Source organism: Rhincodon typus, chromosome 19 (assembly GCF_021869965.1).
Source record: "Rhincodon typus isolate 14 chromosome 19, sRhiTyp1.1, whole genome shotgun sequence".
Lineage (NCBI taxonomy): Eukaryota > Metazoa > Chordata > Chondrichthyes > Orectolobiformes > Rhincodontidae > Rhincodon > Rhincodon typus.
The window spans coordinates 36,689,068-36,761,156 of record NC_063350.1 but is presented as its reverse complement, the minus strand read 5'-3'; positions in this window follow the sequence as shown (position 1 = coordinate 36,761,156).

The window sequence follows — 72,089 nt, the reverse complement described above, 5'->3', positions numbered from 1 at the left end:
AATAGACTTCTTGCCACCTAAGGAGGGAGAACCCAGATGCACCAGTATAACTTGATGGCAAGAATCTCATTTTTGGATCACCCAATTAAGCTACCATGCTTGCCATTATTCTTGCCACCTCAGGAAGTGGAAAATCATACCCATGAATTTCATATGTGCCAATGTAGTGATCATATTTTGCTGCTCAACTACAACGTCACAATGTGTTCACCTTGTGCACAATGTTGGTGATGTTCCTTTTGGAGAATCTTGTAAGGAAGCAGGTGCTTCAAATTCCACTGACAGATGTTACCTGTTTCCTGCCTGGGGATAAATTGTTCACTGCTGTTAACAGCAGCACACTGAACACTTGTCAAAAGTACCGCAGCTGTAGATCTAACAGCACAAAGTGAAGAAGAAAATAAGTGCAGACATACTCAAGATCCGCTTGAATTGACAATAGCCTCACAAGCAAGAACAATCCTGCAATAAATAGTTGTGAATTACTTGCCACGTTGATATTTAAGGCCACAGTTTTTATTTTGCAAAAAATATGCAAACCTGCACACATATTCACAGTGTCCTCTAAGGCTGCTAAGAATAAATCTTGTGTCTGTATGAGGAAGGAATTTTGGGATGTTAAGTAGTGGATATTTTTTTTTTATACATTGAATTGTAAATATTTCTGCTTCTGCAATGGGCTCAGTTAAGGCTCATGTTGAAAATTAAAACCTCCTGTCTGCTTTAGGATCTGGTAACCAGAGGGGATTGAACTCTTCCCCTTTCCTCAGAGATCTCTCTTCTCTGGCAGACAAGAGTCCAGCAATCAGGGAATGGAGATATTCTTGGCTCTCACTCACACAGATTTTAACTCAAATAAGTGGCATTAAAAGCAGAAGCTATGGATCCAGGCACTGAAATGGTAACCACAATTTAGACGATTGATGCACAAGGTATTATTAATATTCTAATAGTAATATTCAGTTGAAGATGTGCTTGCCATGGGAAAATGAAAATATATACAATGTTTCAATCTAATGTTGCTACAAAACTATCCTTGCAAATAACTTGAGAAATGTGGACTGCTAAAATTCTCCCTGATTGCAAAACAATATTTTCACACTGCTCTTTGAAGAGCCAATTGTCTCGGTTGGCAGGATGGCTGGTGTGGAATAGACTAGCACCAACAGCGTAGGATTGGATTCCTTGTTCTAGCTGGGGTGGATTCAGGTCATGCTTCCTTGCTGCAACAGTGGAGGACGTGGTAGAGCTGTAGCTTGGAGCAGCCTTCAGGTGCAGAACTGAAAAAGAAAGTTAAGATGGTCCAGTTGTGAAGGACCTTGTTATTACAGAAAACTTCACTATGCCTCAGGTCAATTTTACTTTGCTTTCAAATTTTATGGTTTGGGAATGAAAAGAAAGCTACTCCAATATGCAAGAAAAAGTTTTTTTTATTGTGTACTATTTAGTAATACAATAGCATCACAGAAGGTTATGAGCCCAAATAATAACAAACAGGTGGGGGAGTATAATAAATGATTGAAATGTTATCAGAAAGTTTGCTGAGGTCATGTGAACATTGTTACATGGATGATTATAAATCTAATTCTAAATCCTCTATTGTCTACAAGTTGTAATCTATTTATCCCACAAAGTCATCTGCATGTTATTTCCTCAGCATTATTAGACAAGGCAACATACAATAGGCTATTTATGTAACAATTATACAGATTGAAATACTAAACAATTTTCTATGAAACTGTTTAACAAGACTCTGACCTTATCCAGAAATCAGTGGAAAATTTGAATCTTTCTGTGAAAATTTTTTTTAAAATCCCCAGACTTTAGGAGTGTAATAATATCTAAAAGAGTAAGAGCTATAGAACGAAAAAGAACTTTGCCATAAAGGCACTATTGGATTGAATCTTCAGAAGACCTCCACTCACACCAGTCATGTGAGAATGCAATACCAACTACTTTTAACATACGTTTAGGTAAATTGCTGCCATCATTCCCTTTCTTGACCGGTCTATATGATCTTCTTAGCTAAAATGGTAAGGGAGAACTATCAGGTAGTCGAATGAGAATAAGTTTTGCATTAAATAAGATGTAGTTTATTGTTTGGTAGCAACTAGGTATACATTATATCAGTAAGATAGACATGGTTGCAAAAGCTATGAGGAGACTTAGAATAACAGGTTGTTCCTCTTTGAGATTCTAAAATCATCTGCCTTTCCCTAACCAAGTCCTTATTTGGTACAGTAAAATGCAGTCTTCATCATAAACCTTTTCGGAAGCATTACCTTATACAACATCTCCCCCTAAGCTTTGTACTTATGATTAAGTTTCATAAATTCATTACAGTTATCACTGCCCCATTTACCACCAAATCTCTGGCTTCACAAACTCAGGTGGTCTAGAGGTTTTGCAATTCTTCAAAAATGCATTCTCGTCAGGCTTGGAAGATTGGTAGGTTTTTGGCTTGTGAACTAATAACATTGATTCTGTTTTGAGCCCCATTAATTTGTAAAATCTCCCTTTTCTGGAGAATCTTTTATCTGTTGAATGTCCTTTGCAGAGGATGCCATTTCTGCTGAACCAAGCACGTTGGCAATTGCCTCATCTGGTAAGAGCCTTAATCATATTAACAACCTTCATGGGAGATTGCCGCCCTGATGAATAGATTTGTGAGGCAGGCAGTTACCACTGGACAATATCCTAAATTGCTGAATCAAGATGCCACCACCAGACACATATTCCCCTTCTCTCCTTTGTCAGCCTTTCGCAGGGATCATTCCCTTCGGGATACCCTGGTCCACACTTCCTTCACCCCCAATACCTGCCCCCCAGCCCCATGGCACCTTCCCCTGTAACTGGCAAAGGTGCAACACCTGCCCATTTACCTCCTCCCTCCCCAGTATCCAAGGGCCCAAACATACCTTCCAGGTGAAGCAACACTTCACCTGCACTTCCCAGAATCTAGTCTACTGCATTCTCTCTGCACAATGTGGCCTCCTCTACATTGGGGAAAAGAAGCGTAGATTTGGCAACCGCTTCGCAGAACATCTACGTTCTGCTTGCAAAAAAGACCCTGAACTACCTGTTGCCTGCCACTTCAATGCATCACCCTGCTCCCTGGCCAAAATCTCTGTCTCTGGCTTGCAGCAGTGTTCCAGTGAAGCCCAACACAAGCTGGAGGAACAACACCTCATATTCCGCTTGGGGATCCTACAGCCCTCCGGACTCAATATTGAGTTCAATAATTTTAGGGCCTAAACTCTCCCATGTCCCAGCCCCCTACCCCACACACCAGGCCTTGTTACCACATAGCCTGCCATTACACACCCCCTGTTGTTAGTCACTAACAGTCCCCATTAACAACTACTCACCCTCCCAGTCTGATCATTAGCATCTCCTTTGTCTGTCCAACTGTCTTTCTCTCTCTTTGGGCTCTATCCTATCGTTTACTCCCTACCCCACCCACCTCCTTATTTTCTGCATATAAACTGACGTTTTCCCAGCTATCATCAGTTCTGCGGAAGGATCACCGGACCCAAAACTTTAACTCTGTTTTCTCCTTCACAGGTGCTGCCAGACCTGCTGAGCTTCTCCAGCAACTTTGTTTTTGTTCCTAAATTGCTGTGCCAGGAGTTTCGTCTTGATCATGTCCTGAATCTGTGGACATCAGTCATCCATTTTAGTGGCAGCTTAGATGGAGACCTATGTAGTGCATCTTCAATCTGTGTGAATAAATCTTTATTCTCAGTCTACTGGTCAATCAATGCTTAAGTATGTAGTTTCTGTACTTAAACTTGTTGTTACATTCTAGGAAAATGAAGATTTGAACTGTTCTTCATGAATTTGTGCCTTCACATATCACATCAAATTTGCATCTGCCATAATCATTTGGTAACAAGCTTAGTTGCAGTCTGAACAACTTCTGAAAATTGAGCTCAAGTGGATGACACTGCTCATTCTGTTTCTCATTATTTTCACCTTCTTGCAAACTTTGGTGATTTTTTTTCACCTGGATTCTCTTAAGGTGTAATTAAGAGTGGTAAATATTTCTGTCCATCCTGTATCATCACTGACTTTACAATGAGTTAGGTGAACATCAATATCTGTGAAGATTCCACACCACATACTGCTGCCTGTAGTTTGGCTCTGGCCTTGGTGATCCCTACGTTTCCCTGGTATAGTCTTTCCAGGACATCTTCCTGAAGGGAATCTGGAGTAACCAGTCTAACATCATATACAAGTAAGTCATCTATCAGTGTGAAATGTTGTCGGTACTCAAAGTATATATTCCCAGCCAACTCATTGGATCGATGGTATAGCCATCCTTTTATAAAGTGCCAAAGAATGGTGGTACACTCTTGATTTCTATTCTGTTCTTGGCGTATTTACCTAGGTCCATGTTAGTTTGTTGGGCACTATCTCCTGCTGAACAAATGAATCAAATTTCTACCAGTTGTCCTTTGACCAGTTGTTCACCTACTGTTTGCTCAATAACTAACATTTTCCTTGACCTGTGGTTAAATTTGATTGATAAGTGAGACAACAGATTGTAAATTATTCTAAATTAATTACATTTTGTTCTCCCTCTACATGATCAGGACATTTGGAACACAAAGTCCATGGAGTTCCTATCTCAAGTCTATTGAACCTTGGCTGAATTTTGCTTTGATGGGTTGAGAGAGAATGATCTGGAAGTGTGTGTCCACCAATACCTGCCTTGCCATCTCTTCATGACAAATAAAGTGTGTCTCAGATGAGCTCTGCACCCATTCAGGCCTTCAGAGAGGCAATCCAGTGGCACAGGGTTGGGTCTATACTCAAAAGCTGGTGAAAGCCACTCATTTAATGATATGGATTAATGGCAGCTGCTCAGAAATCCTGATTCAGAGGAGAAAACAGAAAGAGAACTGGGAAATACATTGAACTATTGGAGCAGGAATAAACAAGAGCACATTGTTTTTCTATTTTGGTTACTAATGGGTCAGTAGTGTTTCATGCAGCACCCTTGCCAAAGAGGAAACACTGTCTGAGCACACCTGGAATAGAAAGAGGAGGCGAAAGGAGGTCACAGATAGAGATTACAGAGGAGGTCAGCAGTCATTGGGCCATTCAAATGACTTGGTTAGAATGCCTTATGACCTTTTACAATGGGAAAGGGTGAGTATACTATGAATTAGTGGAACCTGTGTGGGAAGGTGTGAGCGTGTAATGTTTGTCAAGTGTGGGTGTTAGAGATCGGGATCCTCATTTCCCTACATTCCTATTGCTAAGTTTGAAATTTTTGGAAGATTGGATGAGATATCCATGAACCCTCTCTCTATATGTCCAAATATAAACAAACTCTTAACAAACAAGAATACATGGCAGATTAAGAACAAAGATTACAAAGTTTACTAGGTTACTGATGCCTAGCGCCCTAAGTTGATTAGGAAAAACAGGCAGGTCTGTTCTTACAGAATGTTAGCTGACCTAGAGTTGGGGTTGATGAGGGGAAAATAATTGTTTTGACACCTGTCTTGTGTCTATTGACTGGAAGGATTCAAAAATGTGATTGACAACACGTGAACTACTAGCTCCTAGAAAGAGTCTACATTAACAAGTGCTCAGGGTTAAGGGTAGTCCTTGTCAGAGAACAGCCCTTGTCAGATGACGGCTCCTGCCAGACATCTACCTCACCTTCAGATCGAAGATGGACCAGGAGAGATGAAAGAAAACCCAAGGAGCCCATCAGCTGAAGACAAGGATACTGTCTGTACCACTTCAATCTGTTATGGGTCACATTCTTTAGTGTCTAATCAACTAATGTATATATTTAAACCACTGCTTCTTAACAAACATAAATAACTATCTGGAAAATCTGTCCGAATGGTCAATTGCCTATATTAGGTAAATGTGGTCCTGAACTGTCAAAATCTGTCACGAGATTGCTTACTGTCTGGGCAGTCGCAGAAGGTGAAATGAAATTGACATGCACCATTTCACGGTACCATTCAAATTCTGAGGGTGGGTTCAATGTGCAAGACTTGCATATTTGCAAGGGTCATTGAGAAGTGTTGGCTGCAGACACGTTGGCCGTATGAATGAAAGTCGAAGAATCATTACAATATCCCATTCCTTTGAAGAACAGAGCATGTAATGCCCATGAGACCATAAGACCATAAGATATAGGAGCAGAAATTAGGCCATTCGGCCCATCAAGTCTGCTCTGCCATTCAATCATGGCTGATAAGCTCCTCAACCCCATTTTCCTGCTTTCTCCCCGTAACCCTTGATCCCCTTGATAATCAAGAAGCTATCTGTCTCAGTCTTAAATGTACTCAATGACCTGGCCTCCACAGCCTTCTGTGGCAGTGAATTCCATAGATTCACCACTCTCTTGCTGAAGAAGTTTCTCCTTATCTCCGTTCTTAAAGGTCTTCCCTTTACTTTAAGGCTGTGTCCTTGGGTCCTAGTCTCTCCTACCAATGGAAGCATCTTCTCAACATCCACTCTGTCCAGGCCATTCAGTATTCTGTAAGTTTCAATTAGATCCCCCTCATCCTTCTAAACTCCAAAGAGAGGGCAATTACTGGAGGAGAAGCCCCATTTTAATCGCTGTGGAGGTTGAAGTATTGCTGCTGACCAGTAATAAATGATGTAGGACCATTATTGTGGACAGACTGGAGGATAGCCTCAGGGTGGAGGGATTCCAATGGTCTATAATTCTCCTGGAAAGGTTGTGCTGAAAGGAATGGGGGGATGAACTTCAATGCTTGCGACTTTGGCACCTTGCAGCATTTCTGCTACTTCAAACTATGAAGAAACAGACTGAGAAATGTCTTCAGGCAATCAAAATTAAGTGGTTAGCTTTATTGTAAATTCACTTATTAAACATTATTCGAAAAGTAAAACCTATCCCAAGCTACATGATGTATACATACGTGCAAGCAAACAGAACAAGATGGATGGTGAAATTGAGCAAATAGTTTCATTTCTCAGGAAAAGAAATGCTATCCCCTATTCCCAATTCCTTCGCCTCTGCCGCATCTGCTCCCAGGATGAGGCATTCCACTCCCGTACATCTCAGTTGTCCTCGTTTTTCAAGGACCGTAACTTCCCCTCCTCGGTGGTCGAGAACGCCCTCAACCGTGTCTCCCACATCTCCCGCACCTCATCCCTCACACCCCGTCCACGCAATAAAAACCAAAAAAGAATCCCCCTCGTCCTCACGTACCACCCCACCAACCTCCGGATCCAACGCATCATCCTCCGACACTTCCGCCATCTGCAATCCGACCCCACCACCAAAGACATCTTTCCCTCCCCACCCTTATCTGCTTTCCGGAGGGACAACTCTCTCCGTGACTCCCTTGTCCGCTCCACACTCCCCTCCAGCTCCACCACACCCGGCACTTTTCCCTGCAACCGCAGGAAGTGCTACACTTGCCCCCATACCTCCTCCCTCACCCCCATCCCAGGCCCCAAGAAGAATTTCCACATCAAGCAGATGTTCACCTGCACATCTGCCAATGTGGTATACTGCATCCGCTGTACCCGGTGTGGCTTCGTCTACATCAGGGAAACCAAGCGGAGGCTCGGGGACCGCTTTGCAGAACACCTACGCTCGGTTCGCAATAAACAACTGCACCTCCCAGTCGCGAACCATTTCAACTCCCCCTCCCATTCCTCAGACGACATGTCCATCCTGGGCCTCCTGCATTGCCACAACGATGCCACCCGAAGGTTGCAGGAACAGCAACTCATATTCCGCTTGGGAACCCTGCAGCCCAATGGTATCAATGTGGATTTCACAAGTTTCAAAATCTCCCCTCCCCCTACCGCATCCCAATACCAGTCCAGCTCGTCCCTGCCTCCCTAACCTGTTCTTCCTCCCACCTATCCCCTCCTCCCACCTCAAGCCGCACCTCCATCTCCTACCGACCAACCTCATCCCGCCCCCTTGACCTGTCCGTCCTCCCTGGACTGATCTATCCCCTTCCTAACTCCCTACCTACACTCACCTTTACTGGCTCCATTCCCGCCTCTTCGACCTGTTTGTTTCCTCTCCACCTATCCTCTCCTCTATCCCTCTTCTATCCGCCTCCCACTCTCTCCCTATTTATTTCAGAACCCCCTTCCCCTCCCCCTTTTCTGATGAAGAGTCTAGGCCCGAAACGTCAGCCTCTCTGCTCCTATGATGCTGCTTGGCCTGCTGTGTTCATCCAGCCCTGCACCTTGTTGTCTCTTATATATTCTGCTGTTGATTTGAGGTTCTAGTGTGGTTTGTGGCTGTACTGGTTCAGACATTCTCCTTAATATAATTGTAGAGAACAAATTTTCACATTTTAAGGGGTCTCAGTTCATAGCTTTTTATTTTACAGAAGAGGGTGCATCAATTCCAAAGACAGAAAGTCTTTCTTCATAATGTTACTGGATGTTACTATCTTCTGCAGCAAACAACACAAGATTATGATCTTGGTTTCTTGGGGTTGGGGGGGAGGTAGGGTTTTGATGTGTCTGAACCACTATAGGCCTACAAAAGGGGCAAACCATTTTTGCAAAGTGTTTCGATGGTTCATTGCCACAATCTCTCTGTTATCTTTTGATATCAGTAGGAATGTTTCAGTCCTCCTCTTTGCATAATGAGTTTGGGCTATAAGTCTTGGTTCCAGCAATTCCAGAAGAAATCAAGAAGTCTCATCCCCAAACACATTTGAAGGGCTCATAATGAGCTATACATTCTACATAGTGAATTTGAATGGAACAAAAACAAAGTTGCTGGAAAAGCTCAGCAGGTTTGGCAGCATCTGTGAAGGAAAAAACAGAGTTAACGTTTCAGGTCCGGTGACCCCTCCTCAGTTCCAACAACTTTGTTCTTGTTTCTGATTTACAGCATCTGCAGTTCTTTCGATTTTTATTTTGTGAATTTGAATGTTCAGTTAATTGACTTTGAATAGCCTTTTCAGGGTGTGAGAGTCAGTTTCAAGCATGTTATTTAAACGTTCCTTTGTGAATTGCTGTTCAGCTTGGCTACTTACAGGTCATGTGACTTCAGCAGTTATTTTAAGGGTCTCAGATGATTTTTAACCATTTTCTCTCAAAGCAAAGTCCAGGCTTCCAGATTAATTGATGAGATTTAGAGACTAATAGTCTGTATTTTATGTCATCATGACCTGTTTGAAGTCATCTCAAATGAGTTTTGCAGTATACTCTTGATGATCAATAAATTGATATAAGTTATCAGAAACAATGTTATCAAGCAGCACTTGCTCAGCAATGGCCTGCTCACTGACATTCAGTTTGGGTTCCTCTGCGGCTGCTCAGCTCCTGACCTCATTGCAACATTGGTCCAAACATTAACAAAGAGTTGAGGTGTGATTGACTACTGTTGTTATCAAGGTAACATTTGACTGAGTTTTGCATCAAGAAACCCAGAAAACAGGAGTCAATGAGAATTAAGGGAAAACTCTCCACTGGTCTAAGTCATACCTACCACAGAGGAAGATGGGCGTGATTGCTGAAGATCAATAATTTCAGTCCCAGGATGTTGCTGCAGGAGTTTCTCAGGGCAGTGTTATAGACCAAAACATCTTCAGCTGTATGATCAATGACCTTCCATTCATAATAAGGTCAAACACGAGAATTTTCACTGCTGATTGCACAATGTTCATCACTATTCATGGCTCCTCAGATAATGAAGCAGCCCGAGAACAAATGTAACAGGAACTGGAACCAGACAACATCCAAGCTTGGGCTGATAAGTGGCAAGAAACATCTGTGGCGCATTGCAGTGATAATCTCCAACAAGAGAGAGAATCTAACCATCACTTCTTGACATTCGATGGTCTTACCATTGCTGAATCGTTCCCAATTAACATCCTGAAACTGAAATGAACCAGTAATATATTTTTCACTCAGAGGGTAGTGGGAATCTGGAATGTACTGCCTGGGAAACTTTACAAACTTTAAAAAACTATTTGGATGCGCATTTGAAATATCGTAACATTCAAGGATATGGGACAGTACAGGAAATTGGGATTAGGGCGCCTTTAGTGATAGTTATTGTTGGTGCAGACTCAATGGGCCAAAGGGCTTTTTATATGCTGTATGGCTGATAAATATCATGGCTCGAAGAATAGAGTAGTGGCTAGGAATTCTATGGCCACTCCCCAGAACCTGGGCATCATCCACAATATATAAGTAAGAAATGTGTTGCGATATTCTCCACTTGCTCAGATGACTGCAGCTCCAACAGCACTCAGCAGCTTTATCATCATCCAAGACAAAGAAGCCTGCATCTTTAACATTCCATGCACCACCTCCAACATTCACTGCCTCCACCATTGGGTCACATATTGGTAGCAGTATGCACCATCTACAGGATGCACTGCAGCAATAGCAGCATGGTGGCTCAGTAGTTAGCACGGTTCAAAGATGTGCAGGTTTGGTGGATTAGCCAACAATATTGTCTGTAGTCTCCAAGATGTGCAAGCTAGGTGGGTTAGCCACGGTAAATGCAAGTGTATGGGGATAGGGTAGGGGGCTTAGTTTAGGTGGGATGTTCTTTGGAGGGTTGGTGTAGACTCAGTGGTCTGAATAGCCTCTTTTTGCACTGTAGTGATTCTATAAACTCATCACAGGTCCTTGTACAGCACTTTCCGAGTGCACACCTCTACTAAAGAACAAGAGCCGCAGGTGCATGGGATAATATCCAGGTTTGGGCTGGAAATTGGCAAGTAACATTCACACACACAAGTGCCAGGCAATGACCATCACCAGCAAGAGAGGATCTAACTGTCTCATCTTTATGTTCAATGACATTGCCATTACTGAATCTCTGCTATCAACGTTCAGGAATTATCACTGCCCGGAAACTGAACTTGACTGGTTGGTAAAGTGTGAGTATAAAAGCAGGTCTAAGGCTTGAAATTCAATAAAGAGTAACTCATTTCCTGATTCCCTAAAGCCTGGCCACCATCAAAAGACTCAAGTCAAGAGTGTGATGGAATTCTCTCCACTTGCTTGGAGGAGTGCAAATCAAATAACGCTCAAGAAGTTCAGCAAATATGTAGGATAAAGCATGCTGCTTGATTGGCACACCATCCATCATCTTCAACATTCACCCCTCAATCACAGCAAATGTTGCTGTTAAACTGGCCTTTTTCCCCTTGCAGCCCCTTTTATTCACTCTTACATCACCTCCTCTTCCAGGGAGTGGCTCAGTCCAATGTTTTTCTAATGCATCTCGCAAAAAAAATGGAGAGGGTCCTGTAAAATCTCAGACAATTGCCTTGTTACAAGCTGAATTATCCATGCCTTTAAAGAAATTCTGAATTCCACATAATCCCAGATTGGCATGGTGAAGGCAGATTGGCAACCTGAAGTCTTTATGCCAATTTTTTCACCAGAGTAAGTATGGCAGTATGCCTGATTTGGCAATTTAAAATTTAGGCTTAACTGCCCAACATTCATACTTGATCCCACCAGTGTTGGAGCCAAGCTTGCACGCAAACCCCTTTGAATTCTAGTCGCCATGCTTCAAAGTAAATGAATAAAACAGATGAAGTGTAAAATAAATTTAGTTTTTAATATTCAGTTCCAAAGAAGAGACATATTGGACTCAAAACATTAGAGCTAGCATTTATCTCTCTGCAGATGCCATCAGACTTGCTGAGTTTTTCGAACATTTTCTGTTTTTATTTCAGATTTCCAGCAAGCAGAATATTTTGTTTTAATTTCAATATTTAAATCGATGAATTTACTTTTCTCTTCTTTAAGGAACGAGGCTGTGTTCATCATGGGAGGAATCTTAGTGACTATATTTGCATAACTAAAATCTTGGAGTCCAAAGCTGACCCTCATTATCGAGTGCCCTGTGTTTGGGTCCCTGTGTATTAATATACTGACACTGTATTTAACAGCATTGGGCTGTGTACAGATAAAGAAGAACACAGGCTCCATTCCTGCTTTGTAATGACTTCGAAATATCAGTGTAAAAAAGCACCTTGGATGATGTGTTCCCTACTCCTGATTCTTTGACTCTGTTGGAAAATATTTATGTGGATGTTTGGTAAAAGTAGCACTGAGTTTGGGTTTGATGTGCCCAATTGTTAAGTGGTTTTGACAGCAGATACTGTCTCAATCACAAATAGCCTGCTGACATCTTTGCTTTCTTGGCTGGCACATAAGTCATGGGTAAGGGCTACTGCAATCTGTGAGACTGAATGACAGTAAGAGGAAGCCAATGAGAAAAACATATTGTAACATATTATTCAGGATGTTGACTGCAGCAGTCTGATTAAAATGTTCTCTTACCCATGCCATAACCTATTCAGGTGTTTACACATCATATTTAATGCTCAGCATAAATCATTAATGTGACCCAGAATGCCAGTCTTTCGAAGCACTACAACAACTTATCAGTGAATCACCATATGAGGAAATACAACAGCATCACCTTTATCAGGTGAAGACAAATTCCTCCAATTATGCTATGTAAACAAAGGGCTTGTAATTTACCTTGAACAGCTTATGATGCAAGCAACCCAAATGGTTTGACACCTTTCCACCTGTGGACCTGGGACGTGGCTTTCTCACAGATGGGTTTAGGTGGTAGTAGATTGGTGATAACTTTGCCTTACAGATACAAAACATGTTAAACACGTCTTTTTCCAATAAAATGTCAGTAAGTTTGAGAATAGTGCCAAAATTGCAGGTTAGGTGTGATGAAGAATGCTGTGGAATATCACAGTACCAGTATGTGAGTGCCAAATCCCCTAAGAGGTGTTAATTACTTCAGTCTGTGTTTACAAGAATGTTTACGTAAACAGGTCCTGAGAGGATGAACTCCAGATTTTGGATTAATTAATTCCCAATAGGTATTTCCTGACAGTAATTCATTCTTCTGTAGTTAAAATAACATTCTGTAATCACTTCTTAATAAGACAAGACAAATAACTAGTATGTGTGAACATATTGAACAAGTTCTTCATGTGGAGCATATGACAATGGGACTGGCTACAGTCTCAAACAAAAAAGTTATGCTTCATCAATTTGGCTATTTGAAACAGAAAAATGTAAGAGATGTCTTGTTGCATTTCAGCAAATTATTATTGGCATTTCAATTGCTGAATGCATGTTCTGGTTTACCAGTTGATAATTAGCTCTGCATTGCTGCTTCCACAATCTCAAATCCCCTTTAGATGTTACCTCTGTCATAAGCAGCATTCGGAGTTTGGCAGCTATGCTGAAATGCAGATAAGGCAATACTGCTACTGATGATGAATGGAGGAATACAGTACTGTCACTAGACTGAAAACATAAATAGCTTGTGAAATATGATTTTTGTTTAGGCAATGGAGTGCTGAGTTTACAGGTAGCCTACAATAGCTTTCCTGTGCCATTAGGAAAAGCTGAAACCCATGAAGTGCAAGTTATAATTTAGCCTCGTAAGCTACATTGGTTACTCAGCAGTTGTGAATATTCACACCATAATGTAAACAAAATATATTCCTTCTTACTGTAAATACTACAGACTATTTGAAGCTGTACTCTGTTTGATGTGAAGCAATATAAATAAGAGGGCTTCAAACAATCATGCTTCTTTCTGGAACGTTCCACTGCATGAAACCAATATTTCGTGCAGGCATCTGAGACTGATATAAATTGTTAAAGTGTAACTGTCACACCTTTTGTGTTCCTGGCAGAAACATGGAAGTCTGGTTTTGTGTCACCAATTACACTTGTGCTACTGCAAAATGAATCTTTGTTGAGACTGGTTACATTGCTGCAATGTTTTAGAAGTTATACTACGGGCTGGAGAACATCCTCATCATCCACTGGAATGCACATTTTTTGGATTTTACTCAAACCAGGAATATGTTTTAGACATTCCCTGCAGCCTGTGAAGCATCAATATAGCATTCATCTGCCATTGTTCAGTTGGCCAAAGGCTGACCTGAGGTATCAGTGGCAATGGCATATTCTGTCCTCCGTGACTGCCTTTGTTGAGAGAAGACTACCATTATTCAGAGGTCCACATTTCCAAGGATGTTACTGTTGATCTGAATTGATGGTCATATGTGTTTTGCTGTGAGAGCTGGTTGGAAGGGGACTTTAATTTTCCAGGTGTTTAGTGAAAGGATCTTTTCTCATATGCTTCAGAGAAAGAGTCGACAATGACCTGGAACTCTTTCCTGAGTTGGCACAGACACAAATGTAATTTGTGTACTGGGGTTCTATGGCAAAGGTTAGAGTGATTTGGTTTTGGATTGAAGACAGCATAAGTGTCAACAGTTTTCCAGTTAACTTGTTAATTATCTGCACACTTGTGGGTAATTTGTTGGAAGTGAGCTGCAGTATAACAGTGAGGAAAGTGGAGGATAGGATTCGTGCAATGACACAGCCCTGTTTTCACTGAGTTAGGTCTTTGGTGATTCTATTGAAAAAGATTATGGCTTGCATGCCATTGTGGAGTAGGCGGAGGATGGTCACAAATTTCTGAGGGTCGTCACATTTGTTGAGGATACTCCATAAGTATATAGGAGTATCAAATAAGGCTATGTACAGCAATTAATGTTATTCCTTTCATTTTTCTTGAATTGACCATTAATTGACCACGCAGTGAAGATCATGTTGATGATGCCTTACAATTGGCAAAATTGCACTGCAATTCTCAAAGGAATTCCTTGACTATTGGGACAAGCAGTTCAGGAGGAGCCTTGCAACGCTCCTTCCTGTAGCAACGAGATTCTTGGTAGCTACTAAAATCAGACTTATCTTCTTTCTTAAATATATTCATAATCGTAACATCCCTAAGATCCCTTATCATGAATTTGTTTTCCAAGATGAGGTATATGAGATTTTGCAGCTGTACCAGGAGTTGCATCACTGCCAACAAGAGATTTCCGGAAGTGCAGTAGAAATGCTTTAGGGATGTCCTCTAAGTATCCTGAATAAATAAACAAACCAGTCAACCCGTGGGAGTCATTGGTTTGAGATTGAGAAGGTCCATTTGGAATGCACTGGACATCAAACTTCCCTCTAAGCTGCACACATGTTCTGCTGCTGTAAGGACCTGCTGAAGGTGATTAGTGAGCCAATGTCATTCGTGAATTGACTTCCAATTCCAGAAGTCGCTGCTGTGCACAGACTTTGAAATTCCACGCAGACAAAAACAAAAATTTAGCAGGAACCCAGCTGAACACATCAAAAAACGTTGTCAATTACATGCAGAAGCAAAGTCGAGGCATTGGAGGGAGGGCACATACCTTGAAATAACTCATCTGTAATGGTTGCTTTTAACCAGAAGCTACCCTGCTTATGGCAGAGTCTGCAAACTAAGTAGTAGACTTATCAGCCAATTCAGAATCCATCAAACTGGCATAAAGTAAGTCATCTTCAATCCTGGGGACTGACTATGAAAAGGAAAATCGTTTACCAGCAGATACAGGTTTTGTGAAACACTGCAGCTGCTGGTGTTGGCCTAGCTTTCATGGTGAAACATCCATTTCAATTGGCCTTTATTGCTACTTTTACTACTAGATGATTTAGTGATATAGGTTGAGGAATAAATATTGACCAGATCACTTACTGATGAAAGTGACTCTGTTTAGAGCTAATCAAAACATTTGGTGCATGAAGTTGCTGGCCAAAATAGCAGTGTGAAGTGCATGAGATATTACAAAAAAAATAATTTTCTATTAAATCTGGAAGCTTCAAAATTGTTAGGAGTAGAACATAGGAATAGGAGTAGTCCATTCAGCCCATTAAGCCTGCTCCATTATTTAATAAGATCATGGCTGATGTGTGGCCTAACTCCACTTGCCTTGACTTGCCTTGATATCCTTGCTTAAAAAAAATTGTCTATCTCAGATTTAAATTTAACAATTGAATTAACATCGACCACTATTTGAAGAAGACAGTTTAAAACCTTCAACTATTTTTGCAGGTAGAAGTGCTTTCTAACACTTCTCCTGAAAGGCTTGGCCCAAATTCTCAGAGAATAAAGTCTATATTTATCCATTCCCTTCTCATAACGTAACCCAAGGAGTCCAAGCATCATCCTTGTAAACCTGCATTGAACTCCATCTAGGGCCAAAACATCCTTCCTAGGTTGTAGTGTCCAGGTCTGCTCACAGTACTATAAGTGGAGTCTAACTAGGGTTTTGTATAACTGCAGCATAACATTCGCATCCCTATACTCCAGCCATTTAGATATGAAGGCCAGAATTCTCTTAGCCTTCTTGACTATTTTCTGCTCCTGTTTGTGGAATTTTTATAATCCCATTTTCCAACAGTTGGCCCCCAAACCTTGTATGCCTTAACAGCACAAGTGTCACCTTATCTGGTGATTCGAAATCCAGAGCAATGTGATTGACTCTTAACTGAAAAGGCCTTTTCAGTTTTGCCAGTGACACCCATTAAAGAATGAAGAGAAAAGAATTGGTGACCCCATGTATTCGCAATATATATTAATGACTCGAATGAGGGCACTGAGCTTAATACCTCCACATTTTCAGATGATGCAGAGCTGTCAGGACGATTTCAGATGCTTCAGAATGATTTGAACAAGCTGAATGTGTGGGCAAATTCACAGATTTAAAATGCGGTATCATGTGGATAAATGTGAGGTTATCCATTTTGGAAGCAAAAACAGGAAGGCACGTTGTTATCTGAATAGCTATAAATTGAATGAAGGGAATGTGCATTGAGACTTGGGAGTCTTTGTACATCAGTTATTGAAGGTAGAGATAGCAGTTATTGAGGGTAAGCATGCGTCAGGCAGGAAAGGAGGCAAATGGTATGTTGATCTTCATAGTGAGAGAATTCAAGTGAGTCCTGTGAGATCTTCCTCGAGAAAGGTTACTACAGAAGGATTTCCACCCAACCCCCATGTAGAGAACTCCAATTTTCCTAATTGCCCCCTGAGCCATAACATTACACCTTACTGATGCCCATCATGGTCCTGTATTATCCTTCCAATAGAGACTCTGATTGTAGTCACTGTTAATAAACCCCATTACCACTACTATGCACTTTATGCTGACCTGCATAACCTTGAGTGTCCCCCAGTCACTGCCTGGATGTATAGCAGTGTTTACCTGGATAGTAACCCCAATTCTGAATCTTCCAAAACCAGGAGCAGTGCAGCAAATTTTAGTGGCCCTGCTGTAAACCTGGTTGAGGCAGATAATGGAGTGCAGATTTAAGACCGAACTTTAGATCTTCTGGAGATGTATTAGTCACTGATTCGTGATATATGTCTCCAGAGTCATGGGAAAAGCTATCTTAAATGATGTAACTCATGATGTTATGCTTGACATATGATTACACGGGATGTGTAGCACAGATACAGCCCAACCAGTCCATACTGGTATTTAAAGTCTACAGGAGCATACTTCCTATTTTTCTTGCCTAATTCTATCATTGTAATATTTTACTCTAACCTCCATTCTCCTCTTTTAGAGTATCAGCTCTGTCTCATTTGGTAGTACTCTCACTGTTGATCAAGTCACAAGACTCTGGATCTCAATCCAACTCTAGGCTTGAGAAAACCTTCAAAACCTAATTCCGGTGCAGTGGTGAGGGACTGCAACACAGCTGAAAGTGTCGACGTTGGAAGGAGATTTTTAAACTGGGGCCTGCTTGGGTGGATGTAAAATATTGCATCGCTCTATCTTAAAGGAAAGCAGGGAAGGTATCCCTGGTGTCCTGACCAAAATGTATCATTAGTCAACATCACAAAAAAAGCCAGATTTTCTGATCAATGTCACATTACTGTTTGTGAATGTTTGCTGTATGTATATTGGCTGTTGTAATCCCTAAATTACAATATTTACTACACATCAAAAGTACTTCATTGGTTGTGAAGTGCTTTGAGATATGTGATGATCTTGAAAAACATTATATATATGCAAGATTTTCTTTTTTTCCTCCAGCTTTCCCTTAAATGCATTTATACCACACACATCAACCACTCCCTACATTAGCAGACTTTACATTCCAGCTGCTCTTCTTATGAATTCCTTATTAGATTGCTCACTGACATTGTCATATTGATGGCCTCTAGCTATGTTCTTTTCCATAAGAAGCGTATCATCTCTTCCTGCACTCTATCAAAACCATTCATAATTTTAAAGACCTCTATTAGGTCACTCCTGAGCCATCTTCTTTCAAGGAAAGACATCCAGCCTGTCGGTCCTGACCTGATTGTTATGTGCAGGTAATGTTTCATTTGAAAAATAATCAGTGTTTACTTGTGGGTAAGAAAAGCTATTGAAATGAAAACAATAGTCTATCATGGGAATATTACATACATGTTGCAAAATACGCTCAAAGATGAGACCCACTGAACTGCTTCAAGGAAGGCCCACTGGACCCAAAACGTTAACTCTGATTTTTCTTCACAGATGCTGTGAGAACCTGCTAAGCTTTTTCAGCAACTTCTATTTTTGTCCCACTGAACTACTGGTGGAATAGTTACTGTATGCATGTTACCATGTTAAATTCACATGTGAACTGAATGCAGGAATTGAAATGGTCTCAGAAAAACACAATAGGATAAATCTTCATCTTTCCCACATGAATGATAGTCCAGTGGAACAGGTCACTCACTCATTGAAATAAAGCATTAATCTTTTATTCCATTTCAATCAATTGGCATTTCAAAATGCACAAGACAAAAATGTTCTTTACTATTGACTGCACGATCCATATAGGAGGCTACTTGGCTCAAGTCCACATGATATTCAATGACATGTGTTCAGTACATTTTGACTAAATATCCTGCAGAAATGATGAACTTATTGGCTGGTCAGTGAATAGTGCAACGGATGCCAAGTCAAGAAATTACTACAGTTATCTGAAGATATCGGCATAAAACATCAGAGTACCAACACTGAGCCACAATTGGTTGGAATTGTTATTTTTACGTCGACAGGATATACATGGACAATTTTCCACATCGTCGGGTAGATGTCAGTGTTGTAGCTGTACTGGAACAGCTTAACTAAGGGTGCGGCTGGTTCTGGAACGCCAGTCTTCAGCACAACAGCTGGGATATTGTTAGCCAGTAACAGTGTATAGAATGGATTTGTTCAAGTGAATTACTGCATGTGACCTTATACACACACAAACTGGCCAAGCTTCACTTTTGTAGTTTGTTACTTCTGCCCGACTGACTGGCCTTGTTCCGGTCAGGACTAGGTGTACAGGCAATTTTTAAAAATCACCAGGCATCCGGATACAAGCATGCCTGCATTGTTATGCAATAAGTTTAAAGACACTCATTTGCAAGGAAGTTACAAGAAAAGCATAATTAGGGATTTCTGTATAGCAGAATCTTCGGTGTGATGTGTTCTGATGTCATCTGAATCCCCTTAGTCATGAATTTTCTACATATACTTGTATTAAAATGTTCATTTCTTTTGAAAATCAGAAGGCTGCTATTTAAGTGTGCTGCTCTCTGAAATTATACCCCCACTGTTGTCAGTGAGAAGAAACATATTGAAGCCAATTTTCTCCTCCTGAGGTGGCAGCACAAATTTTGGCAGAAGGTCTGGCACTAATGTGCCTGACAAACCCCAAGTGAAAAAAAACTCTACTCCTTTCTGCTTCTGTGTAATTAAAAAACACGTATTTAAATAAGATGTTAAAAGAGAACAATGATTTACATCAGCTTATTTGTCAATTTTAAATATTTCACAGGAAGGATACTGATTCCCTTTCAGCACAATGGGCAAATATCAAGCATAGCGTATGTTTGAAAACTGGAGAATTGTTTATGTCATAATTTTTTTTCCTGCTTTAAGCCTCATGTTGTCTTATGATTTTGGTTGAGAGCATGGCTAACACTATGTAACAATCAGTGTGTATCATATAAAATTATTCTAAATGTATTTGGAAGCTCACATCCCACTGTTTGACTTGAACATGGCTTTACATGGCTTTTGAACAAATTAAACTAGTGTCATCTTTGGAAACAAGACACCTTTTCTAATTGATTGTTTTATTTACATCTGCATTTGCACTTCACCTTTTTTAAGACAAATTTGCTACTAAAGATGAAAGATAATCATATGCAGGTCTTTTTGGATTGTTATGAATACTTAAACCTTTCATCTCTGAACAATAAACAATATTGCTTAAATAAATATATACATGAGAAGTGCATTTACCTGTGTTGTTTGTGTGTAAGGTGTTTAAAGTTAGGTGCATTTGGCAACATACAGTTACTTTGACCACACGTGTAGCTAGTCAGCAATTTCTATCAGGTAACATTGCACTAAACCCCACAATCTGAAGAATATGTGTAGGAACAAATTACTGCAGATGCTGGAATCTGTACTGAAAACAAAAAAATGCAGGAAAAATCACAGTGGGTTGGCAGCTTCCATGGAGAGAGAGCAAGCTAACATATCAAGTCTAGGTCATCTAGACATGAAATGTTAACCTGCTTTCTCTCTGTAGATGCTGCCTGACCCGCTGTGATTTCCAGCAATTTTTGTTTTCACTAGACAATACCAGGTTTTAACCCTGATGTCTAAGTCAGTTCTTATTGTTGGTTTAAAGACACAATTTTCTCAGGTGTCTTTTGTTTCAAAAAAAAGGAGGAAGGAAAAAGAATTAAATCCCATTTTCAGAAAAAAATCAGTGAAAAGCTGTTTTTATTTTGAAAATCACTAAGCACAAGAAAACAGGCAAGAGGTAAAAGAGATTCCAGACTGTAGTGTTCAAAAAGATTTTATTTTAACTTTTATACCTGTCTTTAAGATTGAACAAGAACCCTCTGTTAAATCCATGGTCCATTTCATGTATTGTATTGGTTAACTTAATTGGTTATACTTCAACTGATGGTTCAAAGATCACATTTTGTTCTGAATTTCTGTTGTTCCTCTACAGCCTAAACAGTCAATCAGAATCGTGTTAAAATGCCTTCAGGCATCACGGCCAGTAACATCAACAAGGGAACTTACCTAAATTGGTATTTCCTCCTGAATTTAGCAGGAAGCTGGATCAGGGATGTGCTGACACTGTATCAGCTACATCATTGCACATACCACCTGGATACATCATAATATTGTTACAATGATGCATTAGCAGGAACAGGGGAAATTTGGATTTTGAAAGGGTAAAAAAGGACACCGATTATTTGCACATTCCTTGACTTTAACAAATTCAGGAATTTATAAGTGGTGATCAGTTAACAAAGAAAAATGTACTGAGTTTCTATCACTGATCCATAAGGAGATGGTCAGAAATCACCTGACACCAGGTTATAGACCAACAGGTTTATTTGAAAACACAAGCTTTCGGGAGCCTCACTCTTTCTTCAGGTGTTAGTGAGAGAGGTAGCATCAGACAGAGAATTTTTAAGTAAAAGATCAAAGGGTCACACCACTGATGAAGATGTATTAAAAAAACTAAGATGTTGTTAAATCTTTACTCAGTTAGAAGGTTTTAATTGATTAATATGTATTTTTAAATCCCTGAATTCCTTTCAAGTCACTGCCCTGAGAGAACTAAAGGTTTTATCAGTGTAAAAGGCGAGGTGACATTTAGGTCAGACAATGCATGTTAGGCGTGAGGCCTTCTATTTGTGTTTTGGTTTGGAGTCAGACTGGTTTTATTTCTAAAATAGGAATTTATAAAATGCCACATTGACTGACTGTCTATAAGTTGTGAGCTTTTTGAACAAAATACAATGTATCTGCAAATACAAATTCACCCCATAGATTCATGCGTGTGTGCGCATGAGTGAGGGGGTGGGGGGAGAGAGAATATGGTGAATTTGTATTTGCAGATACATTCTATTTTGTTCAAAAAGCACACAATTTATAGACAGTCAGTCAATGTGATGTTTTATAAATTCCTACTTTAGAAATAAAATCAGTCTGACTCCAAACCAAAACACAATCAGATTCTAAACAAGGCCTCACACCTAACATTGAGATAACAAGATGTAGAGCTGGATGAACACAGCAGGCCAAGCAGCATCAGAGGAGCAGGAAAGTTGATGTTTCGGGTCTGGACCTTCTCTCACACCTAACATTCATGGTCTGACCTAAAATGTCATTTCTTCTTTACACTGATAAAACCTTTAGTTCTCTCAGGGCAGTGACTTGAAAGGAATTCAGGGATTCACATATACATATTAATCAATTAAAACCTTCTAACTGATTAAAGACTTAAAAACATCTTAGTTTTGTTTAATATATACTCATCAGTCATGTGACCCTTTGATCTTTTACTTATAAATTCTGTGTCTGAAACCACCTTTCTCAGTAACAGAAAGAGTGAGGCTCTGGAAACTTGTGTTTTCAAATGAATCTGTTTGTCTATAACCTGGTGTTGTGCGATTTCTGACCTTGTCCACCCCAGCCTAACACTGGCACCTCCACACCATAAGGAGGTAGCTGTTCCAAGCCAAGTCTTACATTTGATCTCAGTTCTTACTCTTAATTAGTGTTTTAATCCTGGAACTCTGTGTGTGTGTGTGTGTGTGTGTGCGCGGTCTATGTGCAAGTGGTGACAGGTGCATGGAAAAAGAACAAATTCAGCTACTATGTGATCCTTTGTAAAATAACTCAGAGATACTTAGGTTTGAATTTTCATAATACAGCAGAGGCAGGAAGGGAGGTGATCATCATCATCATCATCATAGAATCCCTACAGTGTGGAAACAGGCCCTTCAGCCCAACAAGTCCACACTGCCCCTCAGACCATCAGACCCAGACCCATCCCTCATTCCCCACCTAATCTACACATCCCTGAACACTACGGCAATTTAGCAAGGCCAATCTCAGGCTCAAACATTGACCTTCCAAGAAATGTGACTTATTTTCTGGCATGGTTTTGATTAATTTGGTCAATTTTGGAATGGAACTATGTCATGGGAAGAGGCTGAGTGCTCAAAATGACAGGTCTGCCATTTGGCTTGCGTTATTAGCTTGCTGAAGAGCAGTCTGCAGTTTTTGAAAGGAGACACAGGAAATAGGGTGGGTCAATAATCTGTGCCTGAGGAGTGACATAGTAGCAGGGAACCAATCGTGACCCTAGGATAGTCATTGCATGAGAGATTGAAAGCTCAGGTTCTGCTTCATTCATCGGCGCACAGTGGCTATTATATTATCCGTGTTTCCTAAGAGAGTCCCAGGTCAGTGTGGGAGGAATGGATAGTTAGCCTGCAGGAGTCAGAGGGACATGGTAGGACAGTCCCAGATGAATGATAGCCAACTAGATGCAAGCAATGGGGATTAATGAATTGGAAAGAGCAGTGATGAGAAGTAGTCACAGGAGCAGATGTAGACTCCTGGCCATCAGTGAGATAGAGATGAAGAACAAGGCCATCAGAGATAACAGACATGATACTGTTATAAGAGGGTATACTGAAAATGTATGTCTGACACAGGAGGCTGTATCCTTAAGGCAATTTGCTTTTGATCTGTTGTGAGAATTGACTTAGGCCTAGCTGGTCCCATAGAAACATTCAGCCAGAAGTTATAAATGTCACAATGGCTCTGCTCTCCTTCATAACTGGGCATTTGCAAACATTGGCAGCTGACCTGGGTTGCATTTCCCAGTGCTGCTCTGGTCATGTCAAGACCCTTCTCTTTCATGATTTTCAGTATAGGCAGGTGCAGCATCTCATCACTGGGCCTTAGCCATTACTGTCTTAACTCTGTAAGTTCAAGAGGCTGAAAATTAGGATCATTGTGTCCTTCTTCCCACAAGTATGTGATATTACTTTCTTAATTTTTGCCTCCTGCACTCTTTCTGGTGTTGTGAACTTTACCCATGGCTTTGTAATGCTCCTGGGATATGCCTGATTTAATTGTTCTGAATGCTAAGTACCCTTGAGCTACTCAACTCAGTTATGTGCTCATGGCTACAGATCTGGGGGCTGCCATCTAAATGCAGTGATGCATTCATCTTCGCGGCAAAAGGTCATTGAAGCAGTTGCAGCACTGTATCCAGGGCTTCCTCATCATACTGTGGCCAAACATATCCTCTGCCCCCTTTAGCTGGCTTTTTGGCTTTTTCCTGCCTTTCTCCGGAAATACAATACTATTCTGTGTTGCTACAGCCTTAAAAAGACCTTCAAAACAGACATTACTTTATCACCAGCCCATCCTTAAATAGCCACCTTTTGCCTTCTGTTTTGCTGCTGTTCTCCTGTATTTTCCATTTTCCCCGAACTCAGCAACTAGAATAATGGCTGCCATTTCACTTTTTAAATCATGATCATCTTATTCCTCTCCTGCCTACTCACATCCTTTGCCTTGCCTCATTTGACAGTGAATGTACATCCTGCTACCAAATGGCCCTTTTGTGTTAAAATTCCAATTGGTCATCAGGCAGCAGTGCATTGTAGAGTTAGAATTAGGAAAGATTCTTGATGTTGGATTCATGAACACCAAACAAATATTCAGCTCTTGAACTCAAAATCTCTGACCTGAACCATGGTTACTTGGTGAAAAACACGAAGGCTATCTGCACTATTTGAACCATTTTCTTACAGAAAGCAGAGCCCTTGGGAGAGGAGGGGAATTTATTTTAAGTATATTTTGGTCATTTCCTGTGTGGAAAATTGTTTCAGTAAATAAAGCAGATGTTTATCTAGGACATGTGAAGATAGAATCCTGCAAGCATGTTAAAGAAATTCTTTATGGAATCAAGTTATTCAGTTCAGAATTTTATTGGAAGAGTTTGACAAAAATATCTATATCCTACCTGCAAGCATATTTAGTTCTTTTATTTGATGTACCTGTGCTGTAAGATTGAATCATTCCTGACCAACCCAATTTTTGACCAAGCAAACTGCAATGAAATAATTTATCTTCAGACAGGCTGGAGCGTGTTCATTGTTATTTGCATTTTGAGCAGGCAGGTGCAGCAGTTCTTGATTTGTCCTAAAGCATTACTCACAGCTCTGAAGTGTCTAAACAGCCCTGAAAGGGAACACCTGCTGGCGAACCGGCCCTTGCTAGGCTGTACCTGCTGCACATATTTGTATTGTTATTAATTGAGATGGCTCGAAGGCAACTATTTCATGCGTGGCTTTACAACTCTTAATTGTCTTACTGCACTTTAAAGTGGTGTCTTGCTTAGTTTTAAACAAATCACATTCTCGAAGCCAGAAACATGCCTCAACCCAACCTCTGAAGTATGGAATTTTCAATATTTACTAAGCTCCAACATGCCTCTGCGAGTCATATTTTTGATGTTTGGAGGATGTTACACGTAATATTATACAAGACTCGACCTGCAAATAATAAAGGGTTCTTTTAGTTATGCGTCAATAAGAATTTTTAAAGTAAAACAAAAATGATGTGCTTAGTGGCCACAAAAAAGTCAATTTTTCTTACTACAGTCATTTATTACAAATGGATTAAAGCATCCTTTTAAAAAACAATTCCAAGGAATGTTATTAGGACATGTTAAACTTTAGTCAGCCTATATTCCTAACAATAATTCTTATCCTCATATATTTTCTTTTTATGGGCGTGTAGAGACAGAGAGAGAATAGATTTTCCTGTGTAAAAAGTGTTACAAAATCATAAATTTAAAAATAATGTGATATTGGTATGTGTAGAACACAGATGGATCTTCTCCTAGAAGCTTCATATGACCTGAACTTAATAGACCTGCCATTTTAGCAGAGAGATGTTAAATACTTTTCATTATTTTCGCCAGCAATAACATTTTTCTAGCCAACTTAGGGATATTAATTTGGCAACAATGTCTAAGATATGTTGAATTTAGATTTGATTCGTACAGGCCATATTTTATTGTCTCATGTATGTTGGGAATTCTAATGACTAAACAATACAATTTTGCTTTTCTATCATGACCTTAATTTGGAAAACTTCCCAAGGAGCTTTGCAAAGCATGGTTCAAAGGCAAAATGAATAAAAAAGGCATTCTTCCTATGCATGATGGCAGAGTTCAGTGAAAAGTTCAGTGAAACAACCAAAGCTTTGGGTGGCACAATTAGCTTAAAAGAGAGAGGAAAGATAAGGCACTGTAGAATGAGATAAGCGAGGATGTGATCCCCATATCATGAGTACCAGAGTTCCAAAAGACACGGAAAAATATGTCGGAGACTAAAGTAGAGCTTTAGAGTGGGGAAAAGTTATGGAATGATTTTAAGATAACGATTCAAATTCATTTTTGAATAACAAGGAATAATTATCCATGTAGCCTGGCAACCCTTGACCTGGACACAGCGCCAGCAGAAAGGTAGTTAAAATACAGAGGCCATATGGCACACAGAAAAAGAGAAAAGAGAACAGCTGGGGAGCAAAAGTTTGTCTGAAAGCCAAGTTGGGGGGTGAATTCCTGCACAGTTAGAAAAGATGATTCAGACTCCTGCCCATTTGTTTCACATTTTAGTGATTGAATGCTCAGAATATGTTATACCATGTAAAGATAAAGAAAGATCTGGGGATCCATGCTATTATAACAAATGGAAACTGAGAGTTGAGTAAGTTCTGGAAAGACATCTATCACTGTGTGAATGATTGCAATGGTATAATCCTGTGCATGCACCTTCTGCTGCCTGTGCAGAGTTGGCTAAACCCATGAAGGAAACGGGAGTGGAATTCTGCCCTGAGCAAGATCAAATTTGGAAATATTGATTGACTGAATGTGGTGCTGTACAGGAAGAATGAATGCCCTGGTAGATCTATAAAGTCTATCTGTGTTGTATCTGCTAGCCCATGCGTAACTTATAATTCATTCCAACCATGATTTGCCTGCAAATTTATTTTTAACTTGTGTTGACTCTGATTCGTGTTAATATAAAGGCTATGAAAAATCAAATCATACTCAATAATTTTGGGAAGCATTTAGTAAATTTGAAACTTTTGATTTATGCATCCTGACAAACATAAGATAACATGTAAACAAATTGAGTTTGTTGCTTATAAAGAGGGTAGGATGGGAGACAGTAAGGAGAACACTGGAATTAAACTGTGGTGGAAGTGTGGATAAATGTCTCATGGGTGGAAGCAGTGAGACAGAGTATAGATCAGCAATTTTGCAATTGTAGGAAGAGATAGTTTTACAGTTGGATATGATATGGCCTATGAAGGTCAGCTTTGGATTAACAGAATGTCAAGATTCACATCGTTTTGTGCAATTGGACCAAGTGGTCAGTGGTAAAGAAGGAAAGGTCATGAGACAGAATGAAAGTTGGTTTTGGACTTTTTAACCATTTGAAGCATTAAGTCTACTGTTTGATTTCAAAGAATGCTCAGATTTCTGCAAGCAGAACTTTCAATTATTCTTCATTCAGTTACATGGTCATTGGATGAATTATAAACTTAAAAATCCTACTATGTAGGACTAAGCAGTTTCCTGAGATTAACATATGACAGGATGGAAGCACATACCCATTACCCTCTTTGGCTGGCAGAAGCAGAATATTTAAAACAAATAGCTTGATATTTTTCACCACAATTATCACTGCTGTCCTCTTCCATGATCACTGTTCTCATCAAGTTGGCCCACTTCTCCTTTTCTGATTGCCCCACATTCCAGGCCATTCTGACCACTTAGCTAAGGGCCATTGATAGTGTTGTAATGGCCCAATCTTGCATTCTGCATCACGGATAAGGGACTATCAAACGCAAATTATACTTCCAGATCAGCACTGATTTTTAGTTAAGAAAAATTGCATGTTTTTGTGAACACACATATTCAGCGCTCTGAATATAACCCTGAATGCGAATACATTCCCAATGAGAACATGGAGCGGATGGGACAAATTCTAGGAAGATTTTAAAATTGCAATTTTGTAATATTCACTGTTGTAATTTCGGTCATGAGATGCTTGATTGAGGAGGGAATCTCGCACCACTTGTCGAAATTTGATACAGCAACTTTGTCAAACTGCACGGTTTGCTTTGATGCAAAGCCAAAGTCACATTGCACTAGCACAGAATATGTAGCAGAAGTGGCCTGGTAAAATATGTGTACAAATGCTGTAAATGAAATAACAAATCCTCTATTTGGAAACATGTCTTTTGTGGAATCAATATGAAAATATGGTAACATTTGTGGGCACTAGTGTTTAATGTGTGGTTTCACAATAGAGAATAGGTGTACGTCTGTGCATTAAAACGTCACATGAATTGAAGAGGCTTGCAGTCTGCTGTGATTGTAGCCTCAAGCGAGGATTTTGTAAGTGAAGCAGATAATTGCAGACAGGGCAGAGGTATGCTTTTGGACACCTGTCTGGCACGTTCCAAGGGGAAGGGAGGTAGATTTATGTGGCAGGTTTGTACATGTCAAGATAAAGCCCTGGATGTTATCTTGCTTACTACTTTAACTGTACTGAATATACTGATCAATGCATTTTTTAAAAAAATATGCTATCAGAAGAGTTTTATGAGAGGCAGAAACAACTGCTTAACATTTTTGCTGTCTCTAATTGATTTAAAATAAAATTGAATACCAGTTACTTTTAAAATCTGAAACACAATTGTTGCTATATTCTGTGGGTATTTGTAATTGCACCTTTAATGTTACAGGACACTGATACAAAAAAGGCTCATTAGAAGATATTAGGGGAAATAGCTTAAGGCTTGGTCACACAGATAGATTTTAAGGAGTGCCTTAAAGGCAAATGATAGATTGTGAGCCAAAGTGATTTGGTGAAGGATTAGGAGCTAAAGCAACTGAAGGCCCAATCACCAAAATTGTGGTACTCATGGTGCAAGGATCATAAAAGCATAGATATCTTGGAGTTTCTGGAGTTGGAGGAGTTTACAGCGGTATGGAGAAATGAAACCATGAAATGGTTTGAAAACAAGGATGAAAAGTCTCAATAAGAGCATTGTTCAGCTGGGAACCAATGTAATCAGAGCTGCAGGCACAGGAATATAGTTGATTAAGACTTGGTAGGTGTGTAAGGACATGGACAGCAGTAGTTCAAATGAGCTGATGTGTTACAAAGGGTCACACATGGGAGGCTGAGCAGACGTGCATTGGAATAGTCAACTCTTGAGGCAACAAGGCATGGATGACGTTTTCAGCAATAGAGGGGCTGAGGTGGCAGTATGATCAGGAAATGTTACAGATGGGGAAATAGTTGGATACAGTGTGGCATGGATTGCGTCACTTATAGCTCATCTTGGGATCAGATACAACATAAAGGTTGCAAGTAGTCTGGTTCAGCCTCAGACAGTTGATGGTGAGTGAGGGATGGAGTTGGGGTGGTGGGAAATAGAGTTTATGCAGGAAACTAAAGGCAATTTCTTTGTTTTTCCCAATATTTAGTTTTGCAGCCTAGAAAATGCTTCACCTCAATGGGGTGGATTTTACCATCTTTTGGCAAAGCATAATTTTGACTTTCATGGAGGGCTTATCTATGTGAGGCCCAGCGGATTTTATTATTTATCACCCCAACTTGCCTCATTAATTACTTACCATGCCACCAATGGCACACTTCTCTTCTGATACTAGCCCAATTCTCCCACTCACTATAGCCAGAATATTAGTCACCACTGGGATATCCTGGGATCCTGGTGTGGCAACATCTTTAAAAGGCCATTGTGCACCCAGTCAAGCACTGTCAGTTCAGAACTACCCTGCACAGTTACATTAGACATTCCCCCTAGTCAATACAGATAAGGGGAAATTGGCACCCTGTTTTCCGGGCAGGGACCTGGAGGTCCCAATGGTAAGAATGATGCAGAGTAGGGACATTCTCTTCCCACAGAACAGAATACAGAACACTCCATTAGTGTAACTAGCACCATCTTCTCTATGCGATCTCACTCTCACTGTATCTCTGATACTGTACCCACCTCCCATCAAGGCTCATGCTCTACCACTATCACTATTGCTTGCAACATTTCCCTCAGTCACTCTCATTCAATTCCCCCACACCACTAACCTTGAATGGCCTCTGCATTGCCTACTGTCTCACTCAGAACTCCTCAGCACCTTTTCCCCACCAGCATTAGTGCTAGCAACTGTGCCATCTACTTTCATCTCATTCAATCCATTCCTTTCTCTTATTCTATGGCTGATAGTAGGTATGAGATTGACATCGCATGGTGCCATACAGCAAAATGTCTACCCTCCTTGACTCATGACTGCTGACAACCGCAACAAGTTTCATGGCTTTGTGTCTGTGCTAAAAGGCAAGGTGAGACACAAGTGTCAATCACATGTTAGCTCTGACTGAGGGGGCGAAGCGCTGGAAGGCAAGGCAAGAGAGGGACACTGGGAGGATCCAGGCAGCACAAAGTAACAAATTGCTAAGGAATGCAGTGAGCTGCCCAGAGATGCAGCCTGGTCCAATGCATGAGCCGGGTTCCTGTCTTTGTGTGGGAAGCATCTCAACAGCAGATTTCCAATCATAGTTGCCAGTGAGCTCTGATGTGCAGTACAAAAGTGCAGACCCGTACTGTAAGTGAATCAGATGGTGCAGAGATGCTGGTGCATGTTGGATGCAAGTGTACATGAAAGTGGAGTACACATAGCTCTCATGTGCTTTGAAACACTGGTGTTTGGTGTCCGAGGTGGAGGTCCGGAGGAACAAGTCTTAACCCACAGTTGTGAATTACTGACTCAGACTGTCGTGTCAGGAGTTCCCAGCCTCTTGTTTTTATCTGGTGGGTGGTAAAATAGGAGAGTGCATATAAATAAACTGAGCTTAAATAATAATGAGGGTGATAATGAGCAACGGGGGCGGTAGTGAGAAGGAGAATGTGATAGATGGAGATGGAGCCCAGAGAGAGAGGACAGCAGTTAGGCCGATAAAGGGATGAATAACAGTGAGCCAGGGAAGAAGAAAAGTTGGTAATAGGGACAATTAGTAGGTGAAAAATGGGCAGTGATGAAGGCAGCCATTTCTTGACAGGGCCTGAAATGTAGGGTTGGTGAAGGATATGGAAGAAGGTGCTCAAGCTCTAAAATTATTGAACTCAAAGTTGAGTCCTGCAGGCTGCAGGGTCCACAAGTGGAAAGTAAGATGCTCTTCTTCCAGCCTATGTTTAGCCTCACTGGAGCACTTCAGCAAGCCTGAGACAGAGATATTTTCCTGGGAACATGGTAGTGTGTAGAAGTGGCGGGCAACAGAAAGCTCAGAGTCATTTTTGTGGACAGAATGTAGGAGTTCTGCAAAATGGTTGCCCACTCTGAGTTTTGACTCTCAAGTGTAGAGAAAACCACGTTGTGAGCATTACATGCAGCAGACCAGATGGAGTGAAGTACAGGTAAGTTGTTGCTTCACCTGGAGGGTGTGTCTGGGGCCTTGGATAGTGAAGAGGGAGAAAATAAATGGGCAGGTGTCATACCTTCTGCATTTGCAGGGGAAGATGCTGTGGGGCTGTGGGCAGATGTGGAGGAGGAGTGGACCAGGTTGTCCTGGTGGGAACGTTCCCTCAGAAGGCTGACAAGAGAGAGGATGGGAATACATGTCTGATGGTGGGATTCCACTGGAGTTGGCAGTAATGGTGGCTTATGATCCTTTGGTTTCAGAGGCTGGTGGGTGACAAATGAAGACCAGGGGACCCTATCACTGTTGTGGGAGAGAAGATAAGGGGTCAGGGCAGAAATGCTGACCACAGTGGCAGAGAATCCTTAGTTGAGGAAAGATGTGGACATTTCTGAGGTCGCCTTGCAGAAGGTGACATCACGTAACAGATGCGACAGAGACAGAGAAACTCAAAGAATTGGATGGAGCCCTTATAGAAAGCAGGGTGTGAGGATGTGTAGTCAAGGCAACTGTGGGAGTCGGTGGGTTTATAGTGGATATTGTTGGCCAGCCTATCCCCAGAAATGGAAACAGCGATGTTGTGGAAGGGAAGGGAGGAGTCAGAGATGGACCAGGTGAAGGTGTCGGCAGGAAAGGAATAAATGGGTAATCTTCAGAAAAGCAAGATTTAACAAATGGTGTGCCACTGGGATCAGGCCTGAGACCTCAATTATTTTTTACAATTTATGGAAATAACTTGGATGAAGGAACCAAAGATATGGTTGCTATATTTGCACAGGGAATTTAGAGGAGTAAATGGTGACTTCACTGAACCTATAAGTAGATCCTTTGGAGTTTTGAGGGGCTTGGTTTTGTGGGAGAACCTAACAGTATGAGTCACTGTTATAAAATAAGGGGTTGTCCATTCAAGACAAAGATGTGAATTTTTGTCTCACAAGTGGGTGTGTATCTCTGGAACTCTCTTCCCCAAAAAGCGGTGGAAGTAGAGTCTTTAATTATTTTTAAGGCAGATAGATGGAAATATGGAGTTACCAGACCAGCTCTGATGCTATGGAATGGCAGACCAGGCTTGAGGTGTGAGTGGCCTACTCCTGTTTCTAGTTCATATGTTTGAATGTTCATATGTCTCAGTCTTAACCACTGCCCTTGGCAAAATATTTGATTCTGTAACATCGTATTGCATAAAGGAATTTTACTAACAAACATATAAACTAGGATTATGGGTAGGTTATTCTTAATCTCTCTCAAACTTGGAAAATAGATATTTCCTATCCATGCTACTGCAACTCTACATAATTTTAAAAACCTTAATCAAATGGCCTGTTAGCTATCTCTGCTCTAGCACGCTTTTACTTTCAGGAAATAAATTCCTTACTTGCACTGAAACAGAGAGACCAGAGAACCAATGTAAATTTGTTATTGGCCACATCAAAATGAATCAAGTTAGCTATGCAACTGCACAGTTCACAGCCTCTCCACTCACATAGAATCCCAACAGTGTCAAAGCAGGCCATTTGGTCCTGAGTCCATACCAACTCCACCTCCTGGCCTATCCCTGTACCCCTGCATTTCCCATGGCCAATCTGTCTAACCTGCACATTTTTGGGCCGTGAGAGGAAATATTCTCTCTCCCTGACACAGGGAGAGTGTACACACTCCACACAGGCAGTCACCCAAGGATAGAATTGAGCCCCAGTCCCTGGTACTGTAAGGCAGCAGTGCTAACCACTGAGCCACCATCTGAAAGCTTGTTCAATCTAACCTTTTGTTCCTTGTCCTCGTACATCCCTCCCTCAGCTTAGCTTTTGTCTGATTCTGCCTATAAAATGGTAATTGCCTTGGGCTGCTTTAAATACATTAAAGGTGTTCTATAAATGTAAGTTTTTGCTATTATTAGAATTAACTGTAGAAAAGGAAAAGTTCAAATGAAAATAAACAGATGGTGAAGTGGATAAGTCACTGACGATGATAGTGTTACTCTAGAGTTTTGAAGGAAGTCAGAGGAGATCACAGAGGTTATACAGAGTCCTCTTTAAAATATGAGTTGTGCTGTGAGACTGAGCAGCCATTTAAACCTTTGTTGAAGAACAAGGAGGAAAATAAAATGGGTAACTATGAACAGTAATTTTAACCGTAATTGTGGAAAAACCTTTAGATTCCTTTACATTTCTCTTGACTATCTGATTAACTTGTTTATATCAGTGTCCCATTACTTCCAATTTATCATTTATGTATTTAAGACTCTACTTTTACTTAATGCAATATCCATGCCATTAATGTTAGATGGTATCCTTTATTTTGTTGATTTCATTTTCATCCCTAAGATGCAATTAATTACTCTGATTGCACACTGTTATATTTATTTATATTCTGTTGGCCCTTGGTTAAAACTGCTCCGCTTCTTCTTTGTAGGCTCACAATATTCCCATTTCTGTCCTGTTTAACAGACTTTCCTGCACAGCTCTCTGAGCTCCAAATATTATCATATATTCATCTCATTTGTTGTTTAGAAACAAGCTAGATGCATCTTTTTTCTATTCATTTGTGGGATTTGGGCATCGCTGCCTGACCAGCATTTCTTGCCCATCCCTAGTTGCCCTTGAGAAGGTGGTGGTGAGCTGCCTTCTTGAATCGCTGCAGTTGTCCTGCTGTGGGTTGACCTACAATGCTATTAGGGAGGGAATTCCAGGATTTTGATCCAGTAACAATGAAGGAACGACGATATATTTCCAAGTCAGGATGGTGAGTGACTTGGAGGGGATCTTGGAGAAGGTGGTGTTACCATATGTCTCATGTGCTTGCCCTTCTAGATGGAAGTGGTCATGGGTTTGGAAGGTGCTGTCTGAGGATCTTTGGTGAATTTCTGCAGTGCATCTTGTAGGTAGTACACCCTGCTGCTACTGAGCGTCAGTGGTGGATGGAGTGAATGCTTGTGAATGTAGTGCCAATCAAGCGAGCTGCTTTGCCCTGGATAGTGTCAAGCCTCTTGAGTGTTGATGGGGCTGCACTTATCCAGGCAAGTGGGGAGTATTCCATCACACTTCTGACTTTTGCCTTGTAGATGACGGACAGGCTTTGAGGAGACAGGAGGTGAGTTACTCGAATCGGTATTCCTAACTTCTGGCCTGCTCTTGTAGACACACTGTTAATGTGGTGAGCCCAGTTGAGTTTCTGATCAGTGGTAACCCCAGGATGTTGATAATGGGGGATTCAGTGATGGTAACACCGTTGAATGTCAAGGGAAGATGGTTAGATTGTCTCTTATTGGTGATGGTCATAGCCTGGCATTTGTGTGGTGCAAATGTCACTTGCCACTTGTCAGCCCAAGCCTGTCAGTCCAGATCTTGATGCATGTGAACATGGACTGCTTCAGTATTTGAGGAATTACGAATGGTGCTGAACATTGTGCAATCATCAGCGAACATCCCCACTTCTGATCTTATAATGGAAGGAAGGTCATTGATGAAGCAGCTGAAAATGGTTGGGCCGAGGGCACTACCCTGAAGAACTCCTGCAGAGATGTCCTGGAGCTGAGATGATTGACCTCCCACAACCATGACCATCTTCCTATGCGTCAGGTATGACTCCAACCACCGGAGCGTTTGCTCCTTGATACCCATTAATTCCAGTTTTGCTAGGGCGCCTTGATACCACAGTCAGTCAAATGCAGCCATGGTATCAAGGGCTGTTATTCTCAACTCATCTCTGGAATTCAGCTCTTTTGTCCACATTTGAACCAAGTCTGTAATGAGGTCAGGAGCTGAGTGGCCCTGGCGGAACCCAAACTGGGCATCACTGAGCAGTTATTGCTGAGCAGGTGCTGCTTGATAGCACTGTTGATGACACCTTCCATCACTTTATTGATGATCGAGGGTAGATTGATTGGGCGGTAATTGACTGGGTTGGATTTGTCCTGCTTTTTATGTACAGGACATACTTGGGATATTTTCCACATTGTCGGGTAGATACCAGTGATGTAACTGGACTGGAACAGCTTGGCTAAGGGAGCGGGAAGTTCTGGAGCATAAGTCTTCAGTACTATTGCCAGAATGTTATTATGGCCTGTAGCTTTTGCAGTATCCAGTATCTCCAACCATTTCTTGATATCATGTGGAGTGAATCGAATTGGCTGAAGACTGGTAGCTGTGATGCTGGGGACCACTGGAGGAGGCTTAGATGGATTCAGCACTTCTGGTTGAAAATTGCTGTGAATGCTTCAGCCTTATCTTTTGCACTGATGTGCTGGGCTCTTCCATCTTTGAGGTTGGGGATAATTGTGGAACCTCCTCCTCCAGTGATTTGTTTAATTGTTCACCACCATTCACGACTGGATGTGGCAGGACTGCAGAGCTTAGATCTGATCCGTTGGTTGTGGGATTGCTTAGCTTTGTCTATCACTTGTTGCTTTCGCTGTTTGGCGTGCAAGTAGTCCTGTTTGGTGGTTTCACCAGATTGATACCTCATCTTTAGGTCTGCCTGATGCTGCTCCTGATATGCCCTCCTGCACTCTCCATTGAACCAGGGTTGACCCCCTGGCTTGATGGTAATGGTTGAGTGGGGGATATGCCGGGCTGTGAGGTTACAGATTGTGCTGGAGTACAATGCTGCTGTTGTTGATGGCCCACAGCGCCTCATGGATGCCCAGTCTTGAGTTGCTAGATCTGTGCAAAGTCTGTCCCATTTAGCACAGTGATAGTGCCTCACAACATGATGGAGGTTGTTCTCAAAGTGAAGGCAGGACTTCATCTCCACAAGGACTGTGCAATGGTCACTCTTACAGATACTGTCATGGACAGATGCAACTGCAGCTGGCAGATTAGTAAGGATGAGGTCAAGTATGTTTTTCCCTCTTGTTGGTTCCCTCACCAACTGCTGCAGACCCAGTCTAGCAGCTATGTCCTTTAGGACCCGACCAGCTTGATCAGTAGTACTGCTGCCGAGCCACTCTTCATGGTGGACTTTGAAATCCCCACCCAGAGTACACTTTGTACCCTTGCCCTCCTCAGTGTTTCCTCTAAGTGTCGTTCAACATTGAGGAGTACTGATTCATCAGCTGAGGGAGGATGGTATGTGGTAATTAGCAGGAGGTTTCCTGCTGATTACAACATCTGGTCAGTCACCCTACAGTTGCAATAGTTAACACCCAGTCAGTGACCTGATTATGCCTGACTGTTAAACTGCCACTTACTTGGCAGAGTTTATCAGGAAAATTAGGGTTAGGGACTTTGATAATAGACTGGGTGAATGCACTGATTATCCTGGGGATTAACTTCAATGGCACCATTTTTGAACTTTGGGTTGCCACTCTGCTTGAAGTTTCATTGGGTTTTCCAAACGTGGCTTCTCCAAAAATCTGGAGTGTAGCATTCATTGAATTGTGATAGAACTGAGACAAGACAAACTATGTCCTTCTTTTATAGCACCATCTGCCACATGGTAAGTTTAAAAGTCCAGTGTGAACATTAGTGAATGAATATTGGATGAATGAGTGAATTTGTAGAGTAGTTATGTTGGTGGTTAGGGTAAGCAGGTGGATGAAATGGCAGGTTAATCAGTTGGCAGTTCAGTAGAGTGGTAGATGGATAAGGTAACAAGTGGGTGAGGTTGGTAGTGTGGCAGACAAGTTGGGGTGTAGTCAGGTTCAATCAAGAAGGTCACTCAGACTGGGGGCTATTTAAGTCTTGCTGTTGTACTTATTCAATCTCCTACTAACAAAACAACCCCAACCCTTTCCCTTCTGTCTTTTCAAGAGGTCACATATCACTGAATGTTTAGTTCCCAGCTTCAATCTCCTTGTAACCATGTCTCCAAAATTGGCTTTAAGGTCAAATCCCTTAACCTCCATTTGTGCTGTTAATACATTTATTTTGTTTTTAATACTACATGCATTGAAGTAAAGAGTCATTCATTTTACCTTTTCTCCCTTTATTCCATTTTTTGCTTTTATTTTTATGCTTGTGTGCTCCGTTACTTCCAGTCCCACTCCGATAAAAATTGTTGCCGTGTTACACCACAATCATTCTTTGCTTTGTAAGTCTACGTTTCCTCTCTCCTGAATACTCCTCCTGTCCTCCAACTAGTTTAAATCCCTCTCCACAGCCCATGTTATTTAATAGTCCAGGACACTGGTCCCAGCATAGTTCAAGTGAATCCTGTCCAACTGAATAGCTCCCTTCTATCCCAGTACTGGTGCCAGAGCCCCATGAACTGACAGACATTCTACCCACACCTATCTTTAAGCCACACACTTAACTCCTTGATTTTATTTATTCTATGCCAATTTACCCGTGGCTCTGGTAGTAATCCAGAGATTGTTACTTGGGAGGTGCTGCATTTTAGTTTAGCTCCAAACTGTTCAAATACATTTGTTCCAGTCAACATGAAGGAGTTAGAGATTTTAAAACAGTGCTAAACTAAAGCTCTCTAATCTCAGAATAAAATCAACAAGTAAATAGTAAATTAAAAAAGAAAGTAATAAAATGATTACAGCAAGAAAGAGGCCATTCAGCCTGCCAAATGCATGCCAGCACTCAGCAAGAGCAATTTAGTAATCTCCCCTGCCAGTCAGCACCGTTGGTTCATTGTCAGTTTAAATCTGTATCCTTGGGTTCTCTCCTTTTCCACAGATGGGAACAATTTCTAACTATTTACATTATTTATATCCCTCATAATTCTGAGCACCTCTATCAATTCTGTCCTCAATCTTCTGTTCTCTGAGGAAAATAACCGCAGCTTCATCCCAATTTATCCTTGTAACTGAATCCATCAACCCTGAAAACATCTTTGTAGATCCACACCCCCTCTAAATCCCTCACATCCTTCCTAACGTGCAGTGCACAGAGTTGGATGCTGTAGTCCAGTTGAGGCTAGACTGATGTTTTCTAAAATTTTGTTGTAGTTTCCTTGGTTTTCCACTCCTTCCTTCTACTGATAAAGTCCAGAAATTTGAATGCATTTTAACTATTTTCTGCACATTTATCCACAGGTTTCTCTGTTTCTGCACCTTTAAAATTATACTTATTTTATATAGATTCCCCCCATGCTCCCTCCCAGAATATATCTGTTCACATTTTTCTGTGTTGTGATCTGCCGCGTGTCTACTATTTCTACTACATAGTCTCCAGCACCTTGAAATTTGTCACTGCCCTCTTCATAATTCACTAATCTTCCATCTACAAATATTGAAATTGTACCATGTTCACACCAAGCCAAATCATACTATGCACGTTCTTGTATGGGATTATTTGATCAGAGAAGATCAGATCAGGCACCAAGGTATTTGTTCAAAGTCTTTAATTATACTAGATACAAGAGGTTCTATATGGGCATCTATACCCATAACTGCCAGCTACAACTCAATGCTATCACATCACTGCAAGGTCCCAATTCCATCAGTGCGTGCCCAGAGTCTCATTTGCATTTCATTAATCCTAACTTCACGTATACGATGATAAGCAGTGTTTCCAGTATCAAGCTTTAGAGAATACTGTCACATACCTTCCCACAGCCCAGAAAACAATCATTTGCCTTTATTCTCTGTATCCTCTTACATAGTCAAACAGATTGGTAATGTTTGGGGAATATATTCTTGTAGCCTAAAACACACAACACAGAACGGTGATGGTAACAAGCATAGAAGGAGCTGGAAATGGTGGGTTTCTTTTGTTGTTTTAAACCAACAAATTTTTGTTAGTAGCTGAACAATTAATTGCATCAAAGAAATGCATCGTGATGTGTGGAGAAACTTTTGCATTCTACCGATCCCTTGAGCAATTCATTCGGAGCTTTTTGTTTTCAATATGGCCATCCATGATGACAAGGTCGGGGTAGGGCCCAGAAAAAGTATGGTTCAAAGAAAAACTCTGCGAAGGCAAAAAATGTATAGGGTGGTAAGGTGGTTCCCGTCATTGTGGTTTGAAATGTCAATCAAAGTCTAACTGCTGATCCATAAGAATCATGTGGTTAGTAATGGTGTTCCAAGGTTCGCACATTAAACAAAGTCACATGCAGACTTCTACCAGTGTCTATTTGTCATGTCCTGTGATGATGGAGAATTGGCAACAGGAACAGGGCTGTGAACCTGGGAGTGCCTAATCAAGAAACAACACACAGTGTGTGAAGGTCTTTGAGATATATGTTGGGCCAGCGTTGTCTTCAGGCAGCAGCATGTGCTACATTCCTCTTCAGAATATCCTCTACACAACTCAAACAGGAAGAAGCAAGGGAAAAGCTGTCTTTAAAATAGGCTGGTCTGCTTTCTACTAGCTGAGGAACCTGTGTGCTTGCCATCTTTTTGGTCAAACCAAGAAAACTGGACACCTGTGTTCAGAATATTGGGTTAGAGTATTATCGTCAATAATTCAACAAAAACGATACTGGAATATATAACCTTCTGCAATAAAAGCAACCAGACTTCACTGTCTTACAGAACAAGATTGCAAGTCAAGACGACAGCATTCCAAAACAGATGCAAAAAGTCAACTCTGAAAAATGAATGACGTTGTGGGAAGAGAATGTTCTGAAGATCCAACAATATGTTTACCATCATAACATGGGAAGTATCATGACCCTGGTAGGAATAGTGCATATGGAATCAATCTCCACGATTCTGCAAGTCATCAGAAGTGTGAAATATGACCAAACTCCAGGATGGTTGTGACTACTATCTAAGGTAAAAGAAACATACACCAGGATTCATCAATGAACAAATAATCAAAAATGTATTTATTGTAACAAATCTAACTTCTAATGCTGGAAAAAACAGATTATTAATTACTAATAGGCAAACTTAAACTATACTCCCTTTGAATCCAAATATATACATGTGCATTCACAAGTAGGATGGACAAGACAGACAAAACAGACTTTTTTAATAATATCATCCATCAAAAATATAGGCAAAAAGATACCAACTCTGTCGATCAAAGTTCGATCAAATAGAGATAGAATGAGGTGACTTTCTCACAGATTTCTTTTTGGTTTTTGGCAATTACTTTGTATTGTCAACTGTGCAATCCCCAATATTGTAGCTGGCTGTTTGAACTTAGATCTTGGCTTGAATTAGGAGAATTTTTTTTTCCTTTTTGCAAAGTCTTTGTTATTTGAGAGAGAAAGAGAATGATTTCATTTGCTGGCTGGCTTGAAAGTCTGACTCCCAACTGCTTTTTCTCTCCTTAGGTCTGTGACAAACTGTACTTAAAACAATCCACAAACTATTGCTGGGCAGCTACCTTTTTTTCCACAGAAACCTAGTGCCAATGTGTCTCAAAATTTTACTGGAAGCTGGATTTTGAAATTTATGTGCTTTCATGTAACCATTAAGTGGCCACACAGTGTCACATTTCCTTCAAGTTGTCAAAAAATGAATAATCCAGACTTCTGTGTCTGGTTAATACTTCCAAATAAAATACATGTAGCCCGTACAGAAGCTATCACAGGCATGTTCAGACGAGGTCAAATATGCAAAATCCCTTCCATTCACAGGATGGGTGGCTCTTTTCTGAAAGATGACGATGCCATCTGTCAATGCTGGAAAATACATGTTCAACAACTTCCTAACTGTGAATTCACTGTGACTGCCAATACTCTCCAGACTATCACCTTAGTATCCTTTGGTAGAACTCATGGGTAAAGCACCATGAATAGGAGACCTACAACAAGCAATCAAACAGAAAGCAAAACAACAAACCCAGTGGCCCAAATGGTTTTCAAACTGAGGGCTTCAGGGCTGTTAAAACTATGTTCACATCAGACTCCAAGCACCAATCCTACAGATCAGAAATGAAAAAAGAACTTTCCACTGGCTTCAGGAAGGTAACGATTATAACTATCTTCAAGAAGAAAAAGAAATCATGCTTAGGGAGCCAGTGATCTATTTTCTTCTTATCCATCACAGGGAAAGTCCTAACATACATTATCCCGAAACACCTGCTTCCTCTGGCTGTGGAAATCCTCATACAGACACATTGTAGCTTTAGACCTTTAGAAGAATCTGCAACATAGTCATCATTGCCAATTAAATCCAGACAAATGTCAAGACCAGCACCAGTAATCATCAGTGCTTTCATTAGCCTAGCCAAAGCTTTTGACTCACTAAATTGTAAGGCTCAGTGAATTGTGCCCTAAGGATCTTGATGCCCAAGAATCACTTGTTTCATGATTCAACCGGTGATGCATCCACAATGTCCTTTGGATTAAAAAAAAACACCCCTGGCCTTTTTGAAGTCAGTTTCAGAAGCATTCAGGCATAACTGCTGCTAAATCAATTTTGATAGACTGGACACTTTGTCCAGGTAGCCAAAGCCCATCTTCACTACCATTACTTGTATAATTTAGAAGACAAAGAAAAAACTCCAAAAATTCTCCAAAGCTCTCCTTGAAGCTCTCCATTCATCACTGACATTAATGAATGGGAGAGGTTTTCCATCAATTATCCAGAATGCAACAATTTGCCCATCAAGCTACATTATGTTTTGAGTCGGAATATTTTAATAAGGAGGCAGAGCAATGGCAGAAAATGCAAGAAAAAGATTCTCTGGATCCTATTATCTCATGGGATATACTTCCCCATATGTCCAAAGATCTACAAGTTGAGAACCAACCTGTTCAGTCACTTTAATGCCCAGGGGAAAAAACAACATGGCCTTGAGTAGACATCACCTTTGAATGGAGGGTTCTCTGATGATGATGTAGTCATCTTTGTGCCCATTGTGCAACTCTCCTTTTTATTCCATGGGTTTCAACTTTGCAACCAAAGTGGGTCTTTACCAAACTCCACTGGAAGATCATATACACAATATCAATCACACTACCCCAATCAACCCTCTTTATTACCTTGTCTAAAAACTCAAATAAGTTTTTTCAACATGATTTGCCTTTAACAAATTCATGCCAGCTTTCCTTGGCAATCCCACAAATGTCCAAGTGACTATTAATTTTATCCCAGCATGTCACAGCAAAGCACAAAGTAATTTTCTTGCAGTCTTGGAAATCACCTGTCCTGGGGATTTCATCTGGTGATTAAAGTGCTGGGAAAAGAGATTCTCAGTTGCACGTCGACCTTAATTTATAGGTATTATTGTCCTTGCATATTTATTACAGTCAACAAAATACCCAGAATTTTGTTTTGAACTGGGCAGTTTGAATCTGATGATTTTTCCACTGTCCTTACTGTAGTAAAAGCTAATTTACAGTTGCAATGCTATCAAAAGATTTTATCTCTTTGCTTACTTTTGAAATGCTAAGACTTCAATAACAAACATTAAAAGTGACATTTTAACAATATGCCAGAGCACAGATATGAAACAAGGGTGTTACGCAGTCTTAACTCTTTCAATATATAATGATTTTTTTTAAGTAATAGATGTGCTACTGCTGAAGTTAATTTTCTGTCAGTTGTGGTGTGGAATATTCAGGGCTCAAAGCAATCTTCACCTATCCAATGCTCCATGTTTCTGAAAAATTCAAATGCAGTTATATTCCATATGTAAAGTAAAATCTTTCCTGATTCATAATTTGGCTACAATTTCAAACCAACAGACTTCCTCCAGCAACATGTCTGCCAACAGAGCCATGTGTTCACATTGTACAGGACATTATTTTGTTGGAAGCAGCCTGTCACTAATTGTGACTGATTCTCGATCAGAAAAACTGGCTTTTTTTAACTGAGCTGGAATTATAATATGATAAAGGAATGAGGTACATTGTGCTCAATGCATTTTTTGTGTATGACAAACTTACTGAAAGGTGGACAATTGACTTAACCCCGTTTAGCAGATTGAACCCTGTGCTTCAACTTCAATAAGTCAAGATGCTATTTCCATTCAGTACATATCTCAATGCCCCACTATAATAAAAAAAAGTAAGCTAAGATTCCTATTTCTTGAGTTTGGTTAATGTAGTTACAAATACAACAACTCAAATCCAAATTTGAGTTTGTATCTTTTTCCCTATGACACTTGCTATTTTGTTGTTACTGTTGAGTTCTACTGTTGAAAAAATAAATAAGATACTAGAAAGGACTCTGACTGTTGTGCTGTTAAGAGATTGTAGGATATTGGCAACTAATGTGTTTGGTATCAGTGCCAAAAAAATGGAGATTTGGTACTCCTTTTTGTGAGAGCAGGATTTCAAGCAGCCACTTATTATTACTTGTAAGCTGGTGGGTTTTGAAAAGAATTGTATTATTAATTACTGCACTTCATTCTTCTTCAATTCAATTATGAAAAATGAATAAGTATTACTGCATGCCTCAACTGATTGCTTCACAGAAGTGCCTGGGTTCATAAAATTCAAATAGTATTTGTATTATCTACTAGTTTTTGGTTGACATATGATTACTGAAACAAATGGATTATTTTATTGTCAAACATCATGAATTGCAATGAACTTATTTGCCAGTTGCAGTTCAATGTTATCAACGATAAATATTTCTATTTTAGATGAAGAACCCACATCAAAATGTTAGTCTGCTCTTTTTTTTGAGTTGATTTCTAGGACTTTCAGTCTTTTACACCACAAGAGAAACAGTTGGCGCACCTTGGTTCTGAAGAAGGGTCCCGACCCAAAATGTCAGCTTTCCTGCTCCTCTGATGCTGCCTGACCTGCTGTGTTCCTCCAGCTCCACACTGTGTTATCGCTGACTCCAGCATCAGCAGTTCTTACTATCTCTTGGTCCATGTGGAGCCGATTATATGAATACAGGTAACAGCACCAATAAGAATTAGTATAAGACTGTACTTAAGGAAAGAAACTACATTGTATCTTTATCAAGTTATCCACAACTAATAAGAGTTTTACTTTTCATCAGATGTAGCATTTAAAACAGCTTGATTTTCTTTTGCAAAATATGCTTCAGGAACACCACAAATCACAGCAGAAATGAATCCATAAATTTCAGATTCGATTTTTATGATATTTAAACAGCTCAGTATTCTGACCCTAGAATGAATTGTTTAACATTTTTTCGATATGTTGAGAGAGTTGTTTTTGTTAGTTTGTGTGTTGAAGTACAGTCCAGGTAAAGCTCACAAGGCAAAAATGCTTTTGAGCATGAACCAGTTAAAAAACAGACACAGAGACAGGTTGTTTTGTTGCCAACGTGTTGCAGCATAAACTAGGAAGTTACTGCGGAAACAGTGAACATCGTGATGGATAACAGAAGTTGTAAAAATAAAAAAAGTTTGGTCATCTCATATGTTTCAAATTAATCAGGCAGTAGATTCAAGCTATGAATACAGTAACCCCCTTTGGCACAAAATACTATTATTCTCTTATTTGGAACATGCATTGAAACTAAAATATCAGAACTGACATCCTCACATGAAAACACTTGGGACGGGATAGAAAACATGCCTATAATCAAGTGTAAATAGAAACAGATGATGCAATATAACCACAATAAAGGCTGCACTTATAAAAATTAAACCATCTTATAAAATATATGATATGGTTTAATTTTTATTAGAGCCTAGTAATCAACCACTTAACAGTAGGGATGAGCATCTGGGTTCATTTTGACTTTTGATTTGGTTTGGACTTCTTGGCGAGGGCGGGGGATGGATGGGGTTAAATTGAAGTTTGGGATCTGTAAAGTCAAGCTCACAGCTGGGATTAGATGGATACACCACAATGAGACAACTTATCTTCCCACAACTCCTGGTAGGTTTCTGAGGATAAACATATAGATCTATGTACGAAAATGTTTGCATATGTGCACACTTCCTGCTATCAGAATTTCTGGTGCCTCTTTTACATCAACAATGGCAATGTTAATACGGTATGTAGAAATTATTTATGGCAACTTTCCTATGTAAACAATTGCCTGGCACAAGGTAATTGCAAGCTATAACCATCATCTGGCACTGTGGTCTCTGCACTCTGTCTCTCAACTCTGTTGCCAGACTGTCCTTTTTCATTTTTTTATATTTCCAAAGATACTCTTCTACATTATTTCTAAAAACAAAAGATAAATTATGTTTTGAACTCAAATGTGAATAAGCCATGCCTTCCCTGTTGACCTCTTCCTCCATCCCACAATAGAGTTACATTGCCTCTAATTACAATTCCCTCTAGTCAGAATCTCTAACTCCTGTATCTCCTCAGACTATTTTCAATAAGTGTCAGAAATCTAACTCATTTCAACTCTCTCCATTCATCTCTGGCTCTCATGAACCCAGGTCTCCTCTTTCTGTCTGACTGCTAACTTTCTTGCTCACCTCTCAATACCAGTACTTCAGTACAAGGAGTGAAGCAAACACTCTTTATGATACTTTTAGTTTCTATTCTCACTGCCCTTGGTCTGCTGAAATGTTGATTTTTTCTGAGATATGGTTTCACCAAAAGTAGCAATAGTCCATTACCTCTTCTAGTAGTCATTTTTAGTGCACCTTTCAAGCTATAAGGAATAAAATCCTAAACTGTTACTTAATACAGGGAGCCCAAAGGACCATTATATCCCCCCTCCCTACAAATAGTTAACTCAGAAGATAAGAATAAAAATGACCAGTTGCAGATACCATGACTTTCATTTACATAGTGTCTTTGGTGCAGATAAAGGTTCCAAGATGCTTCACAGTGATATGAACAACCAAAAATGGATGCCAAGCCAAAGCAGAGGGAAGTTGAACAGTTGACTGAAAAATTCAATAAACAGGAAGATTTTAAGGAGGAGAGGGTAGTGGAAAGTTGGATGGGTGTAGGGACAGAATTCCAGATCAGTGAGGCCAGACAGCTGTAAGCACAACCAGCCATGGTAGGCACTGAGGAACGTAGTAGAGACCAGAATTGGAGGAAAGAAGTGTTGTTTATAGTGTTGGGAGCAAAGGAGTCATTTGCAGGAGATTACGGATATATGTGAGACCACGAATAGCTTGAACATGGGAGGATGAGAATTTTAAATGGGATATTTTGAGGCCCTGGAGACAAAATAGGTCAGTAAGGATAGGATTGATGGGTGAGTGGTCTTGACATTTTACCTTGTACGCATGCTCTGGTGCCAGTTCATCTGTAACTAAACTTCTCCCAATGGTTGAATAAACAGCACTGTAAGTAGCCCTTACAATAAATGCTGGTCACTTGCCTTTAAAAAGTGAAGCAATCCCTTCCATAAACCGCAGATTTTTTAAAACAACCCTTTTCCCATTTCAGACCACAATCTAAACTAAAAATACATTTAAAGAAAGTCATTATAGTAAAGCTAATTCCTAGCTTTGATTCTTATCGGTGACTTCATCGCTGTAACTATTATTTTTGCCCAATCGTTCAGTGGAGGATGGAGTGATGAACTTGTTACATGGCTGATGCTTGTTGCAAGTGAATATCCTGAAATCTCCATTAATAAATTGAGGTCCGCTGTGTTATGAAGATACTTCATTTCTAATATTTCTTTGAGGGCTTAAATTTTGACGAAGCATAGGGAAATGTATTTTTTTCAAAAAAACCAAAGAACTGCGAATGCTGGAAATCAGAAACAAAAACAGAAATTGCTGCAAAAACTCAGCAGGTCTGGCAACTGCTGTGGAGAGAAAGCAGAATTAACGTTTTGGGTCTAATGACTTTGAATTTTTGAATGTGTAGAGGCTGTTTTTGAGATTTCTTTCAATTCCAATAATGTCACTCAAAGCTTGTGATCCATCTCAACCTGAAATTTCAGTCCTAGGAGATAATCTGCAAACTTTTCCCATTTCCATGTACCTGCTAACACTTCCCTTCTTTTGGTTGCTTGCATTTGTTCAGTCTTGACATAAAATAGACCTTTTTCTATGTTCCATCAGTTTGCTGTTGAATAAGGATTCCTCCTAGTTCTGTTGGTGATGTATATGTGGCCACTGTTGTAAAAGTTAATGGTTCTGAAGGGGTTAATTTTCACTCTACATTGGGTTCATCATTCCTTCCAATATCACACACAGTCTGTGGGTGGAGACAAGGAGTTCAACCCTAGCTTTCAGAGGAAGCAGCAGTATCAGCTGCTTAAGACCTGATAAATATGTCTGTCAAATGTAGTTCTATTTACTGCTATCATCCAATACACTTTCTTCTTATCTAAAAACTGTGCCTCTTCTGTGGATACCCTCCAATAGTGTACCATGTGCCAGTAATCTCTAGACAGGCCTAAGATAGAGCAAAAGCAAAGGAGGCTTGGAGGCAGCACACTGTGTCAACGCCACATACAATTTACTGGCGGAAGTAAAAAAACACCACAAGGTATCAGGACTGGGGTCATCTGGGAAAATACCACAGCCACCATAGTGAATAAGCATGGATTATAATTTCTTAAATTGCCAGTAGAAAGTAGCTCCTTTTTAAATCCTTTCAAAAGTTAGAATTATTTGTTTGATTTTCATCTCTCTGGAAAGTTTCCAATTGCAGGTCCTTTTCTTTGTTTTTAAGCTGATGAAGTTGCTGTAAACATACGGCTCCCCATGACAGATATTCATGCACCTGTGATTCTGTTTGCAGACACATCATGTACAACCTAGTATGGTGGATGACATTGATTCTCACTCTTTTGGTGTTTGGGTGGGCTTTCAGAAGTGTGGTAACACTGTCTTGGTGCCAACCCATCTGACCATTGCAGAAAAATCTACGTTGTTTCATTGCAGTTCCAGACAACTTTGAGTCCTGATTTCTGCCTGCAGAGCAAATTGGATTAACCTGTTCCAATATTTAATCTTTCTGACTATTATTAACTCTAACCCTATTATATATATTCTAATTAATTCATCCTTTAAAGCTCCGTGCTCACAATTCTACCTCACCTCCACTGCTGCATCTCCATCCACCCTGCACGCACACCCCCCACCCACAACCACCACCGCCCTGCTCTGCAGCCCATCTCAGTCTCAGAAATTATCAAGGGGTCACAATAATTTTCAAGTCTTGAAATGAGATGAGAAAAACTTTGGGAAACACTAGACTAGGACCACATGCTCATTCTAGACTGGTGTCTTCCCTCTTACCGATGCCAGACTTCTGTCATCAGTTACAACATTATGTTTTGCATGAATCTCATTGTGCAACAATATCAAACAGTTCAGTAGTTACTGTTTTAATGTAACAAATCCACCAAAATATGTTCTTAGCAAAATTCTACAAAAAAAAACCATGATATAATAACCAGATAATCTGTTTTCCATTACATTAACTGAGGGATCAATGTTTGCCAGAGCATGACATTAACTCACCAGCTCGTCTTCAAAATAGTGCCATGGGATCTTTTACATTGACGTGGGCAGTCAGACAGGGCCCTGGTTTAATATTTCATCTAACAGATGGCACCTCTGACAGTGCAGCATTCCTTCAACACTACACTGGGGTGTCAGCCTTAATTTGTGCATTCACAGTTTTGGTTTGGGACGTGAAATCACAATGATTAAGAGTCAAAAGTATTGCCAACTGAGCCACAGCTAAGGCTTAAGAGGAGGCAATAGGAGAGAAATGAGAAGAAATGTGTTAGGGAACAAGAGACTTGAGTTGATAGGTGAAGGCAAGGAACAAGAGACAACTGAACAGATATTCCCCACCTAGATGCAAAAGGTCTTGTGGGTTGCAGGTCAGGGTTGAGGAGATGGGGAGAAAGGGCATTAATAAGATGGTTGGTATGGGAAAACAGTGAGTGATTATCTTTTCTTTCAAGGACGATCCTCGATTCATAGACAATGTTGGCAGATAAGAAAAAGACTAGCTAAAGCTTTATGTAATTCAGACAAATCTGGTGATATTCTGAAAATATACAGCAGCTCAGTCATCACATTTGGAAAGAAAAAATGGGTTATATTATTTCACACATATAACCTTCATTCAATGATCAGATCAGAGCAGATCCTGGTTTCATGGGTCAGTTCTCAGAGTGAAAAGGGAACAGTAAGAAGATGTGTGATGCTTGGAAATGCACATACTAGTTGTGTTGGAGCTCGTTTTAAAGTACACAAGGTGAGTTGGATGAGTATGTGTTATTCGCAAGTTTTACCAGTTTCTATTTCTTGGTTATACAGCAAATGCTGCCATAGAAATTCCTCTAAATCGCTTTTATGAACTGAAGACAAAGGCCTAAGGATTGCTCGGGATTATCTCATTCCACACTCGATATAAACTACTGGTACCTGTGATAGTGCCACAGGCAGCTTTATCAATGGAAGAACTTAATTACAGGTTACATGCCTTGCAGTGATTCCCGAGAGGTTAGGTATGGGGTAACAGTGGTGGGGGTGGATTGGAACAATCGCAGCTGGCACTGGCTGTCGAGAGTAATACAGAACCAAAAGCCTTTGGGCCTGACTAATTGAGTACTGTGTCGAATACTTCTGTATAATTGAGTCAAAAGCCACTGCTAAATTATTCAGTGTTTCATGCAATGTTTCATACCCAAAAAGTGGGTGCAATGCTAATTTCTGCTCTAGTGTATATAGCTCACTGATACAACAGGGGAGTGAACATCTCAGTCTTAAGAATATTATGACATCAATTAAATATTTTGAACTACAGCAGATGGAACATACACTTCATGAGGCTCCACAGTATTGTGTTAAAAAGGCTGTCACTCATCATTTGATGATCTGAAGCTGCTTAAAAATCTCCCTTGTATAGTGGCATGGATTCATTTAATTTTTGGTCAAATAATCAAAACAAAGGGTAGTTGAATGGGATCTCAAATTGACCAGAACTTCCTGCCAAACCACAGAAACGCAGGAAGCACAGTGCATTAGTGGAGGGGATGTCAGCACAACTCGTGAGCCATGTACGCCTCTGCCAGTTCTGTAAAGTGTCTGTAATTCATATTCTCTGAGCTTTCTGATTCATCAATGTGTCCATTTTGTAAAACAGGAACAATGGAAACAATTCCACATAAACTGGGCAGTATTACTTTACATCAGCATTAATAGAGTGAGAACAAAAACATAACGGCAAGTATTCCACAGCAGGAGCAAATGTCAGTGCACTATCTCCCTGACCTAAATTTCTATGCAACTTGCAGGTAAAAATGGTTTGGGGTGTCTTAACCTACTCTTGATGTAAAGAACAAAGTCTGTAGTGTTTTGACCTTTATAGCTGTCTTTTTATGGATTTATCTGGCAAGTGCTATTGCTCTCAGTACATCAGGTAGGAATCTGGTAAATTTCCAATAAATACTTTGCCTGCTACTCTGCAGAATTATTATATAAATCACCATTGCAAAAAAAATGCTAAACTCATCAGGGCTCTGCAATGAAATCTTACTGAGAATCCCCAGCTGATTTCAAGACTTCAAAGTACTTTTTGGAACATAAAAATGAGCATTTCTGTGAGATTGTAGGGTCAGATCCCAATTTTCTTCCTCCTTTTTCCGGAGTCTTGTGCTTTTTTGTTTGGAATTCTTCCTTGTCGGTGGCATTGAACAGAGCGTTCCACTGTGCCAAACATTACGGGCTAGCAGACACTCTGTCTGCTAGGGGACTTCCTGTCCCTGCTCAAGACACATTTTTTAAAGACCCAAAGTTAACTAAAGACAAGGTCAGTCCATTACCCCCTCCCCCTCTGTGAATGTTACTTGCTTTTCTAGCAATGAAAAATATAGTTAGACTCTAAAAATATTAATCCATCTTCTGGTTTATTAGTTAAGTGCTTCTTTTTGACCTCAGAATGAATCATTTACTTTGCATTTATCAGCTGCTGCTGACTGATTACTGACTGGTCTCGGATCAGAATTAAGCAAGATAAAAAAACCTAGCCTTTACATCTAACGTTAGAAGGAAGGTTAACCTTTTGAGTGCTGTAGTAGACTTTAAACAAAACACAGAGTACAGACGGAGCTCATTATTGCAAACTCCTAAGAGGCAACAAAGTAGGTGTTACCAGGATTTCATCTAATCAAAAGTTTGAGTTCTGTTATTAATTATATTGGCCTTCAAATGAGACTAGGAAAGACATTTGTTCCAGTGAGACATTTGCATTAAACATTGTGTAACAATGGGGTTCCACTGTAATTAGGCAACATTAGCCAGGAGAATTCTCTGCACTTTGAAAAGGTCCGTGTAATCTTTTACATTCACCTGAATAAGCAAATGCTTTAACATGTCAACAAACAGCTAACAAGTCTGTGAGCACAATTCTCATAGACTTATGTGTTAAACTCTGTTGCATTCAAAGGGGAAACCTTCTGACTTAAGAAGCAACAACAACATGTTTAATGTAATAAAACTTCACTATGTGCTCTGCAGGAATGTTATAAAACAGAAGGTGACACTGAAAAACGTAAGGAGATGTTAGATGAGATAAGCAATGAGGTGGGTTTAACAGATCATTCTAAATTAGGGAAGAACCATCAAGGCAGAGCGGTTCAGGGAGAGAATTCTAGAACTTAGGGCTAAGGCAGCTGAAGTCACAACCATCAATGGTGAAGCAGTAAAAATTTGGAAGCTTAAGGTTGATGTGTAAAGTACCAATTCTGAAATAGTTAATGTTAACTTTCATTAGCTTCACCCAATCTGACGGTGTTTTTGGTGGAGACAATGAATTCCACACTGTTCTTCGTAGGACAAAGATGTTTTCTGTACAGTTCCCAAGAATCCTTAGTAATTAAGCCAGGTTAGTAATACAAGTTGTACCTATTGCTAGCATGCAAAAAACATTATCACTGATAATTAAATATGCTGTGAACACAGTATCTTTCTTCTTAGGCAGCCCATTGAGATCAAGGGTAACTTTCTTCCACTCCAGTGTTGTGGGTCCTGAAGTGATGAAATAGTCCAATAATGGATCTACAAACGTTGTCACAAGTAGGGCAGTTAGTGTTGATGAAGTTGGTAGGTGGGATATTTGGGTACTTGCATATTCCTTCTGTTATTTTCACTTCCATCTGGGCCTATATTGATTAGTGACGGCAAATGATCTCCATCAATCATTACTTTATGCCACTTCCTGGCAGAGATGGCAAATACCATGGTGTGCCACCAGCATCAATAAGGGTAAATACCACAAGGATCAGAAGAACACTGATACCTTGGAGGTGTGGGACTCACAGAGCTTGCAGAGATTGGGACGGGTGGAGCCATGGAGGGAATGGAAAACTAGGATGCAAATTTGAAAATCCAGACTTGACCAAAATCCAATGAAAGACAGCAAAGACAGGTATATTCAGTGAATAGTGCGAGTAATGTTGTGTGCAGCATGATTTGGAATAATTTTAAGTTTACGGAGACTAAAATATGGGAGTATATTGGCATAATCCATCTTGAGGATACAAAAGGGTGGATGAGGGTTTCAGCAATAGTTGAGTTGAAACAAAGGCAGACTCTGGCAGTGTTATGAGGATGGGAATAGGGAATCCTAGTGATGATCTGGATAAATGGTTAGATGCTCATTTTGGGATCAAATATGACACCAAGGTTGTGCACAGTCTGGTTTCGCTTCAGATAGTTACCAAAGAGATGGCTGAAGTCAGTAGCTAGGGGCATAGAGTTTATCATGGGGACCAAAGACAGTTTTATCTTCCCAATATTCAATTTGGAAACAAACCTGACACTCGATTGCTGGATGCCAGACAAGCAGCCTGAGATGGCCAAAAAACTAGAGAAGATGGCTTTAGGACTTGGATGGGGAAGAGCTTTAATCAAAGTTTGTCCCAATGGGCTTGTGGTAGAGAGGGAGCAGCAGGAGGGATAGTACTATATCCAGTTGATGTTTAATAATTAAAAGAAGGGTACTGAGTAGTGAGGTGATATTAGATTTCTTTTCCCTGGCCCATGGATACTGAAGTTAATTTAGCTATTAATGTCACTTTCCAAAATGAGGTCAGGTAACATAGTACAGAATAGTAATGAACTGCGGACCTCTGTAGTTCCCTATCATGTCAAGTTATGCACTAAGAAATTGGAATACTCGCCACCTCTCTTAACCTCTCCTAAATTGTCCAAATGATTGTTAAACATCCAACACAGAGGCACTAAGTGTCATTGAAAGATCATTGCTCTACTTTGTACATGAGTTCATTATTTCCCACGTAAATGTTACAAGGCTGCACTGAGACTGCCAAAGAGTGGAGCCATTGAAATTTGATCACATGAAGTCTGAATTTCATTAAGCATGGGAATGTAACTTTTCACAGCACAGCAACCTCTGGCAAGTGCAGGAAAGTATCCCTTACTGAAATTGAAAAGGAGGCATCAACAACCACATAACTGACCCCACAGCTACCAGGCATTGCTTTCATTATCAATCAGAATTCAGTACTTTTTAAGGACTTTTGGGTGTGAATGAAACAGCGAGAATAATGTTAACGGTGATCACCATTGATTAGAGGAACAATTTAAAGGGTATATGTTACAGGATTGCTTCCACTGTGAGCAATACTACAATATGCTAGGCTGCTGGTGCACTGGAATGCACTGTTTACTTTGTGGATTTCTAGAACACAGGCAGTGACTGTTAACACTTGTATGTAACCCTAGTATGATCAACACCAGATATGTGGGGTTTGTGCGGTCAATATTACTGATAAATAAATTTAACAAATCTATACGCGATTGAGAGAATTGAAGACTGTTTTTTATTTAAATGTATGGGTCTCTTAACTGGCTGTTGGAACTACATTTTCTCTATTAACCTTACACTGTGTAAACTGGACTGAATACAGAATGTTAACATGCCTGTATCAAAATGGAAAGTTGCATCATGTCACAAGCATACATAACACAAATGCCTTAGTGTTCAAGTGCTTTAAAAATTGAAGGATGTTTGTTTAAATTCCAGGAACTAATTTTTTGCACTGTGTGTCAGGTCATCTACAGAGTCTTTGGTGGCAAATTCAGTGATAGAAGGGTCAGTCTTATTGTGTAGGATTCATAATGTGGAAAAGTGGGTTCATTGGACTTTAAACAATTTCCTGAATCTTTGTTTTTCAGGCTAAATCAGAATCTCATTGAGTTTTTTGGAGGATTTTTCACCACAAGGCCTAGCACGTTTTCTCAATAACCATGTCAGTTAATTATCTCCCCCACCCCTATGGTATCCGTCATGTCTATTTCCCATCTTACCATGCGCTATTTCCAGGACAACTCATCACTCATCAGATTCCCTCCAAAACATCAACTTGCCTTGTTCCCGTGCCATCTTCCAAAGGCCACTGTGGACATGGGCGAGCACTGGCATTCCGAAGATGCCCTGCTCATTGACAGACAAATCTGAACGTGTCGGAGAAGAGGAAAATGGTACTGCAATTCTCTGTCAGGGACTTGGAGGTCCTATGCAAGGTGATGGTGCAGAGGAGAGGACCCCTCTTCCTGGAGGATGCCAAACACTTGGCAGATTTATCTCAGATCTCAAAGAGTGTGGAAGAACAACCAGCAGTGCTGTAAGAATGTCAGTGTCCTTCTCTGTTGCTGCTATCTCAAATAATCTTATCTCTACTACTGCACCCACCTCCCATCAGGGATCTCACTAATATTTTCTGTCACTTACTCTCACTAATTCAATCTCTCACACCACTAACCAGCCACAGCCAATGCCCTGCTGATTCACTCCCTCAGTACACTTCACTGTCTTCTCCCACCAACTGCACCAGCACTAGCAGCTGTGCCACCAACTTACACCTCACTCAATTCCTCCCTTTCTCTTATTCCAGGAGAAGACAGCCCATAACAGCACAGAGTGAGACCATATGGGTGGCAGACTGTCTGACATTGACTTCCTCCTTCCCAATGAGGAATCCTGTCCGTCACACCAGAAGACTGGGACCACTCTTGCAGGATGCTAAGATATCCATATCCTGTGAAGTGAGTATATACAACTGTTCATTCCACTGCAACTCTCACATTAACCCTGCTGTCAATTTCAATCGTTGCACACCATTTCTAACTGTTGGCCTTTACTGACTTTTCTCTCTTGTGTCTTGCAGGTGTCAGGGAGCACTGCAGTGCAACAGGTCCACAGCTGGCTGTGGGAAAATTGCCCTAGGCCACTGGCACTTGGATGACTGCCAGAGAACAAGCGCCTGCTCAGCCCCAGGCAGGAGAGAGCCCTGTGGTATTGGCAAACAGGAGCTTCATCCCAGGCTCAGGGAAGAGCAGAAGTGGCAGACAGGTACACAGGCTACAATGACCCTCATTACCCACAACCTACAGCATTGAGAAGGAGAGACCTGAATTTGGTGATGAGTGGGTAAAGCTGTGTAATCAGTTGCTGGATTATTGTCTGTAGTTGATAATGTTGATTTAGTCAATAATGTTCATAATGGCAGGAGAACTCAACCCCATTGAATGCTCCTTCTGCAATATGTGGGGAATCAGGGACACTTCAAGTGTCCATGCTGATTACGTACGCAGGATGTACGTTCAGCTGCTGTTCCTGATTGGTCGCATGGAATGCCTGGAGCTGCAGATGGACTCACTATGGAGCATCCGTGAGAATATTGTGGAAAGCATGTTTAGCGAGCTGGTCATACCACCAGTAAGATACAGAGGTGGAGAAGAGTTGGGTGACCACTAGGAAGATGAGTAATTGTGGGCAGGCAGTGCATGAGTCCCCTGTGGCCATTCCCCACTTGAATAGGTACACCGTTTTGGATACTGTTACGGGGAACGACCTCTCAGGGGAAAGCAACAGCAGCAGATCAGAGGCACTATGATTCTCACTGTTGTATAGCAGGAGAGTCGAAGTATGGGAGAGCAGTAGTGATAGGGACTCGATAGTCAGGGGCACAGATAGACATTTCTGTGGCCATAAGCAAGTCTTCAGAATAGTGTGTTGCCCCTCTGGTGCCAGGGTCAAGGATGTCTCTGAGCAGGCACAGGATATTTTGAAGGGGAGGGTGAGCAGCGAGAGATCGTGTTATGCATGCACAGGGAGATGAGGTTCTGCAAAGGGATTCAGGGAGTTAGGGATGAAGTTTAACAACAGAACCTCTAGGCTTGTAAATTCAGGATTACTTCCTGTGCCACGTGCCAGTGAGGCTAAGAATAGGAAAACAGTTCAATTAACTACATGGCTGAAGAGCTGGTGTAGGAGTGAGGGCTTCAGGTATGTGGATCTTTGGGATGTTTTCCAGGGCAGGCAGGACCTGTACAAGAAGGACAGGTTGTACCTGAACTGGAGGGGCATGATAGTGTGGCAGTGAGGGATTACACTAATGTCGCAGAGGGATGGGAACCAGATCAATAGGTCAGCAATTAGATTGACCGAGGGGGAGTCAGAGATTAACGCCAGAAAGACTAAGAGGAAGAACAGACAGGGTGAGGTTACTGAACATGAAGGACTGGTAATCTGAGGTGTAATTATTTTAATGCAAGGAGTATGTCAGGTAAGGCAGATGAACTTAAAGTTTGGATTAGTACATTTAATTATAATGTGTTCTTATTACAGAGACTTTGTTAAGAAATTGATAAGACTGACAGCTTAATGTTCCAGGATTTAGGTATTTCATGTATGATAGACAGGGATCTAAAAGAGGTAAGCAAACTAGGTTACAGATATGGGCGAATATTACAGTTCTCCAGAGGTAGAGCACCTTAGAGGTCTCATCCAGTGAGGCCATAAAGGTAGCGCTCAGGAATAGGAAGGGTGCGGTCACTTTGATGGGGTTGTCCTACAGGTCTCCAACAGCTAGCAAGTGATTGAGAAACAGCTAAGTAGGTAGATTTTGGAAACATGTAAAAGCTACAGTGTTCTTGTGGTACGTGATTTTAACTTCCCCTATATTAACCGGGACTGATAGGGGAGGGGGGTGGAGCTGTTGTTAGGTTTGTCCACAATGGTTTCTTTGAAACAATATGCAAATAGTCCAACTAGGGAAGGGGCCATACTGGACCTGGTATTTGGAAATGAGCCCAACCAGGTGTCTGAAGTTTCAATCTGGGAGCACTTCGGGAACAGTGATCATAGTTCTGTAGTTTTAAGTTATTTATGTATAAGGAGAAGAGTAGTCATCAGGTAAAAATGCTAAATTGGGGGAAGGCTAACTAACACAATATTAAGCAGGAACAGCAGAATGTAGATCAGGGGTGGCTGTTTGAAGGTAAATCCACATCTGACATTTGAGAATCTTTTAAAGGACAGTTGATTAGAGTTCAGAAAGCGGATGGCAAGATTCAGGAACCCTGGATGACAAGAGAAATTGAGAGATCAGTCAAAAGAAAAAGATGGCATACTAAGGTTTAGGAAACTGAGCACAGGCAGAGTCCTCAAAGAATACAAAGATAACAAGAAATAACTCAAACAAGGAATCAGAAGGACTAAGAGGAGCCATGAAGTGTCTCAGGAGTCTCAAGAGGGGTTAGAGGATGTGAGTGAGGTCCTTCAGGAATACTTTACATTGGTATTTGCAAAAGAGAAGGTAATGGTGGATGGTGAGTGTTGGAGGGGTATATTGATACTCTAAGCATGTCAATATAAAAAAGGAAGTGGTGTTGGGTGCTTTGAAAGGCATAAGGTTGACAAGTATTCAGAATCTGATGGGAACAACCCAAGAATACTGAGGAAAGCAGGTAAGGAAATCACTAGGGCTTTGCATGAAATCTTTGTATCCTCTTTAGTCACAGAAGCGGTCCCAGAGGATTGGATAATAGCCAATGTTATTCCTATGATTAAGAAAGACAACAGGGATGATCCGGGAAGTTACAGGCTGATGAGCCTTACATCAGTGTTAGGAAAATTATTGGAGAAGATTCATAAGAATAGGATTTACTTGCATTTGGAAAAATATTGATTTATTAGTGATAGGCTACATGTCTTTGTGTGGGAAAGGTCATGTCTCAAAAACTTGACTGAATTTTTTTGAGGAAGTGACAAAGATGATGATGAGGTCAGGACAATAGATGTTGTCTGTATGGATTTGAGCAAGGCCTTTGACAAGTTCCCTCATGGCAGGCTGATACAAAAGGTGAAGTCACATGGGATCCACAATGAGCTAGTAAGATGGATACAAATGGCTTAGTCATAGAGGACAGAGAGTAGCAGTGAAAGGATGTTTTTCTGACTAGAAATCTGTGACCAGTGGTATTCCGCAGGGATCAGTGCTGGGATCCCTGTTGTTTGTAAGATATATAAATGACTTGGAGGAGAACGTAAGTGGCCTGAATATTAAGTTTGCAGACGACACAAAGACTGAGGGACCTGCGGATAGTGAGGAGGATTGCCAGAGGATACAGCAGAATATAGATAGGCTGGAGACTTGGGTGGAGAAATGGCAGATGGAATTTAATCCGAACAAATGCGAGGTGATGCATTTTGGGAGATCTAATTCAGTAGGGAGATATACAGTAAATGGCAGAACACTTAGTAGAATCAACATATAGAAGAATCTAGGCATGCAGGACCACAGCTCCCTGAAAGTGGCAACACAAATGGATAAGGTGATCAAGAAGGCACATGATGTGCTTGCCTTCATCAGTCAGGGCATAGAGTATAAAAATTGGCAAGTCATGTTGCAACTGTATAGAACTTTAGTTAGGCTACATTCGGAATATTCTGTACTGTTCTGGTTGCCACAATACCAGAAGGATGTGGAGGCTTTGGAGAGTGTACAGAAATGCTTTACCAGGATGTTGCCTGGTTTAGAGGGTATTAACTATGAGGAGAGATTGGAGAAATTTGGTTTGTTTTCACTTGAATATCGAAGGATATGGGGGCAACCTGATAGAAGTTTACAAAATTACAAGAAGCATGGATAGTTGGAGTCTTTTTCCCAAGGGAGAAACGTCAATTACTAGAGGACATAGGTTTTAAGGTAAAAGGGGTAAAGTTTAAAGGGTATGTGAGAAGTACATTTTATACAGAGGTGGTAAGTGCCAAGAATGTGCTACCAGAGGATGTGGTAGAAGCAGATACAATAACAACATTTAAGAGGTATCTTGACAGATACATGAATAGGCAGGGAATAGAGAGATACAGACCTTGTACAGGTGAAAGGGTTTTTTAGTTCAGAAATGCGTTACGTGTTGGCACAGGCTCGGTGGGCCGAAGGGTCTGTTCCTGTGCTGTACTGTTTTTTGTTCTTTGTTCCTAGCACAGCGAATTGTGCAACTGCTGGGTGCTTCCATGGACAGGCTGGTGGTTGTCATGAAGATGTCCAATCCCCTCAGAGGCTGCTGGAGAGGTGCAGACACCTGTACTCTGTGGCCACAGCCATTGCTCCTGAGGACCAAAGGCATAGCAACAGGAGCACGGAGAATTTGACGCACACTCCAGATGGCCCGACTTCACAGAGAGACAGGGCAGTGCAGCCAGAGAAGGAAACATGCAAAGGCCCCTCAGAAGTTTCCTCTCCAGACATTCCAGAGCTGACCACGCCCTCCATGTCCTCGATCACTTGAAAGTTCATATTGAGGACAGTTAACTTGCAATTAGCAAGGAGACCCTTGGCATGTCTGGTCCATCCAGACACATATTCCCATGGGGTCAATGGACTCCAGTGCTGGGCACTTTCCCTCTACCCCATCTATAGAATCAAAGAGTTAATTAAAAGATCATGGAAGAAGAAGACCTATTGAGGGCACTCTGGTGCTACAAGCAATGATGATTTGCAAATGATTCTAAATGTTTTTATAAATTTCTGTGATTTAACCATACATCTGGTTGTTAGTCTATCTATATAGCCTAAATGGCATTGTTACAGCATCAGTATAACAATGCAAGGAGACAGTGACAGCTCAAATAAATGCAAAATAGTGTGAATGCTGGAAATCTGAACTAAAAGCAGAAGTGCTAGAGATACTTAGCAAGACTGGCAGCATCTGTGGAAAAAGAAACAGGGTTAATGTTTCGAGTCCAGTATGACTCTTCTTCAGACGGTGAGTGCTCCTTGACCAGTCACCTCCAGCCAACACCTGGACATGTTGCTGAGATCCTGAATATCCTGAATATCTGGATATTCAGGTAACCTTCCCCGTAAATTCTATCGTCGTTGCACCTTTCCAAATTCTCAACTAAATCATCTACTTGAACCTGCACCTGCCCACCTTTCCACCCCAGCCCCTGGCAATATGAGGGGGTGCCCACACTAGGTATGATTATTCACCGTCTCCCCTGCCTTTGAAGCCAGGATGCTCCTGACCTTGGATCAACCCTCTGCCACATGAACTCTTTCCCATCCATGCTTTACTTACGCCGCTGACAAAAGCTGTTGCCCCCACTTCTTCCACCAGACTGCAGTCCTGACTCCTGATGACAAGTTTACAGAATCCCATTCCTCTCACAATGTCTAAATACTTAACCAAACTCTGCCCAAAGCCCTCTCCCCTTATTTTCTGCAGATGGAATCGACAGACCAACTGCAGTCCAACCCCTTGAGTGACCTGATCTGGCATTCCTGAACCAGTCATGCCCAGACCCCTGTCTGGCAGCCATATCTTTCCCTGACTATGCTAGCTCCATCCCTCATGTTAGTTACAATGGATCCACAGAACCAACTATGAGCCACTCCCACGACTACAGACTCACTGGAATCATGCCCACCAGGTGCCTGACCTTGGCCTATCCCCTGGACTAGTGGCTGCCCTTGAACTACTGTGTCGGAGCCCCCCTGACTGACTGATGCATCATGGACCTCAGTGGGGACCACTCCCCTTAGACTTTGAGACACGGTTGCCTGCTTTCTGCACATGAATGTAAGCTGCTGACACATGGACATTGACAGGGCACACTTCCATGCAGCAGGATGTAAACCACACCTCCCCCCCCCCCCCCCCCCCACCCCTTGACTAGGGACTGCTGAGCAACAAGGCAGGCTGCCTGGCTGTGTGACTGTTCTAATTGGCATAGCAAGGTAAGGATGCTATAATCTTACAGGCAAACATCAAGTGAATGACTGCTAGGAGAGCAAGTGAGAAATCTCGAGGTGCAGCCTGGCCTCAGCCATGAGCTGGGCTCCTGGCCCTGCACACAAAGTGTCCTCCTTTCAATGCTAATTGCTGATGTACTTTGCAATGCAAGTCTGTGCTTCCAGAGCTCACAGCCAATGTATCAGAGAGAGGTACCATGATGGTTGTGAGGGTTTGGTAGATGCCCAATGCCAACGTCCGTGGATAGGATGTACATACAAGTGGTGGATTTGATAAGATAGAAAGCCGCATATTAATGAGATGAGTAGGAACATCAGCAAGGTGTTTACAAACAATAATTTCCCTTAATTGTCAACCATCTGTTGCTTAGTGAGAAACTTGCCAGGCTGCTTGTCATAGCATAAAAGATGGAGTCTGCTGCACATGATGGATTCTGATTGTGCCAAACAGCTCGCTATTGCCAATGTCACCCAGACCCCTATAAAATTCTGCCCATTAACCTTGTTTCTCTCCTCACTAGTGTGGCCAGACCTATTGAGTTTCTCTGCTACATACTGTTTTTACTTCAGATTTCCAACAATCACAATATTTTGCTTTTATGTGAGAGTTTAATTCACTGGCACATCTCTTCTAGGCATATCCACATTGAATAAATTCTGCTGTACTATGCAATGGGATTGCCATTTGAAGTTTTCAGTTTATTCACCTTCATTGCTTTCTATTACCCTATGATTGTTTGATAATGTATTCGCCAACACATCCACTCTAAACCTGTCTCCATCTGTACTTGCCGCATTCTATTCTCTCAGGTCTCATGATAATTTTATCAAATCTGCCGGTAAATGTGTTGTTGATTTCATCTGGACTGCTGATATCAATCTTGAGAGGCTGAGCACCAAACCTCAGACACTTCCTCCTTGCTCTCTGGACCATGGACTGTCACTGACCTAGACTTCTGTGGAGATCTTCTCTCCTCAGCATCCCACTTCAGACACCCCAATCCTGCACAGCCTGCTTCTCCTTCAACCCAAAATCCACCACAGCACTGGCATGACTGACATTGTTTCAGCCTGTTCCTGCTCCACTGAACCGATTTCTTACCGTCTTGACTATGTCTTTTTCCCTTTGATCAGTCTCTCCCCATTTACATACCAGATCCTTCTGACAGTTTACATCAGCTCCTTAATTTCTAGTTTCCTGAACCCAACCATCTCCTCCTCGCCATGGATGTGCAATTCCTCTCTGCATCCATCTCCCATTAGAATGGTCTGATCGTTCTCCATTTCCATCTTGATAGGAGGTGAAATAACTCCACAGAGGCCAATATCCTGTCACCAAGTCACCCTTTATTTACACATGAACAGTTCTTGATTTTAGCACTGCCTCATTCAGAGTCAGTTACCAGAATGTCAGTATATCTGACACTCCCCTTTATATATATCAGCCAGGGCTCCCCGATTGGACCAGATTGACAGCCTCAATCAGGGAACTCATATTCTATTATATCCAGCTGGATGACCTTGTTACAATCATTACAGGAGGCTTAAACACTCCCCGCCCACCACCACCCTCCTTGACTGAGCTCAACATCACTTTAACCAATTTCCTCTTTATCTCATCTCACTTTCTCTAAGTCAAAGGCGTGGATATGGGTCCATTAATAACCATTACAAACCACCATAGTCCCACCGTTACTCTGACTACACTTCCTCATCATTCTGTTTCCTGCAAGGACTCCATTCTCCCAGTTTCTCAGTCTCTGCTGCATCCGTTCTGACGTTGCCACCTTCTACAGGTGCATGTCTGATGTGTTCTCCTTTTGCCTCTATGGAGGACTCCCCCATACTGTGGTTGACAGCTGTAGCCAATCTATTTCCACACTTCTGCCCTCATCACTTTCCCTCAGTCTTCCTACAGTGATAAGGATCCCTTGTCATTATGTTCCACACCAGTCTCTATGTGCAAAAGATCATCCTCTGCCTTTCCAAAGGTTCAATGTAAATGCCACATAAAAACGAATAACTCGCTTTTATATTTCACTTCATCACAACTCTCAGATACATCTCAAACCCCAAATAATACAACAGTGAAACCAAATGCTACAACTTAAGTCAGGGTTGTTTTTTTGTTCTTTCTTAGATTGTAGGCATCATTGGTAAGATTAGCAAACATTACATATTCCTAACTACTCCTGAGAAGACGGTGCTGAGTCACTTTATTGAGTTGCTGTATCCATCTAGTGTGGGTACATTCATGGTGCTGTTAGGTAAGCACTTTACCTCATAATGGAAAAGGAATAGAGATATAATTCCAAGTTAGAATGGTCTGCGGCAGAGGAGAACTTTCAGATCATGATGTTCCTATCCACCTATTGCCTTTTTCCTTCCAGGTGGAAGAGATCACAGATTTTAAGCTGATGTTGAGGGATGCTTTGGGAATTGCTGCAAATCATATTATACATGTTACAAAATAGTCCAATTATAAAGTGCTCTAGATAGACCAAGAATACCATGTCAGCTTCTGGCCATCAAGGACAAGAGAAACATTCAATGACTGGAGGAAATACAGAGAATACTGAAGCTCAGGGTCTGAGTGAGGAAAGATGGAAAGCCTGGATGAAAGGTAATTGTTACGAGATGATGATGGATGCAAAAATGATTGTTAACAATATCAATAAAGTTAACCATAGGGTATTACTTAAAACTAAACAGTGGAATAATAACTTGGTGACATCGGTGAAATTCGGTGAGGGGATGTTTTTCTTCTTCATACAGAGTGAGCAATTGAGAAAAGTGAACATCCAGATACAGCATTGAAAGAAAAAACACTGGAATAATTTAACGTATAATTTGGTAATTATGATGGAAAGATTTTAGGACCTATCTGCATCGATAATAAACATGAGCCAGACAGTCTTTGTGATTTGTCATGATCTTGTGAACATTCAGCTGGAGAACTGTATTTCTTACAATGTAGCAACCGAGTAATAAAATAAATTCATAGACCTTTCAAAGTGCAACAGAAAGTCAAACTCCAATCTAAATAGGGCAATCTTGTTGTCTTTGGCGAAGGAACATTGGAAGCACAGATATGAGCCTATGTTTGGTGTCACTGCCATTATAAACATGCTACACTCTACATAGCTGATGTCCTCATGTGTAAGTAGCAAAGGAACTTTGTCGGCAAAAGCTTGTGGAAATTTGGGGCAGTGGAAGGAATACTGTGGGAGGAGGGAATGATAAAACATAAGAAATTCTTGAGGTCAGTACCTTTAATAGCACTGCAAATAATTCTATTCAGATTATCTAGATGAACATTACATTTAGAATATTAACCTTTAAGTAGTAGAGCTCTTCTTGGACATTAACTGCAGTACCCACAAATATCTTCTCAATCTGAAACTGATCTGGATCCCAAGGGGATAGCATCATAATGGTAATGTTACTGGGCTCGGAAACAGGATGCCAGGATGAGTGCTGCAGAGGCATGAATTAAGTTCTACTGAGGCAAACAAGGGGGGCTTACTTTCAAGCAATAACTTGCGAATAAAATTCTGGTTTCACTAATAATAATTATGAACCTAGTAGATTATTGTAAAAACTCATATCGTTCACTGCAACTGTTCAGGAGAGAGAATCTGTTGTCCTTAAACAATCTGACCTACAAATAAGTCCAAACCCACAGTGTAGTTGACTCGAAAGTGGTGTGAGAAGCCATTCATTTATTGATGACCCAACAACTACTGGATTGAGGACATCTACGTAAGGACAATAAGTCCTTGCCATCAATTTTCCTCTCTTAAGAACAGTGGACTGAATTACACCAGAAATTGGCTGAGTGTCAATTTTGGCACATTTCATGAGGGTTACTCTCTGTGAAGATTTCTCATACCAGTTTCCAAAGCTTATTTCATTATTTATGCACCACACCTCTATCACTCAGCCTATGTTCCCTTTCTCACCAAGTACTCATCAATTTCAACAGCTCTCAGTATTCCCAACATCAGGAATGTTGAAAGACCAGCCATGCATCTAGTCACATTGTGCCAGCCAGAAGTTGCCCTTCCTGGGTACATGGCAGAAGGGAAATCAAAAAGAAACACTTCTTAGTGTATGTGGTTGGCATAGCTGACATATAAGTTCACATTTATACACCCACTTCTCTTCAAGAACCACATTACATAGCTTACCCTCCTTGACTTCACTTCGTCTTAAGATCTTGTTCAATGGAGTTCTCCCAAAGCCCAGTGTAGCCTACACCTTATTCATGCAATCATCATGCTACATTATCCTGCTGTCCAAGCCAGGGCATTTCTGATCATTAGTCACTCCTTCTGCCCAGTTACCTGTGTCCTCCAATGGGCTATTATTTCCACCCCATTATATATTGTGTTTTCCCCTTCACGATTATTGTCCCTTTTGTACATCAGCATGCTCTGGCCAATTCCCAGAACTGACTCCCTCAACGTCCCTATCACAGTAATAGCCCCTGGTGACTCCTCTTGACTTTCATGAGCTGACAACCATAACATACCATGATCTACTCTTCCAAACAACTTAGACAAACAGTCCTGACTATTGACCGACCAGACACCTGACAGATCTCTGTGCAGCTCCCTGTCTGACTGACCATGACTCCCTGAACTGGTTTCACTGGATCTGCAGGACTGACTGTGGTCCATTCCCTGGACTGTCGAGATACTAAACTTCTGAAACTGGGTGCTGTAAGCTTCTGATTGATGATGGGCACAAATGAGCTGGGCACTGAGGGAGTGAAATCTCTTCCTCTCAGGAACCTGGCTATATGATACCAGGGAGTTCTGAATGTCATATGTGTGCAATTGATGGCCTTTTGTACCCAAGGGAACACAGCAATGCCTACATATGTGCAGGAACGCATGTAAACAGATCTCAGACCCCTCCCATTTGTACAACACATTCACCGATAGGCTTTCATTTGCAGATGATTTAGGATCAAGATGGTAGTTGGACATTTTTCATGTGATTCATTCATCCTCTACCCTCCCTTTCTACACTGCACTAGCCCCCAGATCTGTGTAGCTAGCTTTCTTTTCTATGGTGTTCCCTCCGTCCTTGTTCAATCTCCCTGCTGTGGCTATTGATCCTTTTAATTGCCTGCTCCTCCTCCCACTCTAATTCAAATCTCCATGCCTAGCCTTAGCTAGTTATTTACTCCACCCTCTTTCACCCTCTTCTTTACACCTAAGTAACCCTTTGTGTTCCCCACCTTTAATATGCAGCTTCAAACCTTCCTTCTCTCCCTTGCTCCTGTCACTGTATCTTACCCTTCCACATTCCAGTTTCGTCCCTCCGTTCCTCAGGATTGCTCCAGTATCCTTGATAACCAAGTTATGAAGTTCCATTCCCTATTGTTCCTTCTAATTAGTCCACTTATTTCTGAACCTTATAGAGATCAGTCCCCTTGGGATTGAGCCCCCTTTTAAGTTAAGCCTCCTTGCCTATCTTGGTCATATTAGATGGTGTTAGCCAGTGTGGCTGGCTTGCTTGGGCAGTCTTGTTGACCCAGCGAGGTTTCACCCCTAACACTGTAAGCATTTAACAATTACAAGCAGGAATACATATGAGTGTGAGCTGGTTGAGCTGGTCAGAATTTACTTCTTACACTTTGAGGTGCCTCTACTCCTTACTCTCTAAGCATTTGCCCAAAGAAACAGAGATAGCAAGAACTGTAGATGCTGGGGTCAGAGACAACACAGTGTGGATCTGGAGGAACACAGCAGATAAGCCAGCATCAGAGGAGCAGTTGATGTTTCAGGTCGGGACCCATCTTCAGAAAGATGGGGGGAAGAGAGCTGGGAAATAAATAGAGAGAGGAGGGGTGGGTCTGGAGAAGGTAGGTGGGATGGTGATAGATGAGTGCAGGTAGGGAGTGGTGGGGATTGGTCAGTGGGATGGGTGGGGCGGATAGGTGGGAGAGAAGATGGAACTTGTTGTGTTAGATCAAGGAGGCGGGGATGAGAGGGAGGGTTGAATATGGGATCAGGCCAGGGGTGGGGATATTTTGAAACTGGTGAATTACATGTTTAAGCCATAGGACTGTAGGGGCAGGTGTACCACTTCCAGCGGTTGCAGGGAAAGGTGTTGGGTGTGGTGGGGTTAGTGGGGAGTGTGGAGCGGACGAGGGAGTCATGGAGAGAGCGGTCCCTACGAAAGGCAAATAGGGGTTGGGAGGGAAATATCTCTTTGGTTGTGGGGTTGGATTGTAGGTGGCGGAAGTGGCGGAGAATGTATGCTGGATGTGGAGGTTGACGGGTGATATGTGAGGACCAAGGGGATTCAGTCTTCATTTTTGTTGGGGGAAGGGGGTGTGAGGGCAGAAGGGAGGGAAATACAAGAGATGTGGTTTGAGGGCATTTTTGATCACCGGAGGGGGGACGTTGTGGTCCTTGAAATAGGAGGACATCTGGGATGTTCGGGAGTGGAATGCCCCATCTTGGGAGCAGATACGGTGGAGGCGGAGGAATTGGGAGTAGGGGATCGCATTCTTGCAGGAAGGTGGGTGAGAGCAGGTGTAGTCTAGGTAGATATGGGAGTCGCTGGTTATGAAATAGATGTCAGTTTTGAGGCAGTTACCAGAGATGGAGATGGAGAGGTCCAGGAAGGAGAGGGACGTATCAGAGATGATCCAGGTGAATTTGAGGTTGGGGTGAAAGGTGTTAGTAAAGTTGATGAACTGTTCAAGATCCTCATGGGAGCATGAGGCAGCGCTGAAACAGCCATCAATGTAGCAGAGGATGAGGTGGGGGATAGTGCCAATGTAACAGCAGAAAAGGGACTGTTCCATGTATCCTACAAAGAGGCAGGCATAGCTTGGGCACATGCGGTGTTCATGGCCACCTCTTTGGTCCATAGGAAGTGGGAGGAATTAAAGTAGAAGTTGTTGAGGGTAAGGCCCAGTTCTGTTAAGCAGATGAGGGTGTCGATGGATGGGGACTGGTTGGGCCTGCGGGAGAGGAAGAAGCAGAGGGCTTTTAGGCCTTCTACATGGGAAATACAAATGTACAGGGATTGGATGTTCATACTGAAGATGAGATGTTGGGGGCTAGGGGACCGGAAGTCTTGGAGGAGGTGGAGGGCGTGGGTGGTGTCCCGGACGTAGGTGGGGAGTTCCTGGACCGGGGGGGGAACAAAACAGAGTCAAGGTAAGTGGATCCCAGACATAGGTGTTTTCACCTATGGTCTCACATCGGTGAAACTAAGCGTAGGCTCGGAGACCGTTTCGTAGAGGATCTGCACTTTGTACACAACAATCAATAACACCTCCTGGTCGTGAACCATTTTAAATCCCCTTCCCACTCCCTGGGTGACATGTCCATCCTGGGCCTCTTCCAGTGTCACAATGGCATCACCTGCAAACTGGAAGAGCAGCACCTCATATTCCACCCCGGGAGCTTACAGTCCGATGGCCTAAACATGGAATTAAAATTTCCACACACCCCGACCTCATCCCATGTCCAACCCTCATTCTCATCCCCGCCTCCTTGACCTGACACAACCTGTCCGTCTTCTCTCCCACCTATCTGCCCCACCTATCCCACTGACCAATCCCCACCATTCCCTACCTGTACTTATCTATCACCATCCCACCTATCTTTCCCCAGCCCCACCTCTCTTCTCTCTATTTATTTCCCAGCTCCTTTCCCCTTCCCCATTTCTGAAGAAGGGTCCCGAACCGAAACATCAACTTTCCTGCTCTTCTGATGCTGCCTGGCCTGCTGTGTTCCTCCAGCTTCACTCTGTGTTGTCCAAAGAAATAGCTTTGTTATGAAGGAGTCAAGTTACTGAAGTAGTCTGTGTTCTCCAGGGCTTGGAGATTGGCATCCCTCCACCAGGGATGTGCCTCACAAACGTAGTTGGGTTTATGAACACGCTTGTTTCCCATTTTTGTTTGACAGCTATGTGCCCTGAATGTGATTCCAGTGAGCTGGGAGTTAATGTGTATTCAAGGCAAGCTCATGAGTATAAAAAGTGGTTCCTGATGATCAAGGTCCAGAGAGTTGACCTGCCTGAAAGCTTCTGAGAATGTAAGGCAAAATTTTTAGCCCAATTTAAACAGTCAGTGAATTATTTTTTTGCCTCCTGTCCAATTCCTGCTTTTCTTAAAGCTCCAAGTGGGCCTGGAAGATTTTGCCATTGTCTTTTGTCCCAGCCACTAACGTTATTCCCCAAGACACTGCCTCTATCCTTCTCCCTGACAACCAACTATGGTTGAACCAGACCTTTTGTAACCTTGCTGTCATATTTGAACATCAGACTATATGTTCGCCTATTTCCACTTTCATGACATTGCCCCAGTTCACCTGTGCCTCAGGTCATTTGCTGCTATAACCCTCATCCATACCTTTGATAACTTTAAACTTGACTATTCCCATATATTTCTGGTCAAGCTCTCAATTTCAAACGTCTGTAAATTTTAGGTTATTGTCTCCCAGTAAACCAATAGCTCAGTTTAAAAATTTGTATCCTTGTTTTCAAATCCCTTCTTGGCCTTACCTCATCCTCTCTATGTAATTTTCTCCAGCCTTAAATCTTCCAAGAATCTGTTCATATAATTAAATCCTCTACAGTGTCTCCAAATTACCTACATCACCATTCAGCTGCCTAAGCCCTTTGTTCTGGAATTCCATCCCTAAACTACAACCGTGTTACATGCTTTACAGACACCAAAGTGTGTGGAACAAAAAACAGAAATTGTTGGAAAAGCTCAGCAGGCCTGGCAGCATCTGTGGAGAGAAATCAAGTTGCATGGTGTGCATCTGTGTCCTGTCTTGAAGAAACAAGAACACTTCATGATAACATGTAAATCAGGCTCCCACAGTGCAGTCAATTGGAAAAAATTGGGGCTTGGTGAAGGGGACCAGTAAACATTGTCTAGATGGGTAAAGGAGGTAAAGAAGTACTTTGGAGTGGGCACAGCAAATTGTAGATTAGATAGCTGAAGATACGAACTTGGAGGGAGGCCAGCAGATTGAAACAGTGACAAGAGGTGTGATAGGCAGCAGGTTAGCTTGTGGGGTCAGTGGGGAGCACCCCGTTCCTCCAAACTCATAAGTAAGTCCTTTATAAATGATATTTTCTCTAATGCACTGCTACAGTTTCTACTCAGCTGCCAAATTTTCCAAATACTGGAGAAACCTGTTGGGCATTCACTTAGTACCAATTAGAAATCCACCAATGCTGTAAAAGTCTGAATTAAGTATTATAAAGAAATATTTTGTCTTTCCAAGATAGAATGCAGGTGCAACAGGGAAAATATAGAATGTGGTGGGTTGCAGGTCACAATTTACCATCTTTAATTTGTAATACACTTTTGTTTACACCCATTATGAGAGTGAAGATTGACCCTACTATCTTGATTGGGTCTTTGTGATTTTTATCTGCCGGTGGAATTTGGTCAGAATTTTCTTTGTTGTTTCCTTCCATTCTTTCTCCTTTGGACGTGGCTGCAATCATAACAGAAAAGATGGAGATATATTTGCAGGAGTTCATTGCCCAGAGGTGCAGTCAAGGGATGCACATTGTTTTCAATACAGATGGGGCTTGGAAGGGCTATTCAATTTGGAAAGTGAGTTGGAACTTCCCTGTTAATTGTTACTAAGGTGAAATTTCTTCATTATGAAGTTGACCTAATCTGTTGATGCTTTTATCATGTTAGAACCTGCTTATGATAAATGCATGTTGAAGATCCCCATTGCTCCAGGCTGGCCTGGGAGGCGAGTCCTGGAGGCGAGCCCTGGAGGTGAGTCCTGGAGGCAGGTCCCAGGCAGGAAGCCAGCACATCAAGGCAGCGAGGCCTCGAGTTCTGAAGCCTGGTGGGCACGGACTCAGTGAAAAGGACTATAATTTGAATACCTTTTAAAGGTACTTTTTATTGTTATTCTGGACTTGGAATAATTTGTGTACTTTTAAAACTTTGTATTCCTATGCCAGACATCTTTTTACTCTTTCAATTCTGTAACAAACACTTAACTTATCTGTATCTAGGTACCCTGTATTTAAGATGGCGCCAAAGCTGCAACATTACAAACTTTTCACTGCACTCATTCAAGTGCACATGACAATAAAGGCTATTCTATTTTCTTCTATTCTAAAAGTGAGGGCCAATAAGTCCTAAAGCGATTTCCCATTGAGATGAAACCTCTTTCCAGGTACCTAGTTTCACCACTGTTAAAGAAAAATATTGTGTTTATATGGAGCTACTCCAGAAGGAAAAGCCTGTTCTTTAGATTTTGTTGTTTTATAAAAGTACAATTTCTTAATGTTTCTGGAAGGAATCAGAAGGTCAGGCAATTGCCCTGCTGACTTTAACAGCACCATTTCCAACTTCAGGAGGCTACACTCAATCCCATTTCTGTCAATGCTCCTTACGGTTTTTCTTTGATAAAAAAGGTTTGAGCATTTTTATTTGGTTCTAGCTGGTCAGATGCATAATTTTCTTAATGATATGAGTGTGTGGCACTCCATGGGATTTTACAACAGTGTTTGGCACAGTATTGTCAATCTAAATTCGCTGAACCTGAAGCTCATACAAAACAAGCACAGAAATTGCTGGAGAAACTCCGCAGGTCTGGCAACGTCTGTGGAGAGGAAGCAGAGTTAATGTTTCGGGTCCAGTGACCCTTCTTCAGAACTGAAGGGTTGACTCTGCTTTCTCTCCACAGATGCTGCCAGACCTGTCGAGTTTCTCCATCCATTTTAGTTTTTGTTTCAGATTTTGAGCATCTGCAGTTCTTTGTTTTCTTTTATTTCTGAAGTAGTTATGAGTGGCAGTTACAATTTCATTGACATTTAATGGCTATTTACACGAGGAGACACATCAATTGGAACAATGATTTGCACAAGAACATGGATGTTGATACCAGGGACACAAGTTATTTCAGAAACCCTTCCTTAGTTTTGACATTCTAGATATGGAATCTAGGAAAAGACAGCAGGAGTAGTAATGTCAGTTAGGCAGAAAATGACACTCTAACTTGTGAAGCTCATTACATTTTTTTTTCCCTGTAGTCAGAGCACATGTCAAGTTCCTGAAAGCATAACTGACATCTTTACTTGAAACTCCCATCACTGTAAACAAGTTAACCACGCTCAAAA